At 38.9% G+C, this 72,089-nt stretch overlaps 2 protein-coding genes across 2 annotated transcripts; both read right to left on the bottom strand.

Annotated features, from left to right (window-relative positions):
• Window positions 1-15,399: 15,399 nt before the first annotated feature.
• On the bottom strand, window positions 15,400-28,186 carry LOC130742615 (uncharacterized). Its single transcript, XM_057594715.1, has 19 exons — window positions 27,777-28,186; window positions 27,621-27,695; window positions 27,075-27,225; window positions 26,488-26,556; window positions 26,228-26,400; window positions 25,710-25,847; window positions 25,224-25,349; window positions 20,931-21,029; window positions 20,584-20,704; window positions 20,419-20,482; window positions 18,568-18,622; window positions 18,368-18,492; window positions 17,804-17,877; window positions 17,564-17,613; window positions 17,319-17,405; window positions 16,797-16,847; window positions 16,633-16,716; window positions 16,367-16,417; window positions 15,400-15,743 (listed from the first exon to the last, which is right to left on the bottom strand). Exons 1-19 carry the CDS (start codon window positions 28,098-28,100, stop codon window positions 15,660-15,662), a joined length of 2,001 nt encoding a protein of 666 aa, XP_057450698.1. The 5' UTR covers window positions 28,101-28,186; the 3' UTR covers window positions 15,400-15,659.
• Window positions 28,187-29,116: 930 nt separating this feature from the next.
• LOC130748890 (uncharacterized) lies at window positions 29,117-30,493 on the bottom strand. Its single transcript, XM_057602144.1, has 2 exons — window positions 29,853-30,493; window positions 29,117-29,767 (listed from the first exon to the last, which is right to left on the bottom strand). The coding sequence occupies exons 1-2, from the start codon at window positions 29,991-29,993 to the stop codon at window positions 29,357-29,359; spliced, it is 552 nt and encodes a 183-aa protein (XP_057458127.1). The 5' UTR covers window positions 29,994-30,493; the 3' UTR covers window positions 29,117-29,356.
• Between the last annotated feature and the right edge of the window lie 41,596 nt (window positions 30,494-72,089).

Below are 72,089 nucleotides of genomic sequence, written 5' to 3' on the forward strand. Positions count from 1 at the left end.
AAATTACATAAAAAAAACAACATAAAACACTGCAACCCATGTGCTGCCTAAACTATATCAAAATGTGCACCCATTGAGATGCAATAAAGTAACACAAGAAAGGGGGGGTTTGAATTGTGTTCTTGAAAATTACTTTTTAAAACTTTGTTTTATGAAAAGAATATTAGTTCTTAGGCAAAACGTTTAAGAATGACTTTTCACAAACTGTTTAGTGCAGCGGAAGTAAAATAGTAAACAGAACAGAACGATCAGCACACAGAGATTTATACTGGTTCATCCTAAATGATTGGGCTACGTCTAGTACTTGGCCACCACCAAGATTTTCACTAGCAAGTATCAAGGACTTCTCCAATACAAGTATTATCCAGAACTTCTCCAAGCATTATCATGGACTTCTCCAAGTATTCTGCAGGACTCCTCCTATAAGTATTGTACAGGACTTCTCCTAAATCTTACAAAGATTTATGATACTCTACAATGTTTCTCTTCTTTCAAGAGTGAGGGTAGAGACTTTATGGCACTGGAACTCTAAGTGTTTGAGTTCAGATTTGACTATTGAATTCACTTCAGAGTTACTACAATAGTGTGAAGAGAATAAAAGATGTGACTCTTTTAAGGTACGAGGTTTTCTCTTCCACTGGGCAGAATTTATGACTTGTGTTTGACACTTGGGAATATCTGCTCAAGCTTTGAATGTTGTTGAGAAGTTTGAATATGAATGCTTGAATGCTTGGATTCTCAGAGTTAATTATTCTTGTCTTCAGATCTTCAAGGATCCCTTAAATACTTGCTTGCTAGTGTTGTAGCTGTTGTAAGACACAATCCAACCGTTGAGATAGCCGTTGAGTTTTGATATCGGACCGTTGATTCAATTGGCTTGGTTGATAGCTTCATTAAATGTTACTTCTGAAGCAAGTCTATCCTTTAGCTTGAAAGGTGATGTTTGTCAGCTAGTAGGTGGTGATAGACTTTGGGCTACTTTTCAGATAAAAGACAATTTGGCAATTTGATGTTGACGGCTTGTACTTTTCCTCGTTGGTCAGCGTGCCTTTTGCTGAAGCAAGGTTTGTCTTCATCTGATTTAGTTTGAATGAAATTCAAGTGATTGTCATAAGAGTTGAATGTGAGACAACTGGTTGAAATCAAACTGAGTCTTTGGCGCTCAAAATATTGCTTGAAATATCTGACTGATGATGTGTCATTGAACGATCAGAATTTTCAACTAGGGTACAGTAGTTGCAAGGTTCCTTCTTTTCCCGGAGAAAAAATTTCTTCTTAATAAGTGACAGAACGTTAGGCGTGATATAGAGCCAAGTTTCTCCTGTAATTAAGAATGTTATCAGTGAATAAATTTTCAAAGAAACTTCTATTATAAAATTGTTATGATCAAAATAAGATTTTAAAAACGTTTTGATGCGTTTGAACTTAACAATCTCCCCCTTTTTGATAATGACAATTTTTTATAGAAAGAGGTAATTGATATGATAAACTCCCCATGAGTTTAATAAGATTTTCAAAAAAAAAATTTTGAGCTTGAGAGTTTGAAAGAAAATTAAAATTCTAAGTGTACTCCCCCTAAGATTGATAGTGCTTTACGTTTGATAGCACTTAGCACCTAATTAAAATCCTTCATCCTAACTCTTTCTCTCTTCTCCCCCTTTGGCATTATTAAAAATAAACATGCATTGAGAAATGATCTAGCATGTATAAGAGAATTAGAGTACGATAGATAGAAGTTGCAGGAAATTAAAGTGCAAATTGTTCAGAAATTTAAACAACATAGGACGATAAGGAGAGAAATTGGCCATTAGCCAAAACGATTCAAGAGCAAGACAATCTTGGAAGCCAGATCATAGAAGAGGTTGTTCATCTGATTCTTATGATCTTCAAAGTCGCTCCGGCGAACAAATTGAGCCTCCAGAGGTTGCTCCATGTTCCCCTGTTCATCCCCTTGATCATTGTCAGCATCAGAAATAGTGAGATCTTCTTCAGCACTTGCATTGTTCAGCGGAGCTGAACATTCACCTTCATTTTGACTACCTTGTTTGCTTGTTCTCTTTCTCTTTCAACTCTTCTCTTTTTGGTCAGGAACTCATCAGGAACTTCTGAATCATCATACTCAATGTTCATTTTTCCTACATCTCCTAGCTTGATAGGAGTGGGCCAGATGATGTCATCCTCTATCCTTTCTTCCTTGTTTGCCAGGAAATCCTTAGTGATTCCTTTCTTCTCAAAGATAACAGTTAGTAGAGACCCAAAAGGAAGAAATCTCTTTCCCATATCCAGAAAGTTGATCAAATAGTTCTAGATTAAGTGAGCCGGATTCACCTTCACTCTTTTCATAATCTTGTAAATTGCATACCTTGCATGTGCATTGACATGTCCTCTTGCACCATCCTTGGGAAGAACCACCTTGATAATCACAGCATTTGTGAATTTGAGCTCATCCCTGAGATTGCTCACTTCCACTAGTAAAGGATCTTCCTGATCTTTCCAGATACACCGGTAGTCTCCTGTCTTTGACCACCAAGAGGGAGTGTATCTCTCACCATCATTTAGACTAACATTGAGAGCCTCTGTAACATCTTGCAGGGTGACATCAATGATTCTGTTGAAGGCCCTTGACTTGATTGTTTCACGATTCTTCACCACAACGCAGTCATTAAATTCTTTTACAAGAGGCACATAGACTTCGCGTTGTGCAACATTGTACACTATTTCCCAGTCTTGATAGAGAAGGTCTGGAAGTCCATCCATCTTCACACATGTGAACAGATTCATATCAAGGTATCTTGGTGTAACAAGAGTATTATCACCCAACTTCTCTGTCTTCACGACACCTATTTCCTTGTTCTGAACAGATCGATACAGGTTGATCTTTTCCTTAGAATCTCCATTTCAATCTGTGAATGGGTGCCTTTCCACCTTTCTTAGAAGGGGCCTTAGCGATGGTTGCAAGAACTCCGGCCATTAGGTTTTGGAGGAGAGAAAATTTGCATAGAGGAAGTTTTCTTTTCTTGGAGGAGAGAGAGAGTGTTTTGCAAATGAGATAGCGTGAGGTAGATTAAAAAAAATCTTAGATAGATATGTTGATTTGGAATATGAAATGACGGTTTTGGAAGGAAGTGCAAAAGGTAGTTTTACTTGAAAGGAGAAAATATTAAACAAATGAGTCGTGGTTACACGCGCGATAAAAGCTGACAGAGTAACTGTTGAGCATTGAATGTGATGTGACTTTTCAGAAAAGAACTGTTGAAGCACGTGCCACAGATATGATGACGTTGAACTTTTCACAATATCAATTTCCATGAGTCACTGAACAATAGTGATAGAAGCATTGTGGTACGATGCCGCATGTAAACAGTTAGTCTAGACTTGTGAATTGTACTTAGTTCATTCATCGAACGGTACCTGCAAAATAGTAAACTTGCACTTCTATATATTCAATTTGCACAGTGCATATTGATTCTTTCCCTTAGGTCAGAGAATCTGCCTTCAAGTAGAGGTTTGGTTAAGATGTCAGCAAGTTGATCTTCAGTATGAACATAAGACATATCGATGTGTCCTTTCCCAACTAGATCTCTTATGAAATGATGTTTAATTTCAATGTGCTTTGTCCTTGAGTGTTGAACTGGATTTTTCGCAATATTTATAGCGCTTGTATTGTCACATAGCAGAGGTATGTGATTTTCCTGAATGTTGTAATCTTCAAGTTGATGCTTGATCCATAGAAGTTGAGTGCAACATGAGCTTGCTGCTACGTACTCAGCTTCAGCAGTGGATAATGATATGGTACTTTGCCTTTTGCTAGACCAAGAAACTAAACAGTTTCCTAGGAAGTGGCATCCTCCACTACTACTTTTTCGTTCTACTCTATCTCCAGCATAATCAGCATCACAATATCCACTTAACCTGAAATCACTACCTTTCTCATATAACAGACCAAGATTAGCAGTACCTATTAAGTATCTAAATATGCGTTTAACAGCACTAAGATGAGAGTGTTGAGGATTTACCTGGAATCTGGCGCATAGGCAAACGCTGAACATAATGTCAGGTCTGCTTGAGGTAAGGTACAGTAGAGATCCTATCATCCCTTGGTACGATGTTGGATCAACCGGTGAGCTTTCATCATTCTTGTCAAGAACCGTGTTTGGAGACATAGGAGTACTCATCTTGCTTGAGTTCTGCATGGTGTACTTTTTGAGCATATCTTTGATGTATTTGGTCTGATGTATATAGATCTTGTCCTTTTCTTGCTTTATTTGAAGACCGAGAAAGAATTTCAGTTCTCTCATCATACTCATCTCGAATTCGCTTTGCATGAGAGTTGAAAATTCCTTGCATAGGTTATCACTAGAAGCTCCAAAGATGATATCATCAACTTACAGTTGTACAAGAATGTAGTCATCTTTCAGTTGCTTTCTGAAGAGAGTGTTGTCGATCTGTCCTCTTGAGAAACTGTTCTTCATGAGAAAGCTGATTAAGCGATCATACCATGCCCTTGGTGCTTGTTTTAATCCATAGAGAGCTTTCTTGAGTTTGAACACACGCTCAGAAGAGGATGGTTCCTCAAATCCTGGAGGTTGCTTCACATAGACTTCTTCTTCTATTACTCCATTTAGAAAAGCACTTTTGACATCCATTTGATACAGTTTGATGGAGTGTTGACATGCAAAGGCTAGAAGAATACGGATTGCTTCATTTCTGGCTACTGGAGCAAAGGTTTCTGTGTAGTCAATTCCTTCTTGTTGATTGTATCCTTGAGCTACAAGTCTTGCTTTGTTTCTCGTCACTTTTCCATTTTCATCCATCTTGTTTCTGAAAACCCACTTGGTACCAATGATTGATTTGCCTTTTGGCTTGGGTACAAGTGTCCAGACTTCACTTCTTTCAAATTGATTCAGTTCTTCTTGCATAGCTAGAATCCATCCTTCATCTTGTAAGGCTTCTTCTATAGTTTTGGGTTCAATTTCTGAAATGAAAGCACTGTTGGAATCTTCTCTGAAAGCTGACCTTGTTTTGACTTTTTCTGAGACGCTTCCAATAATTTGTTCTGGTGGATGATCTGATTTGTATTTCCAATCCCTTGGTAAAGAGATACCGCTGGAAGTCATGACTTGATCGAACTGTTCTTGTGTTTCTGAAAGTGGAGCAATGGACTGTACTGTTGGTGAGTTGTCTGAGGGTTGAACTTCTTTGGAGATTCCCTCATTTTCTTGATCAGAAAGGTCAAGGTTTAGAGAGTCTCTTTCTAAACGGTCAGTTGATTCGGTTGAGTGATCATCAAACTTGACATTTATGGATTCTTCTACAGCTTTCGTCCTTGAGTTGAAAACTCTGTATGCTTTGGAATGAGTAGAGTATCCCAAAAGAATTCCTTGATCAGATTTGTTATCGAACTTTCCAATGTTGTCTTTAGTGTTGAGAATGAAGCATTTGCATCCAAAGGGATGAAAGTACGCAACAGTTGACGTCTTCCACGCCATAGCTCGTACAGAGTCTTCTTCAACATAGGCTGCATGAATATTCTATTCTGAATGTAGCAAGCAGTTTCTATGGCTTCAACCCAAAAGTACTTGGGTAGAGAGGTTTCACTTAGCATTGTTCTCGCCATTTCTTGAAGTGATCTGTTCTTTTGTTCAGCAACACCGTTCTGTTGAGGAGTTCTAGGAGCAGAAAATTGATGAGTGATGCCTTCTTGTCCACAGAACTGTTCAAAGTCTTCCTTTACAAATTCTCCTCCTCGGTCACTGCGGATGGTTGAGATGCAGTAACCTTTTTCGTTCTGTACTCTTTTGCTGAAGATCTTGAATGCTCGAAAGGTTTCATCCTTGTTTGTTAGGAAGAATACCCAACAGAATCTCGTGTAGTCATCGATTATGACAAGACAATATCTTCTTCCAGAAATACTAGCTACTCTAGTAGGACCAAACAAATCCATATGTAACAAATCCAAAGGTTTGCTGGTGCTAACAAAGTTTTTAGCACGACAGGAGGTACGATGCTGTTTGCTTTGAACACAAGCAGAACATGTAACATCAGATTTGATATTACGTTTTGGCAAACCACGTACTAAGTCATTACTTATGATTTTAGTAATGGTCCTTAAGGAAGCATGCCCTAGCTTCCTATGCCAAAGCCAAGTATTGTCCTATGATGATACTAGACATGTTACATTTTGACTTGCTAGGTTTTCCAAGTTCGTCTTATATAGATTCCCTTGTCTCTGAGCTTCAAAGATGATCTTGTCATCGGTATCAGTGACACTACACTTCACTTTATTGAAGGAAACAGTGAAGCCACTATCACATAATTGACTTATGCTAAGTAGATTATGTTTTAATCCTTCAACCAACAGAACATTACTAATTACAGGAAGAGGTTCCTTACCAACATTACCTTCACCAATGATGAGTCCCTTCTGATTTCCTCCAAAGGTAACTGATCCACCATTTCTTTTAGTTTGGATCTTTGGGAACATAGACTTTTTCCCGTCATGTGACGCGAGCATCCACTGTCCAGGTACCATTGTTGGCGTTTCCTTCGTTCTGTTAAGTAGATCTGCAACAGAGATAATTGAATCTTTAGGTACCCAGATTTTCTTGGGTCCTGAGGGGTTAGTAGTCACTTTTGAGGGAACGTTCTTCTCATAAGAAGATTTTCGTTCAGCTCGCTCAATCTTACAGTTTACAACAAATTTTCTTTGATCAGACTTAGATGATACAAAAGATATATCAGACATGCATTCACTAGATGAAGATGATTCACTATCAAATCCTAGTCCACTTTTATTATACAGTTCACGATTATTTCCACAAAGTTTAACTAGATTATCATGTCCTATAGTGAATATGGATAGATCATCTATTAGTACTTTAACTCTTTTCTTAAGAGAAGTCACTTCCTTAACAAAGTCTTGTTCTTTCAAAGCAATATTCTCCTTAAGTACATGATTCTTTTCTATTAAAACTTTTTCATGCTCAAGTTGTAATTTAGCAAACTGTTTCTTCAAAGATTTGTATTTTTCAGATATAGTATATGAATGCTCAAGTAATTCGTTGAATTCTTCTTAAGGTTTTCAGGTTTTACCTCATCATCATCTTCATCCTCCGAACTTTCTGCAGAAGCCATAAGAGCAAAGAGTGCATCATCATCTTCGTCTTCATCTTCATCTTCTGAACCGTCCTCGGATTCATCCCATCCAGCAGCTAGTGCTTTCTTTTTCTTGTAGAAGGGCTTCTTGCCTGATTTCTTTGCAAGTTTTGGACAGTCAGGCTTGATGTGTCCTGGCTTCTTGCACTCGAAGCAGGTGATGTTGCTTTTGTCCAAGTTTGAGCCACCTTCACTTTTGTGAGTGAACGGTTTCTTCTTCAAGCTTGAATCTCTTTTGTTGTCCTTCCTTGAAGTACCTTTTCCTTTCTGTTGTTTAATCCACATACGCTTGAACTTTCTGTTGAAGAGGGCTTGTTCATCATCTGACATTTCTTCTGAGGATTCTTCTTCTTCAGATTGTTCTTTTGTTTGGATGACCTTTGAACTGTTTGCTTTGAAAGAAATGTTCTTTTCCTTCTTCAGTCCTTCGTCATGAGCTAGCTCTATTTCATGAACCTTTAGGGATCCCAGAAGATCTTCCAATCTCAAGGTGCTGAGATCTTTAGCTTCTTGAATGGTTGTGGCTGTGACCTTGGGTCTCCATCTTCTGGGAAGGCATCTTAGAATCTTTGTGATTTGATCAACATTTTCATACTTGCGATCAAGATTCCTAAGCCCATTGACAATGATTTGGAATCTTCCAAACATGTCATCAATGCTTTCACTTTCCTTCATCTTGAAGGTTTCATATTCAGCCACAAGTAGACTTACTTTGGCTTGTCTGACATTTGCCGTACCTTCATATGCCAACCCTAGAGCTTCCCAGACTTCTTTGGCCGTTGCTAAGCCATCAACCTTATCCAACTGAGATTTGCTTAAAGCACACAGTAGGAATAACTTAGCTCTAGCATTAAGTTGATAATCCTTGCGTTGTGCTTCTGTCAGTTGATCCTTCTTTATTGGTTCTCCAGCATCATCTTTGTGAACAATGTTGCCATTTTCAATGATGTCCTAGAGCCTGTAGTTTGTGGATTCAATGAATAGTTGCACGTGAGTTTTCCAATAAGGATACTCAGTTCCATCAAAGAATGGAGGCTTGTTGGTGGATGAGCCCGTAGCTATTGCTAAATCGTCTGCCATGGATCTTTACTCTACACCTGTTAAGATGTTAGTTTCTAGAGACTAAGCTCTGATGCCAATTGAGATGCAATAAAGTAACACAAGGAAGGGGGGGTTTGAATTGTGTTCTTGAAAATTACTTTTTAAAACTTTGTTTTATGAAAAGAATATTAGTTCTTAGGCAAAACGTTTAAGAGTGACTTTTCACAAACTGTTTAGTGCAGCGGAAGTAAAACAGTAAACAGAACAGAACGATCAGCACACAGAGATTTATACTGGTTCATCCTAAATGATTGGTGGACTACGTCCAGTACTTGGCCACCACCAAGATTTTCACTAGCAAGTATCAAGGACTTCTCCAATACAAGTATTATCCAGGACTTCTCCAAGTATTATCACGGACTTCTCCAAGTATTCTGCAGGACTCCTCCTATAAGTAATGTACAGGACTTCTCCTAAATCTTACAAAGATTTATGATACTCTACAATGTTTCTCTTCTTTCAAGAGTGAGGGTAGAGACTTTATGGCACTGGAACTCTAAGTGTTTGGGTTCAGATTTGACTATTGAATTCACTTCAGAGTTACTACAATAGTGTGAAGAGAATAAAAGATGTAGGGATGGAAGAGAAGCCCGAACCCGTGGGCACCCGACCCGATTTTTTGGGTGAAAACCCGAGTTAAATGGGTTCGGGTTCGGGTTCGGGTTTTATCCGATTTCTGTAACTGTTTTCGGGTTCGGGTTTGGGTTTGGCCAAACCCGCACCCGAACCCTACCCAAACCCGGCTCTGTATAAGTGAAATTCCAGATATATCCTTAGGTATATATATGTTATTAGATTATTAGGGTTTGAGGTTCCACTTTCACTCTTTCAGAGTTTCAGTCCAAAGTCCAAAGACACGCCTTTACTACTCATCCCAGAACCACCGCCACCGTCCTCCTCTTACTCCTCGTCACTGTCGCAATCACACCGCCGACAACCAACGCCTTCGCCGCCTACGACCTCCGCTCCCGCCGGCGCCTCTTCCTCACCCACCTCCATTCCAACCCCTCTTCTTCACTGCTACCTCCGGAGCTGCCGTTCTCCTTTTCCAGTCCTGCTCCGTCTCCTTCTTCCGTCCACGGAGCCACCGTCCAGTTGTCCACGGAGCCGCCGTCACCTCCGCTTCAGGTTTTCTCTCTTCCCTTCAACCGTTTCCCCTCCACTGTATAGTTCTATTTGTATCTCTCAATAAAAAGTAAGGATCTTGGCAGGTCATGCAACTGTTTCTATTTTATACTTTCTTAAAATTTCCTATGATTGGCATTATTTGGTTTATTTTTCCTCCCTTTTTATTCATGGTCTTTGTTTTGTTCAATGATGAAATATTTCTGTCAACAGATATGGTATATACTATTTTCTTGTTTTTTTCTGTTATAAATGGTAAAAGAAACTCTGCTATTCATTCTTCCTTTTTTGTGGATTCTCAAATGCAGATGGACAAGAGTTATGAAGTTCTTTGCAAAATATTTAGGGATGAAGCTAAAGCTGTTTTGGAGAACTGAGAGCACCATTAGATTGATTTTCTCAAGTACTACCGCCAAAGTTCATTAAACTTCCTTACTTATGAGCAGATTGTCTGCATCAGTCTGGTATATCAAGGTAAAATCTTCACACGCTATGCACTGAATTTCATAAAACATCATAGTTTTTTCTTGCATTCTCCTTATTCTACACTTTAATCATTCTTCTCAGAAGAACTGTGCTTTTTTTAAAATGTGTTTCTCCCTTAAAAGAAAAATGATTTGAGACTTGTTCTCCATTTGTCTCCACTCATTTCAGCATGTATGTTAAGTAAAAAATCAGCATGTTTAAGTGACCTTTCAATTGGCTCTAGAGAATCCTAATTTTTAGAGAATGAAGATTACTTTAATGATTTGAGGGGTGGGGATTTTGGGATTTGAATTCTTAGAAATACTGCATTTACACAATCAAACATTCTTAGATTACATTTTTTATTACCAAACATTCTATCTTTCTTAATTCTAATGTTCAGCACCCGAAAAGAATCCTAATTTTTCTATGCTAGTATGCTTGCAATAATAACTCAAGACAATTATCTATTTATGTACTTGTCATCTATTCATATTAATATGACACTGCTGCTACACAAGTGATATTTAATTTAGATAAGTTTAATTGATATAAGTTTAATTGAGATAAGTTTAATTTTTATTTGTTTATCAAACATTGTTGTTTACTTTTTTTGATTTTGTTATTGATGTTATAGGGAAAATGGATCAAGTGAACACAACTCCGGAAGGAACTTCTAATCCTACACAAGAAAGTATGTATGAACTAAGTCCGGAAGGATCTTCTAATCCTACACCTGAAGGTCCCTCACTAAATGATTCAACTCATGATGGGCAAGATGGTGCAGATTCAACACAACCTCCAACAAAGAAGAAGCCAAAAAGTGAGGTATGGAATGATTTTGATAAGGTTAAAGTGAATGGGGAAGTAAAGGCGGTATGCAAGTGGTGCAAGAAGCATCTTAGTGGCAATTCAACGCATGGAACAACTCACTTGCGTGGCCATGCAAATAGGTGTGTTCAGAAGAAGATTAAGACGAGAGGCCATGACAAAGGGCAAACATTCATCATGCCTAAAGCCATCCAAGGCAAGCAAGAGATAGGCTTTGGAAATTATGATGCAGAGAAAACAAAGAAGTTGATTGCAAATGCAATTGTCATGCATGATTATCCACTATCAATAGTGGATCATATTGGTTTTAGGAGAATATTAGGTTCTCTCCAACCATTGTTTCTAGTTCCTAGTCGAAACACTATCAAGAAGGAGATTTTGAAAATCTATGATATTGAGAGGCAATGTACTATGAAGATGCTAGACACTCATGAAGGAAGAGTGGCCATTACCGCATACACGTGGACTGCAAGCAACCAAAAAAAGGGTTACATGGCGGTCACAGTTCACTACATTGATGGCACTTGGACTTTACAAAGTCGGATTTTGAGGTAATAAAGTTTAAATTTCTTTTATCCTACTAGCTGTTTTTGTATGATAAAATTTTTAAATGTAAGTTAGTTATTTATGTTCCTTGTTATTTTAGGTTCATTTATGTTCCAGCCCCTCACACTAGTGAAAGACTTTGTCAAGTACTTGTCGAATGTTTGATGGACTGGAACATTGACTTAAAATTGTCTACAATCACTTTAGACAATTGTGCTGCAAATGATAAAATGATTGACCTTGTTAAGAATAAGTTGCAGTTGGAGTCTTTGATAAAGGATGGGTCTTTATTGCATATGCGTTGTTCTGCGCATATCTTAAACTTAATTGTTAAAGAAGGCCTACAAGTGGTGAAGGATGGTGTAGAAAAGATTCGGGAGAGTGTGGGGTATTGGAATGGTACCCCAAAAAGGCACGAAAAATTTGAAGAAACAGCTAGACAATTGAAAATTAATTGTACTAGAGGCTTAGTAAATGATGTTCCAACTAGGTGGAACTCAACATTTAAGATGCTTGAGTCTGCCATACCATACAAGGATGTATTTGTTCGGCTAGCTCAACGTGAAAAGCTATACACTTGTTTGCCAAGTAATTCACAATGGCAATTTGCAAAGGATGTTTGTGGGTGTTTAGGACTGTTTAATGATATAACTGAGTTGGTTTCTGGTACCAAATATCCAACTGTCAATCTTTATTTTCCCAAGATTTGTAAGATTAAGTTGGAAATAATTAGATGGCAGAGCTCCTCTAATACATTGATTAAGGAGATGCCAAATAGGATGATGGAAAAATTTGGAAGTTATTGGAGTGTGATACATGATGTCATGGGAGTTGCTACAGTTCTGGATCCTAGGAACAAGTTGGTAGTGCTTCGGTTCTATTTTGCAAAGTTGTATGCTAACAACTCAGGTGCACAAGTGAAAAGAATCCAAGATTTGTGTTATGATTTTCTTTCTGATTATCAAAGCAAAAACAATTCTATTGAAAGCTCTCCATTGATTGATACTAATGTTGCTCGTGATGACCCTTTGGTGGAAGAATTGGAATCATATGTTGAGAGGGAGGAAGAAGCTAGCTCTACAAATACTAAATCTGAGTTAGATCATTATTTTGGTGAGAAAGTCTTAAAGAAGACACCGCCTGATTTTGATATTTTAAATTGGTGGAAGGCAAATGGAGGACTCTACCCAACACTTCAAACAATTGCAAGAGATGTGTTAGCTATTCCTATCTCTTCAGTAGCTTCAGAATCGGCATTCAGCACTAGTGATCGAATATTGAGCCATCATCAAAGTCGACTTCATTGGACTACTGTAGAGGCTTTGATGTGTGCTAGGAGTTGGCTATGGTCTAATGAGAGTGGTGGTAAAATTTTAAAATTTTAATTCAATATCATTTAATTTCAAATTATGTTTATATATTGTCAACTAATCATTCTTTGGTACTCTATGTGGGATATTTGTAGGGAATTTGAATTCTAGTGTTGCACAAGAATATGCTACGGTATTGAATGAAATGGAGTCCGATGACGAAGGTATTTTATTCTTCATTTGCTTTGAATATGTTATTAATGTTAAGCTTCGATGTTTTATTTAATTTTGATTTACTTCTTATTACAGCTGAAAGAATAGATGGTTTGAGTTACCGTTTTGATGATTAATAGCTACTGCATCTATGCTTTAATGCATAACACGGTTAGTATTATTGTTAACTTTGATTACAATAACTTGTTTCAATGTTGCTTTAAGAAAAATTACTAATGAGCTGCTTAACGTGAATATAACAGGTTGATGTTGAAGATTGTGGACTTTAGATAATTGGATTGAGCTATTGAGAACTGTTGTTTTAATTTGGAAGAGGGTGTTGTTGAAGATTGTTGTTTTAATTGTATGCTTTGAGTTTTTCCTTGTGTTGGATTTATGCTTGATGTTGAAGACTTTGAATTGTTGAGTTTATCTCACTTTTATTTTACTTGTGGTTTTCAAATGTAATTGGGAAGTTTAAGGACCCATGAATTTTGTAATTGGGAAGATTAAGACTGTTGTTGTCTTGTTGATTGCTTATAATACTATGATTGAGGCACTTGCTAAGGGCCATCATGCTCTTAAAAAAAATGGTGGAGAATAATTGTCAGCCTAATGAATTTACATACAATGTGCTTTTGCACTTCTGGTTGCTGAAGGGCAGCTTAATAAGCTTGAGTGCTTGACAATATTGTGGAGTCACTATGAATTTACATACAATGTGCTTTTGCACTCTTCGGGTTCTTTTTTGGGTCGGACAAACAACATATCAGTACTGTAAATATAGTGTTTAAGGAAGTTTTTAGAAATGTTTAATGTATACAATACAGTTACATTTATTTATTCAATTTTTCTCTTCATATATTATTACACGGTTGACTTATACACGATTGACTTATTTATAATTTAAAAAATACATATATATGAAATCTAATTTATTTATTAAAAAATTCTAACATAAAATTCTGTGCACCGCACGGGTTATCGCACTAGTTTTGTTAATAAACCAATCATAGGAAGTGTGTGAATGTGTTCAAAAAAGCGTGTATTGTTAGTACTCATTTTTTTCCTCTTTCTTAAAACAAGATAAAATACAGGAAAAAAAATGCCACATTAGCCTCTAATGACAATATAAGCAGAAATAGAGTTAGAGTAATCGTGTTTGTTTCATTGTTTCAGGGCACACAAATGACAAAATCTACTTATGTGCAATGATAATAAATGGTTTATGTTGGTTCAAATAGATTTAGATTTAGAATTACTGTGTGAGTTGGTTGGAAAGCAACGTAATAATTCTCTAAACAATTAATTACTCGAGGAAGGGACATTGTTCCTCAAGACCTCAACACATGTTTTTTAGACACTTCAAAAAATCTTAATTAGTAATTGCTATTCAGAGGTTGAAGACGAGCTAGTTATTGTAATTAAAGGTAGGGAAAAAATAGATAAATAAAGGTTTAAAAAACTAAAGATAAAGGCGTGAATCTAAAATAAATATTAGAAAAACAAATAAAGCTGGAAAGGTTAAGTAAATAAAGGAAATAAATAGAAAACTGTGAGAAATTTGTATGTTGTATTGATGATTTCATGTGTTACAAATAACCCTCTTCTTATTTTCTAGTGCGAACAATTTATTTTATACATCTTTGCTTGTTTTCAAAAAATCATAAGAAATGACAAAGTTTTCAAAAGTCATGCTTGCAGTGAAGTGATTTTGAAATCATGACTAGGCTGTTGGAAGTTAGTAAGTCAACAAAACTTCATTCACCCCGAATTCATCCTTACCCAGAGGCAAATATGAAATATAGGAAAGAAAGACAAAGAAATGAAAGATATAATAGGTGGTGTGGTAGAAAGAAAGGAGAAAATAAGAGAAAGTAAGAAACAATAAAATGAAAAAGGACAGTAGATGAGTCCAAAAGTCATAAGTTAATTTATATGATCAACGAGTCTCATACTCATGACACAGGGAAAAGATAACCACTCTTCACATTAAATTAAGATCAAATGAAATGAAATGCTACAATTCCTACAGTGAAGATAACCACTCTTCACATTAAATTGACAACAAATAAAATGAAACGTTACAATTCCTAATATTTAATTGTGTAAGATTATGTGCACTAGCAATAATTGAAGTGATAATTTGAACTATTGGACTGAAAGTTTGATATTTAGGAGCCCCGCACAATTGGGTGACTTTGTAGCTTTCACCGAGTAATGATATATACACACCTCCCTTTTTAAACACTTCATTTTCACCTATTTTTATTTCTATCACTCTCCTCTTATCATCTATCACATCTCATACTTTCTCTCTCTTATTTTTTCTTTTCTTCCTATCTCTCTCTTCCTTCCACCTCTACACAACATTATTCAGCTTTCACCACACCACAGTCAACATTGTTAAGAGTAATTTGATAAAAAAAAAAAAAAGGCTCTTTAGTTGATATATATCTTGTTTAAAATGCCATTATTTTAAAAGTGAGTTATTTTCAAAACTGCTATCAAATTCCTTATATCATTTTTATCAAGTTTTCCAATTATACAATGAGAAGTGTATAATTGTTAAAATTCAAAAATAAATTTATAATATATGCAATTTTTATTAAATATAAAGTACACTTGTTATGGTCTGAATGGAAAACTTAAATGATACAAATAACAATATGTAACTAGTTTGGCAGCCAATAGGCAATTATTAATTGTTTCTCAGAAATACAAAATTGAGTTATTTTATCACTATCAATGAATATTTCTTTCTGCAGTGCCTAAATATAATATACCTGTAAAATGAAGGTAGAACCTGATGGCAAAATCTTGCTCGTGAAAACTAATATACCATACACTGAACAAATTAATGTTACAAAATTTAATCGAGGACAAACTCCTCGTTTCTTTTTGGCTTCCTCCTCATTCCTTTGGCCTTTTACTCATTGTTTTGCGCTTGTTCACATCAAGGTATTTCTTCCGTAACCGGATGGCCTTTGGTGTAACCTTCAAGCCAAAAAAACCAGTGTCATGGTGAAAATTATCAAGAAATAAGGGCTCTTGCCTTTTTTTCATTCTCTGTTTTTGCTAATAGTTACACAAATATGACCTTGTTTGTACTTTAGAAACAGAATGTAAAATGAATATAATGAGACAAATTGAATTTTGCAATTAATAATGAAAAGATGAAATATAGACAAATATTTTCTCAAAAAACCAACAACCTATGTTGAGGCCAAAGGCACATCACCCAAATAAGCACTATGAATGCAGCACGTGCATTTTAAAAGGAAGAATAAAAAAGGGCAAAATATAGATAAAACATAATAGGGCATGGGTACAGTAGGATCTTCAGTCCCCAAATGGTGTCACAATTTCCTATTCCACCATTGAAACTTTGGCATGTCAATTCTAAAAAACATCAGTGGAATAGTTACAAATTTAAATGGTAGTTTGTAATTGACAAGTCAAATTTTTATCGCTGGAATAGTGAATGAGACAGTTTGGGACTGAAGATTTCAATCCCAGGTGGAGGGGGACAGGAGAATGAAGCACATTTACATCTTTTCATAGCAAAAAATTAGGGAAATCTTTGGTGGAACAATAATAAATTGTAGGCTGGAACTTACCTCAATAAGCTCGTCTGATGCTACATACCCTATAGCTTCTTCAAGCGTCATCTGCAACCAAATAACCACCAGATGTAAGTAAACATGTTAAGCTGTTAGAACAAAACAAATATTATATTAAAATCAAAATATCAGGTCATGTGAACTCCCTACTGTGGCTTATCAAATGATGAACCCTACAGCTCATTGCTGGACATCGTATGAGAAAAAATTTCACTTGTCTAAAATGAGCAAGATTTAAGAGCATAGTGCACATAAATACATACAAGGCGAGGAGGAGTCAGCTTCACATTCTCATCCTTGGAAGCAGCACGAATATTTGTGAGTTCTTTAGATCTAACTGGATTGACCTGCAATATCATAGTCTTTGTTAAAGAGTGACCAACTTTGACATAAAACTTGCATTCAGGCTAAAAATTATCCTCCTTACATCAAGATCTGTTTCTCGTGAATGTTCTCCAACAATCATTCCATCATAGGCCTGTAAACCAAAGAATAAGAAGTTTTCAGGCAGTGTGTACGAGAAACTTAAAACGTACAATATAAGCAAAAACTAGATGGAAGACCATGAACATATAAATGTTTGACCACAATTTGACCATCAAAACCCTACTTGTGTTCAGTAAGAAAATTCATGGATATATTAATAGCAAAAAAGTGTTCAACTTGAAATTCTTTAGCGGATACAATTGCCTTTTTTTTGGTACAGACAACCGCCCTTATACATATGAGGACAATACAGAAAATATTTCACACAAGTACGTGGACAAAAGCAATTGAGGCAATCCATGGAGTAAATATCATATAATTCCTCATTTCAAATAAGCTGTAAGCAAGTAAAACACATGGCATGGGACTCAGCGCTTCCTATCAGAAAGTCATCTTGAATAAACATTCAATGAATGCATAGCGGTGAAATTAAAATTGAGAGAGACATTAGTAGTTATCCTACATCCATTCCAGGGGCTACAAAAAGAGTCCCTCGAGCTTCTAAGCTCATCAATGCATGAGCTGTGACTGTGCCAAAACCCATAGACACCTGTTCAATTAAGTAAAGAACATTGAGTAAGAACAAGTTTAAAAAATGAAATAAAGTCACACTCAAAACATGCTATGTGAATTGAAACAAGTTCATGGAAAGCAGTAACTAGGTATTGTTAAGCCCTTATAAGTAGGGAAAGCAGCAGACAAACATACCAATACTCCTTTCCTAACATTGCCAAGAGGGCCTCGATATTTTTCATATTCTGCAAAATTACAATGTGCATAAGTTGGTAAAGTAAGCAAGCACAGAGATTCACCAACATAAAGTAAGCAAAACTTAAATCATGAGGGCAACTGAAAACCATGATTTGCAAGACATATAGCAAACAAACTGAAATTGGTATCTTTACATGCTAGTTGGAAGAAAAAGAGAATTTTAGCTGAGGAACATACCAAGGAAAGCACGATGCATGAACCCAGTTCCACGTGTGTCACTGCTGAACACACTCCGATAACCAACCAGGCCCCTGAACAAATAGAATTGAAGAAGTTACTAGATTTGATTCACATCTGATTTCACTATCTAACACCAAAGAAGTTATATTCCAACAGATGGTGATATAAGATGATTAATGACATTGGTTAAATTCCAGAAGCTCAAATTACTCAATTAGCTCTATGGGATCTAACAGTAATCCAGAAATCTGAACTGAGTCGATAAGATATATGTCCTTCAGGCTATTATTAAGTGAGAAGAACTATGGAAAAATTAGATTAAGTATTTAACTGACATCCAATTATTGAAGAGGTACTTATTCAGTAATTGCGTAATTCATTCCCCTGATTCTCTTTCCTAGCTATCTCAAGGTAATTTAAGAAAACCACTGGGATGGCAAGAGAAGAGACAAAAGGTAATAAGAAGAAAAAAATCTTAGAATGTAAATACTGAATGTAATAATACAATATAAAATTAAGATCATTTTATGGACAGAGGGGGAAAGAGACAACTAAGCTAACCTAGATGGACAAGTCAAAGACAATCTAGTTCGACCAACAGTTCCCGATACAGGTCCCATGTCTGTAATCTCAGCTCGTCTGTGAGACAAGGCCTCCATTACCAAGCCAACATGCTCATCATTTACCTGTGAGATCCATCCTGATGTTAGAGGTCCAAACTCATGGACAAGCATAATATGAATATCAAATTGAATTATTACCTCAATTGTAACTTCTTCTACTGGCTCAAGTTTCTGACCCTTTTCTGTTTTATACCTAATAAATCCATAGCAGAAGTACATTAAAACAGAATATAAGTAAAAAAAAAAAAGTGGGGGGAATGAGGGCTTAAAGAATGTATTATATATAATTTGGAAATCAAATCACTGAAACATCAATCAGCGAAGACTGAAGAGAATTTAGCCAGATCAAACATTTTACATTGGTAGACCTTTCAGGATCTAATTGATGTAATGTTACATGCGGCATGAATGTTAATGAACCATACCGGGAGACACAAGTGATGTGCTTATTGTTAATTCCTGAACTTTTGCATGTTATTAGAATCTTATTATTTTAGAAGTTTTATTATATTATAAGTGTTATTTGCTTGTTTTTACTAGACCTTAAAATAGTAGTGTCATATTCTAGGTTGATGTTTTATATAAGTCTACTCCTATTTCTCTCGTCTTTTTCTATCTTTCCCAATAATTTCTGTTACAGATATCAACCTAATCCTCAGGCTCCAACTTAACAGATTAACAAGAAAATAGATTACTGACATGCTATTTTGACAAATTAATTTTAGTGCATGATAAATGGACTTGTGCATTTCCCATCATGTTATATAAAATTGCGATCTTCTTCATAGGATCATATGAAACAATCCTGATTTGTGTTTCCAACCCTACAGTTCAGGCCCAAAGAACTCTTTGGTTAGGGAATGCGTTGGAAATAGCTCATCTTGGATTTACCACCCCTAAAGTAAGGGGATGCATTTTAAACCATAGTGGTCAATCGTGCCGCGTCGCGGCCCCTCCCCGAACAATCGTGTCGCGGATCACCGTCGCGGCTGGAGCGGCGCGATTCGCGGCCAAAATCGTAGCCAATCGCACCAGATCGCGACGCGACAGGGAGAAGAGAAGGGGAACTCGCAGAAAAACCTAAATTGCCCTTGAAATTTTACAATTATGTTAAACTTTGAGGGTAGTTTTGGGACTTCGCTTCTGAATAAATGAAACGTGCGTTTCATCTCACTATTCATCTTCTTTCTTCTGCGACCAGAACCCATGGTCATTGTGCGACCTCCTTCAGCCACCGTCGATCAGTACCCATGGCCACAACCCGACCTCCGACAGTACCGTCCAACTTCCAGCGAACAGTGCAGTGGCTTTCAGCCTATCTCCGGCGACCACTGCCCCTGTTTCCCTTTGGCCTCTGTTCTGCTCTGCTTTTTTTATTTTTCTATTCCTCTATTTTTCTTTCCTTTCCTTTCCTCTTTATTTTTCTATTCTCAATCATTTCATTTTGTTACCCTTCAGTTCTCTCCTCTTCCAGCAGGGCATCCTCCTCCTCTCTTCTCTATCATTTCATCATGTTATGAATTTTAAGTTATATTTATCATTTTTTAGTAATTATATGTATATATGAAAAATCAGAATAGCGGCCATCCCGCTATCCCACTTTTGGGGTCGGCCACTACACGCCACTATCCGGAATTGACTACTATGCTTTAAACAAAGTCCAAGGCAACCTTTGTGATGCATACATGCACTGATGCACATGTATAAGAAACCATAAGGTCATAAAGTCTCAAACTGTGGAAACCGCACTTTATCCTCTATTGCACTCCTCACTTTAGAGGAGCTAAATGCATATAGCTTAAGCTTTTAAAGGGTGATTGCCTTTGAAAAATTCAAGTTTTTTTTTATCAAAACACATACAGCTTACAGCATTACTTAGCATAGAACAGTATGCCAAACCCATATTTATCGCTGAGCAAGAAAATCACATTGCGTCAAAACTGTAAACAAGACAAAAAAAATTCAGAGCTTCAGTCCTTAGAAACTCACATGACTTTAGGTGGAGAGACAGATAACTCAAATCCCTCACGTCTCATATTTTCAATTAAAATACCTGTTAACACACATGCCATAGTGAACTGCATAAGCACACTTTTGCATATATATAATGGTAAGGAACTAAGGATCATGCAATTTCAAGAAATAGGAACAAACCCAGCTGTAGCTCTCCTCTTCCCTGCACTTCATATGTTTCTGATAAGCCTGGAAGCACATTTATAGCAAGGTTGGTCTCAGATTCAGCCAACAGTCGGTCACCAATTCTTCCCCCAGTCAACTAATAATAATTCCAGCATTAGCCTATTTACTTAATAGAGTATCTAATCATTACAAACATCAAAACATATACAAGAAACAGAGAAACTATAGAATGCAGCTTCAAAGATGAAAAAGGTGCCAGGTATGTGTCTGGATTTGGACAGCCTCAAACAAAAAATTTTACACAAGCAATTGAAGGCAGCAAAGAAGGTACAAGTACACAAAAAAAAAAAAAAAAAACTTACATGAGTGCCATCACGACCAGCTAAAGGGGAGTCATTTACACCAAAAGTCATGGAAATTGTTGGGGGGTCCAACACAACTGTGGGCAATGCAGACATAACCTAAATAAAAACATAAGTTATTCAAGTGACCAATTACCTGCTAGTAAGATTCTCAAAATTCTAGGCATTAAGTTTATATATAAATTGAATATAAATACATAAATATCAAGAGCTTATTGTTGAAACAGAGGGAAAAAAGAGAGACAATTACAAAAAAGAGAATATATATATATACATATATATATATTTGTAACCAAAAAAAAAAATATATATATATATATATATATATATATATATATATATATATATATTAAGAATCATATATACAAAGATTACCGTTACAATAATTACAACACCTAATCAACTAATAATTACTGAAATTATATTATTTTTAACACTCCTCCATAGTCTAGAGCATATAAATCATATTCACCAAGTTCGTTACATATATAACTAATTAAAAAACGTCTGGATGATTTGGTGAAGACATCTGCCAGTATATCCTTGAAATTGACGAAGTAGTGGTAACGTCTCCAGATAAGATCTCCTCTCTCGTGAAATGATAATCTATCTCAATGTGTTTGGTTCATCATGGAATTGAATTTGACTGTTTGAGGCCATATGTGAAGCATCCTGATTATCACATATTTGTGTCACCTGTGTAACTTCCCCAAACCTCGATTCTTTAAGCAATTGTTTGAGCCAGATGAACTTACATGTGGTTGAAGTAATGCCTCATTATTATGCCTACGCATTGGGTCTAGCAACAACATTATGTTTCTTTCTATATCCCAGGAACTCATATTATCACAAATAAAAATAGTAATAACTGGAACTGGAAGTGGATCTCCTGTTGGTAGGAAAGTCTTCCCAATCTGCATTTGGATAACCCTTAACTGGAGTATGACCTTCGTCTTCATACAATACATGAGCGTTTTCCCTAAAGCTCTTTTAATATAACTTAAGATGCAAATAGTTGTATAATGTCTTTCACGACGATATTACCACACTGACTGCAAAGGAGATGTATGGATGAGTGACAGTGACATAATTCTGTTTCCCAATCTGGATCTGTAAGTGACTCCCCGACATGGCAACTGAGTGGGGCGGGTTCTGCTCTGTCCATCCCCGCCTCGGAAAGTTTAAGGAATTTGGAGATAAAATGATACTCAACCCAATCCCCATGGGGTTAGGTGATGAAACCCGTCTTGGCTGTTCTTAAATCTTTTTTATTTAATCTTATTCACTTAATTATATTTTTAAATAAATCATGTAGAAACCACATTTCAATTCAAATAGGCTTAAATATGCTTTAGGTCCCTGAAATTGTAAAGGGAATCAAATTGGGTCCCTGGAAAAAATTTTAGATATGTAATCCCTGAAAAAAAAAATTAATCAAATCGGGTCAAAAGTGTGTTTCAGTCTTATGTGGCCCAAATTTTTCCTTGTCATCATTTCCCTGTGGTTTTTTTTATTTTCCATGTTACACAATGATTAAATAATTTTTTTTAATTACAACTCAGATTAATTCTAACCCTAAATCTAATATCAGATTTCCCAATATTACTCTAGAAACTCTTCTTCCTTCCAGTTCTTCTCCCTCAGCAGGGAGTGAGAAAACCATCATCTTCTTCCTCCAGAACCCGAGCCGCTAACCATCATATTTTTGGGTGGGACAGTGGGATAATAGGTAGAAAAAAAAGAGATTCAAAATATTTTTGTTTTAGTTTTCTATTTCTGGAAAGATTCTGGGTTTGAGGGATGAAGGAGGAAGAGGAAGAAGATGAAGGGGGAAGAGGAAGAAGATGGTGGTGGAAGAGAAGGTACTAAAATATGATTTAAAAATTTTATAGGGACTAAAACTGATGCGAAAAAAGTCCATGTGGCCTCCCTCAACTGACTAGGCTCGCCACTGGGATGTTGACCAGTCAAAATTGATGACATGTCGACAAAAGGACCCAATTTGACTTTAAAAAAATTCAAGGATTACATTTCAAAGAAATTTTTTCCAATGACCAAATTTGATTCCCTTTACAATTTCAGGGACCTAAAGCATATTTAAGCCATTCAAATAATTCATAAAAATATACAAGAATATTAAAATGTAAGAACATTAAGAGTTAAATCATGTTATAAGCAATATTGAGTTGATCATTACTATTAAACTACTATTATAATTCAAATTTTTAATTATCACATCAGGACGAGTTCGAGGTCGGTTTGGGGTGGGTATTTTCACCCCTAAATCCATATGCGTTCCTGCTTCTTCAGGTTTGGGGTTGGGATTGGTTTTTACAAAAATCCAGTCAAAGCAGGTTTTCTTCGTCAAAGTCGAGCTTGGAGTTGAGGGTGCCCATGGTTTTCGGTTTGACTACCATGCCCTTCACACGGCCGAAGCTTGGCATTGGGGTCCATAGGAATATCAATAGGCTTAGCATTCGTCAGTCCTGTCAAAGTCGAGGCCGGAGTTGAGGGTGCCCATGGGTTCAGGTTTGACTGGCATGCCCTTCACACGGCTGAAGCTTGGCAATAGGAATATCAATAGGCTTAGCATTCATCAGTCCTGTCTTCTATAAAATGTCCTTTGCATACTGCTAATAGTTTAGATCATGTTAGAATAGGATCATTGAGGGTATATGATCTTGGCCCATACATACTTGAAACTCGTACTTTATACTACATTGTACTTCATTCTTTAGTTTCTCAACATAGTAAAAAAAAAATATATATATATATATATATATGTGTGTGTATGAGGGTGATTGCACCTAGACCTAGCAGATCGTCTCATTACACTTTACTGTTTACCCCTCCCTCTCTATCATTCTTACTCAAGGGGGAAAAACCCTCCCAGGCGCGTCAAAGGAAGGTTGACCAGAACTAAACTGTTGGACAGTCAACAAAAATGATTGACAGATCTTGAAAAATTTGGCAAGGTGCTGAAATTGCGCTTATTGCAACGTCAAGGTGTCGAAGCAGGTTCGGAGAAGATTCTTATCGTTTTAAGCAATTCGTGGTGGTTTGATGATGTCCGAGGTGAAACAATGTTACAATGTCATTCCAAGGTTGAAATTGTGCAATCCAGGTGCACGACTCTGGTTTCGTCATTTTCCTTTCTATGATAATGCAATTTTTCCTTTATTCGGGTTGAGTCATTTGCTGAGCAATGACCGCAGAAAACATTGAGACTAAGGCTGAAGTGAGGCTCCAAAGCCCGTCACAATATATTTTGGTGTTGTTCCAAAGTTGAAGCCATGTGATTCAGATGTACACCTTTGATTTCTTCTTTATTTTAGTGTTACAGAAAGTAGAAACCTTCATTATTCGGGTTGTGTCGATTTCTTAGCAAAGTCTACGAAAACATTGGGACAAAGGTTAAAGGCAGCTCTAAAGCCTCTGTCGCTAAAGTTGTGACCACTTCTTCCAAACACACTAATATCAAACTTGACGGGATAGTGAGAAGTGAGAATTAAGTGAGTGGAAAATTTTGGGAAAGGATGGACACTTAATAGAGACATGCCCAGGGGATACAAGGGATAAACATATTTTAGCTTTACGGGTTGACTCTGTTGATAAACTAACATGCTCTGTTATTACTCACTGCAAAATGAAGAGGGAAATACTTCTGGGATTTTCTAAATTTCATTCATGGGTAGTCTGACAATTTGAATCGTATTTATGCTCTATTGCGAGAGATGTTTCTCCCAAAGCAAAATAAGCGCAAGTTGATGGACTATTTCCTAGAGTTTGAGAAATATACTATGTAGCTTACTTCTCTTCTAACGTGTAAGTCTATAGAAGAGATGATGACCTAGTAGAAAACTCATAGCATTGAGTTGGCTATCTAGCCTTGACCACGGGAAAACAAACATCACAACGCACAAATGGAGAAGAAAGATTTTGTCACGCTGAATTCAATGTGTATAAGTGTTGAGTTCAACAGAAATCCAAACATACATTATATAGGCTCATGATTTTCATGTGTAGGTATCAATAACATCCTTCTTCAGCAAAGTTTTAAACGATGTATAGAGTGTATACACACACACACACATATATATATATGATTTCTGATTTTTTGTAGATTAAGTATCGTGCGCTCTAGAGTATCAATATTATACGCATCTGTTTATTGGCTTAAAAATACTTGTAACAAAAAGGATTGTAAAGGCAATATCAAATGTGCCATGGTCATTTTCATGAAGCTAAATTTCCATGATAAAGAGGCAAGAGTATTTAAAAAAAATTAAATACCTCAACAGTTGAAACTGTATGGCCTATTGATGGACTTGCCAAGCCAGCAACTGAAATTATATCGCCAGCTCCAGCACTATCAATTAGAACCATGCTTGTACCCTTCTTTTTCATCAGCTTCACCACCTATTAAAGGAAATTCATAAGATTAGAGTTGCCGGTGGAAGGACAAGATATCTTGATCTCATAATGCGATTGTTAATTAATAAAAAAACAACACTAAGGAGTTCATTCAACATTTCAGTTCATATGTTACCCATTTCAAGATAGTAATATTTCAAGAAATGCATACCATTTCTATTACATTTTGAATATAAGTATATAACTAATTTTATGAATGATAGCGGTAGAGTTATAAGCATTGTCTACACAACGGTAAATAAGAGTATGCATCACATTCATATAATTTAATGAATTACATATTATCTGACTAATTAACGGTCTATCATAATGCAAATGTCATTACAAGCTCATAGATCAACAAACCTTTCCCTCTTCAATCTTTTCGACACCAGAATCTTTATGACGTAGCCCATGAACCCTGTCGCCAAGACGTACAACCCCAGAATACACACGTCCAGTCAAAATTCGCCCAAGATAGAAGTCTTTTTCCATCATTGAAACCTGAAAAGCACTATTAACCATGGTTTTTCACCGATCTAAAGTATATATCCAAGAAGAGTAAAGGAAAACAACAATAAATTAAAGAGGGTCTAAATGAGAGAAAATGAAAGTATGAAACCAGAGTTTATAAAAGCCATAGTGATTTTAACTTGTGGAGTATTATAGTTAATTGTGACTTGTGATTATTTGGATACAATAATTAAAGTAGATTTTCTAAGTAGTGAACAAGGACAACTTTTTATGTATTCAATAGGAAATAGGATCAAGTCATCCAGCTCCTCTACAAATTGCAATTGAGAAAAGTGCATTGGTAAAAAAACACTGTATCAATAAGACAACATCCCTATATCAGAAAAGACAGACATATTTTAAATACCAACCAGCATTTGAAAAGGTGCATCAATGCTTGTGTTTGGTGGTTTGACATGTGATACAATGGCATCAAGCAACTGTGACATATTTCTGGCCTCGGCAGGAGGATCCTTGGTAAAGGTGGTGGATGCCCATCCTTCTTTAGCAGAAGCATAAAGAACTGGAAAGTCAAGTTGCTCCTCTATACATACCAATAAAAAATAATGAGATTTCAGAAACGGAGTTTAAGCTATAGGACAATCGAGCATAATCCTTTCCATTCTTCTACCTGTAGCACCCAGGTTGGCAAATAGATCAAACACCAGACTCTCAACTTCATCACATGTCTCTTCAGTAACTACATAAAATAAAAATCACAAGGATTAGTCCACTACACAGAAGTACCAAAAAGATGCAAATAAGCATAGGTTGATGAGAATTGAGAAAGGAAAAACATTTATTGCCTTCCAGCGATAACTGATACCAACACTAACAGAAAATTGAGAAAGTGTCAGTGCCAACTTCTCTGTTTTATTGTGCAAAATGTGGCAAGAAGGAAAACCAACCACATCAGGAAACCAAATCTCTAAGGTAGACTGGTAGAACAGGAACAATGAACTCAAAATCCAGAGGAAGAGAAAGAGGCTATATAGGAAATCAGATAGCATTTGGGAAGATTGAAAAAGAAGTTGGTGCTTTTTTCTTCTTCTGCATGTATGTACATTTAGAAAGATTGAAAAAGAAATTGGAGTTTTTTCTTGATCTATGTTTTTTATTTTTTTTCTGTATGTACAGCATCATAAACCACGTCATCAACATAATTTCTAATCTACGTGACATGCTATAAGAAACTGTGGCAAATAACTAGGAAACTACCTGAAGGTCGGTCTACTTTGTTTAAAAGAAGAAGAGGCCGCAACCCATACTTCAATGCTTTCGCAAGAACAAATTTTGTCTGCGCAAGTGGACCTTCACCAGCATCAACGACCAAAACTGCTCCCTCAACCATACCAACAACACGTTCAACCTGCTCATCAACCAAATTCAACACAAGAAATTGAGAAAAGCAGAAGCACCACAACCAGTACACAGTTTTCACTAATATCTAATTATAATTCACATTAAAAATCATTAACAGAGATTTAACATTCTTTTCAATACTCTCTCATTGATCAGTTAAAATTCATGCGGGTCCATATTTTCCGTGTACCCCACATGAAATTCAACCAATTAATGAGTGAGTATAGCTAGCATTTCTCTTAGCAAATTATAGAGCTTTGTAATCCTGCAAGGCCACCAAGAGAAAATACAAGTACAATATGCTGTTAGAATTCCAAATCCAAAGAAAAATTTACCATGCTTAAGCAAACAAGAGAACAAAATAAGCATTGTTATTAGCTAAAAGTCAAAACTAGATCATACCTCACCACCAAAATCAGCGTGTCCAGGAGTATCCACCATGTTGAGCTCATTCTCTTTCCACGAAACAGTGGTAACCTGAAAATCCAAGCATTCAAGGTGATGCCCATTTCTCACAGAACACTAAACATGCTAGTTTTGGATTTCGGAGCCACGAACCTTGGAAGCGATGGTGATACCGCGCTCGCGTTCGAGGGAATTGGAATCCATGGCGCGCTCGTGGGGGATGTCGGCGCCGCACTGGCGGAGGATGCGGTCCATGAGGGTGGTCTTGCCGTGATCGACATGAGCGATCACTGCCACGTTGCGAAGGCGGTTGGGGTCGAGGGATCCAGCGGGGGCGGTGGCGGACGCGGCGGCGGCGGCGGAAGCGGCGGAAAAGGGGCGTGAGAAGAAGCGAGAGGGAGGAGAAGGGGAAGAGGAGGATAGGGATTTTCTGGTGGAGGACCAGAGAGAGCGAAGAAGAAGAGGACCCACCGCCATTGAAACCAGTGTGTGAGCTCAACTATGATGCACCATAGCTTAGGCTTAACACTTGTAGACAGTAGCAGCTAAGAGGGTTAAGGGTTTTACCAACTAGCAGCTAACTTTTGGGATTTGGGTTTAACACCCCACCCATTAGGCCCCCCGCCCCACCTTGGGGGGCGAAATTACCAGAAAACCAGTTGATTAAAAACGGTAAATGATTACCCGACTCTATAACGGGTAATCATTTACCGATCGTGTTTAAAACATATAAACACGACAGTTTGGGTTTTGAAACCCATTATTTCAAAACCCAAATTTCCCTCCCTCAATCGCATCCTCTCTCAAAGCTCGGTTCCACCACTTCAATCATCTCAAAGGTCGGTTCTAATCATCATCAAAGCTCCCACAAAGACTCATTCCATTACATTCAAAAGGTAAGTTTTGATTTCAATGATTTTCACATTTGAAGTTTGAATTAGGTCAATGGTTGAACACTAGGGTAGTTGATTGATGATTAGAGGTAGGTTTTGTTGTGTTTTGTTGCCTGAAATTCCATGAAACGAGTACGGGCACGAGTGGGGTGCATTTGGGTCTGTTTCTGGGTTTACTGTAATATCGGAAAATCAATTTCCGATATGATAATGGAAAATGATTTTCCGATATGGTAATGGAAAATGATTTTCCGATATGACAGTATGACAGTGCAGACTTCCAAAATTTATTTCTAATATTTAACCATGGCATGTATTTAGCTTCCAGGATTACTTTGCTGATTTGTTGAGAATTGGAAAAGATCAAGATAGATTTGATGTGTTGTGATTAGGAAAGTTGTTTATTGTTTATTGTTTATTGGAAAAGATTAAGCGCTCAAATCATATGCTTCATGTGTTGTAATTAGGAAAGTTGTTTATTGTTTTTGTTTGCTTGTGATGATGGTTGCTTGACCTTAACACAGCTAGAAATTTAATTTAATCACATTCACATGCAAACTAACAACTAATTCTCTATATTTTCCTTTTCCTATGGTTAGTTGCTAAACGATTGATTGGAAATTTCCTGATTAAGTTAAAAAATGACTCAAATGATATGCTCATATGTGAAAATGCTTTACTTATTATGACAAGTATTGTTAAATTTGTTTGTTTTGCACAGATAGCGAGAATGAAGGGCGGGAGGAAGAGGTCACTACATGCTTCTACTAGTGAGGATCCAGCGGATCGACACGAGCGCTTGCATGCTTCTACCAGGCGCGGCGACCATATTGCAGCCACTCAGGCGGTAGAGGCTTCAGCTCCGTCTCCATCCCCATCTGCTACTCCGGTCGAGGCTCCGTTAGCTACCCCGGCTCCATCCGTCAGTCTACCAGCGTAATTGTGGCCAACTAGTGACTCAGCTGCGAGATGGATGTGTCTACCGTCCATCACCTTCAACCACCAACCTTTATCATCTTTCGTACGTCGTCCTTTTAGCCTAAAAGGACAACCTGTCTTTTGTGTTGACGTTCCTTCAACAAGATCCGGTTCTCTGTAGGGAATATACGCACCATGCTTCTCACACCCCAGAATGACATATTCTTTTCTTCCCTTCGCACCACTATCAGACTTTGTTGTCACCAAAACAAAATTATTTGCCATAGAAATGTCGCGAACCCATTTCATAAGATCATCTTTCAAAGGGAAACGCTGTTTCAGGATAAACAAGGCATAAGGCATAAAACAAGGCATAAACAAAGCAAACAAAGCATGCAAAAATTTGTGCAATGAGTACCTGATCAGTATGATACAAATGAGAGACATCTATAGATATAATCGGAGGTTCAGCTAGTGATGGTTGCTCCTCTGGATTATCATTTTCCAATCCAGCAGCATGTATCAATTGTGATTCACCAAAGAAAAAGGACTCTGTCATCCCTGGAACAAAAACGGTAAATCAATAACCGACCCTATAACGGTAAATCAAATTCCGGTATAATAACGGTAAATCATAATCCGATACATTAACGGCAATTCATTTACCGATTCGATTCACGATTCAGCAGCCTAAATTACCAACTTAACTAACTAAACTAACTACTTAAACTAACAACTAACTACTTAAACTAACTATAAATAAAGTACCAAAGCTAACACCACTTACCAGAAGTTAAAAGCTTTCCCTTGGTGGTGGTGGTGGTGGTGGTGGAAATGTGGAGATGGTGGTGGTGGTGGGAAGGTGAAATGTGAGGGAGGAGTGGAGTAATGGTAGAATAAGGTAGTTTGGGCGAGTTATGGGGGGCTGGTGGGGGGTTGTTGGAGGGAGGAGTAATGGTGGAGGGGTTGGTGGAGGGAGGAGTAATGGTGAAAAGGTGATCAAACTGCCAGATTACCAATCGGTAAATGATATACCGATATCAATATAAGAATCGGTTAATGATTAATCGATATTGTTCTTCGTGTTCTGGGTAATGGGATAAATGTGTTCATACTGAGGAACAATAACGGTAAATCATTTACCGATTGTTATTTTGACATCGGCAAATCATTTACCGATGGGTAGTTTTGGAATAAAAAAAAAATGCTGGGGCGCGTAGCCTAAAGGGTGGGGTGCCAAACCCAAATCCCCTAACTTTTGTGTTCTTGAAGTGATACAAGGGATGAAAGGGTTAAGGTCTATATGTGAAATGGAATTTAATTATTTGAAACAAAAAATGGAATTAATATATTGTTTGAATTGGATTATATTTTAAAAAATGAGGGAATAAAGAAGAGGTCACTAGGTCATTGGATGGTTTCCCAAGTCCATCATCATTGCGGTCATTGTTACGTAAGTAGCTCAAGCCATATGTTTTGCTCACTATGTAGTAGGGGATGAGGGACCGGGTGGCTCACCCTGACCATCGTCCCTTCCACTTTTTCGATTTTCTATGCTAACATTATTGGTTTTAAATATATATTAAATGGTGCACAAGATATAATTAATAGATCCTTTAGCCCTCAGTGAAAATACGACTCACCTCAATAAGGTACAAATTTTATGTTCTAACTTTGGCGTGGTTGTCATACAAATGTAACAACATCTCTCATCGATAGTTGAACCATCCACACTAGATGGTAATAACATTAATTTCCACTACACTAGCTTCTCGTTTGGTCTAATAGTGCATGTTTTACACACACATATACATATATATATATATATATAAGAAGGGCTCCACTTACAAGTTTATATGCATGACAAATTGGCCTCACGTGATCTCAAAATAACAATACAGTGGCATCGCAGGAACATCGGCAGATTTTTTTGGGCAACGTTGTCGTTTTGCTTCGATGGGCCGGTAGGGACTATCCTAAACAAAGCAACCATTGAAATGGGCAGTTGTTGCGCGCATGAGAGTCTGACAGAGGAAGGGGAGGAAGGGCTCCCCACCGACACCAACGGTGGCACTAACTGCTACTCTCTTCCGCCCATAGAAGGGCTCCCCTGTCGGTGGTCGCTTATATGTCTTCAACGACTCCAGCGTTGGAAGGTATCTTTGATTTTGTTATGGAAGATTTTGCCTTTAAATTATTGGATGGAGCCAATTCTTTTTTAACCAATTCCCCCCCCCCCCCACTCGTGGACATGAAAAGGCTAGTATCGTGAAGAATGAGCATATTAAGATTCATGGTTTCTAAGCTGCTGGGAACAAAAGAGTCACGTGGTATCTAGCTCAATTCGAGTTAAGCATATATGTGATTGTGGTATTTCTTGTGTTTTGGTTTTGAACATTTGTGATGTGGGATATGACATTATGTGCTATCTCCTTCAATAATTTGTATCAAAGCACTTTGTTAGAGTTTAATTTAACTTCATTTTTCTTATAAAGTACTTGAATGCATTACTCTAGATTTATTATGTAGCACTTTTTGGATTTGAATCCTCTAGGACGAGGAATTCACTTTAAAGGGAATAATGATAAATATTGAATTCTAATGGCAAGTGGTTGAAATCACTTTATAATACCTTTCTTTCTTCAACGGGAAGTCATAAAAGGAGTGATTGAGATAGTAGTCTTTGGGGAAGGGGGATGCGGAACCAGAGAATTAGGATTCACCTCCTCCATGGCTCAACCTTCGACTGCTTGATTTACCCTGTTTTATGTTCATGTGAGCAACTTTATTGTTATTTTGAGATCACGTGAGGTCAATTTGTGATGAATATAAGCTTTTGAATTAGATAATGAATGGTTAAGATTTGCAGTGGTTTTAGTGATTCACCTCATCCATGATTGATTAATTAATATTATATTCTCTTTTCTATTACCTTTTTAGAGGATACCTGCAATATCCATTTGGTTATCAATATTTTTCAATTTTCATCAAAAATAAAAAAATTTCAAATATACTAGTAAACATAAAAGAGACTAAGCTCAGGAATAGGACAAATGTGATAACAAACACAAAATTCTCAATCATCCGCAAAAATATAAGTGTATTAACTTGTATCTTAATGTGTGTCATCTCATTTGGATTTTTTCTCGTCAAATAAAACATTTTTTCAAATTTATAAAAAAAATAGTTGTGTCTGTGAATATTTTTTTCTTATAAGTTGTAGTGTATATTTGAACACACAATAGAAAACTACGATGAACTAAAGTCATGGTGGAAAAATGCAATTTCTCAAAAAACTTGTTTATGTCTACTACGTTTTAGACTTTTGTGATTTTTAACCCTATATTCAAACTTGCTCATAATATGTTCGATCTCGCAAAATTAGAATATAATATTTGGTGGGGTCAAAAGTAAGGTTTTGATGCATAAACTAAGTATGTAATATGATGTTATATATTTAAAATTTAACTGCAATTTTAACATAAATTTTGCGATATTATTAAAGTAAATATTGAAAGTCACCTTCAACCAAAATGTCGTTCTGCGCTCTTTCAGCGGCTTGAAATCATCAATAAGTGAATCAGAGCTAAAATTTGTTGCAATCTCAGCTAAAACCTATTGCAATCTCAGCTAGAAAATCAGCTTCCATCTTGTTTCTCAACCTAGTTTTGATTATTTTCATTGCTAAAAATGATCTTTCAGTTGTAGCTGTAGAAACCAGAAGAGACATGATAAGACGAAGTAATCTATGAATCAAGTAATAAACTTCTGATTTTTTCGTTGCTACCAGACATGAACGCAATTCTTGATCAGTTGACAAGTTCTTCAAATTTGTTTAGTGACGTGCATGAATGATGAAATGTTTAAGTTGAACTCTCAAATTGATCTTCTTCTTCTCATTAAAATCCATAGGATAATAAAATTCGACAATAATGAAAATCCTATCAATATTAAAAGCTTAATAAGTATCCCTAGAAACTAAAAATGAGTTTAGAGCTAACAGCTTCATTACTTGCTCATTATACCTGTTATTTAACTCTTGCAGTTGTTTATCAATTGTAACAACAAATATTTCCACCCTAAAGTACCGTTCTACTATAATCTGATCTTCTTCGTGTCAAGAGCGTTTTTTTCTTGCTACATAAAAAGAGTTGAATCGGGGAACCTCAATATCATGTTTTCCACATAAAATAACCACATTTTTCAATATCTCTATCATCTTTTCTCGTGTTCAGAATTAGTGTTTTCGTTGAACAAACTATATGCATAACATTAACTACATTCAGAGTTTGTTGTTGCGTAGCTGAACAAAGAATATTTGTTTTACCCATAATCTTTTTCATCAAATGTAAGAACAATACAAACTCAAATTAGGTCAAGCTTTTGTAAACCCTATCAAAATCCCCACGCTAAAAATAAGTTGACCCATCAACAAAAATATTTTATAGAACTGAACAAATTGCATCATACAAATCTATTAAACTACAAACATAAGAGAAATGTGAGCTCCAAAGTATTACAAGCTCGTTACACAGTATCAATTTGATTTGCTCCTCTATCAGTTTCAAATTCATCAATCTCTAGCAAATGTGCAATTTCATCTAACTTGGAAGCTTGCAACTCATCATGCCTCTAACTATAAGAGCAAAAAATATTGATAGTAAAAGTTAGCTTTGAAAAAAATTGATGAATTGGAATCACATCTCTTGTTGCAGCAACCAAGGCAAGTTGTAACCTATGAGAAAAACAATGAACATGATATGCATAAGGACAATCGTTCAAAAATAGTGCTTGTAATCTATTCCATTCCTCTTTCATATTTCTAGCACTGTCACACCATTGACCACGAATGTTAGAAACACCAAAGATCATGTTGAGAAAGTATAGCACATAATTCTGGCTTAAGAGTTACAACCTTTGAGCATCTCAAATGCAAGGTTCTTAGTTCTTATTTATGAGCTAAGAACTAAGAAGTGAGTTCTTAACCATTGGAGAAGGCTGTCGTGGAGTTCTTAGTTCTTAAAAATAAGAACCAGTTCTTATATAAGCAATTTTATGTTTTGAGTTCTTAGCATAAAAAATTAATTTTTTTTCCCATTCATCAATTGATATTCAGTTAAAACAAGAGAGAATGACTTGAACCAGGAAGAGGAAAATAAAATGAGAAAAAAACAGAACAGGATCTCATAACAAATTAGCCAATATACAAATCACCAAAGATCAAAAGATGTACAGAAGAGTAACAGATTAAATTTACATATGTGGAAACAAGAAGTCAAAAAAATAAAAATCTTTAAATAAATAAAATATAGAAATCAACAGATCAGATTCAAATTCATCATTTCTGTAGCATAACCTTCATTCATGATTCATTTCCATGATTTTGCATCCTATTATGCAGAAAGTTGATTTTGTCGTTGTTGCATATCGATAGAAAATAATGGGATCCGAAGCATTCCAAGCAGTCATGATCTATCGTTGGCTTCTCAAAGCGGTGAAGAAACATATTGGAAAGGAAGAGAGCAAGAGGCATTTTTCAGAATTTGTAACCAACGAGTTCCGTAAGAACGTTAATCTCACGGATGTTGTGGCTCTTCAATACAAAATAAAGCTTGCCCATGATTATACTCTCCTGCTTAATTCAGTGCAACAAGAAAAAGTATTACCTTTCTTTCTGTTTGTTGCATTGCTTTTTAGAAATTGTCATTTGTGAATATGCATGTGGCGTAGTAAATTAGAACATTAAATGATCTCCGATCTGGTGGCTTGAAGCTCTGATCCTGTGTGGTTGTAAAAGGGTCATCTTTCACTGATCCAGGCCTCCATCCGTCGTAAGTGGGTTTGAGCGATTTCTTCCCTTACCGCGCGTCGTGGACCGGTGGTTATGGTTGCTATGGTGAGGATTTTCGAGGTGAGAGCATGAGAAGGGGAGAGGAAGAAGGGATGCGAGTTGGTGAAAGACGATGCGGCGTGGTTAGATCCCGGGAGAGGAAGCGGATGGAGAAGAGAAGAGAGAGGGAGGCCACGAGGTGGTGAAGATGATGGTGGTTCGGCGAGCTGGTGAAGATGATGTAGAGGAAGCGAGTGGAGAAGAGAAAGATGACGGCTAGGGTTGATGAAGTGAGTGGAGAGAGGAGAAATTTGAGCTTTTGTGAGTTTTTTTTACCTACTGAGCCGGTTTTGCCTCATTTTGGGGTCTTGATGACCAGCTCAGCAGGTTAATTTCTGCTCGTTGGGCCTTTTTTTTTCAAAAATAGTTGTTTTTTGTCTGTTGGTTTCAGGTTTTATGGGCCATTTTTGTCATTTTGTGGGTCAAAAATTGTCCTTTTTGTCTTTTACTTGCGAGAATTAAAAGTAAAAAGAACCGAAAATGTGATTTTTTTACCCTGTAAATAGCACACTCATTGTCAATTTTTAACACAACTTTTTTACTTTCACAATTTCACTATTCTTATTGAATTCAACTAGTTGTTTAACCCTTTTACCCTTCTCCAATGGAACCTTGGCAATCCTACATAAATTTCTTCAATAACCAACAACCTCCTTCCGATCAAAACTCTCCAAATCCACAACGTCCGTTGTTTCGACCAGCATTACCCCAGTTTGGTGACAATTCTCAAAGTTCTTATCATTATATGTATCCAACGCCACTACCACCAAACGAGGAGAATGTACCCGAAACACAATTTCAACATACGCCTGCGTTTAAAAAGCCAGATTTCTCTACTCAAGGAGGCCTACAAGATATGACCGTTGGGGAAGAAGAGAGCCCTACCTCCTCAAAAAAAACGTGACAGGTTCAGTGTGCAAGAAGATACACTTCTTATTTAGAGCTGGCTCAACATTTCAAAGGATGTGACTATGGGAAATGACCAAAAGTCAGATACATTCTGGGATAGAATTGTGGGGAATTATAACAAGTATCGCGTGGGTTTGGATTGGAGGACATCGCAACAATTGAAACCTCGATTTTATCGAATGAGTAAAGATGTGAGCCTATTTGTTGGATGCTACAGTGAAGCCAACAATCCTATAAAAAGTGGGTACTCGGAGAAGGATTACATGGCTGATGCAAAAGCTTTGTTTTATCAATCTACAAAGAAAAACGTTCACTGTAGAGCATGCATGGAGGTTGTTGAAAGATGAGGCAAAGTGGAAGGGAGAAGCAATGCGAAGGGCTATGCCAATTAACGGGGCTTACACATATGCCAATCAAAGTTTCGGAATATGAGCATGGAGAAACAACAACCCGACCCCAAGGCCATAAGGGAGCCAAAAGAAATGCGAAAGAAGGTAATGAGATGAATAATAAATTCCCTTCAGGATACTTTGAATACCTTGATGTGATTTGCACTAACACACCAAGCATATCGTTGATAATAATTTACAGAAAGATGATTCCCACGATTCACTCATGCATTAGTGAAGTAAAAGATGATTTGAAATAATGTAAGTGGGAAGAAAAATGGTTGGATTATATCCAAATCCATATCTATTTTTGCTGCCCAAATTTCTCTATTTATAGAGATATTAACATTATTGGGTGAAGAGAAACATCTCTTAGTATAACCATTCCAATGGCTATTTGGCCAACACGTCCGGTGGCGCGCGGGTCGCGAGTTTGAATCCAGACCATCGCGACTTTTTGCTAAAAGATTTGAATTAATTAAAAGAAAAAAGTATGATACCAGAAATCGAACCATATACATGCAGGTAGGTAGCCCGTTCCACATCCACTTGACCACTTTCAACATATTGATGTAAGTTCGAAAATTAATTATTATAACCAATAATACAATGCATATTTCCAAGTTTATATATTTTGGAAATACTTCTTACCGTTGATACCCTAACTTAAAGTTAGCCCTGCAACAAGTTAGCGAAATCATATCTACCTTTGCAATTGCAATTTGCAAACCACAAAATCTTCCCAACAACTATCATCGAAGCAGCCCTTAACGAATCAAATCTACGTTTCCTAGCCAAATAAAATAGAGTTCTAATTAGTTGCAGCCCCAATTTTTTCGATACACTAGGGTAAGTAGAATCCCCAATGTTTTAGATACAAAGCAATTATTTTCAAAGAAAGAATCGAATCACAAACAAAATCATGCATACTAATTCTGAGGTAAAATAAATAGATATTTGATATACATGAGGTAGAGAGAAAACATACTTCAAAGCCAAAGCCAATTGGTAGGTTCTTGAGTTCTTGGTGTTTAGTGATTTTTGTTGCCACTTTCAAAGCTCTTGCCTCTTTGTTTAATAGAAGAGGATAAAACATGAAGTAGAGCGTGTGAGTCGATAAGAGAATGAGAGATGAACAATAGAAGTTTCTAAGAGTTAATAATATCAACCGTGTGAAGTATGCTAAGTATGGTAGTATATTAAATAAAATATAAAATATATTAGTATATTATTATATACAATACATATGAGTGATTTTTTAATTTTTTTTAGGAGGATAACAACTTTACCCTGTCTTCACTATGTACCGCCATTGATCTTGACCCCATGTTTTTAAAATTCCTAGCTCCGCCCCTGCTATATATGGAGCTTAAGGTAAATGGGTCGTGATATCCGCCCATATTTTCTTGAATGCAGGGCTCACAAATTGATATGTTTAGAGGGTAACAATAGTGCATGTTGGATATGTGGGTTTGGTGCAATGTGTTATATGTGAAGAATTGTGCCACTACTCACAACTTAACTTTATGCCAGTGCTCATAGCTTACACTTTTTGCATGATTGTAAGTGTTCTTGTTCATATCATTTGGTATTATAACTAGCATTAGTTTAGTTTGAAATCTACGTTCCACATGTTTCCAATTATATTAAGGTTCAAGGGGGAGCCTTATTTAAGAGGGAGGGAATGATTAACGACAAGTCACAAGAGTGCATGTTGGGTTTGTGAATTAGGTTTAACATGGAAGCTCATGCCGAATAAGAAAGGTTAATTGTTTACCACATTGTGTTATATATCTAAAATTGCACCTCTATTAACACCTTAAATTATTGGCAATGCGGTAATCATATTGTTTCCTTATTTTTGTAGATACACCATTAATTGAATAGAAACTTCTATTTTGATATAACATTATAGGTGATGAAGATCTCATGTCTTATCTCCTATCTTCTTTCCCTGTCGTTCAAATAAAAAACTCACACATCATTTAGTTTGCCACATAATTAATTGGTCATATTAATAAAAATTTAACGACTTCGTTAGAAATTAGAATATATAGATTGTTACATGAAAAATACTTTGCTACCGTCCTCACTCTTATCTCCTATGATAAGCGCAACAGTTCTAACCCTTGTCCTCAATTCTTTTCTAGTGGCGTGCGACACTAAGGGACGACGTAGGTACTCACCCCCTGGTATCCTATGATATCGACACAACTTTTGTCATTTATTTCCTCTTTCTTGCTTATTGAACTGCACTGCAAGAAGTAAGAGTCAATAAATTATTTTACGTGGTGATATATTCCTGAGTTTGTCCGTGCTATACTCTCTTTGCTATCCTTTTTAATTAAGTGCTCTATTGTGTAGATATTGTATTCTCTTAAAGGTTGCAAGCGGTTCAAAGTGTTGTATCAACCAATTGAACCAACCAATAATCGTATATTTTAGCAAATAAAGGTTGCAAGCGGTGAAAAAGGTAACTATTGCACGGTCATATATTTTATTGATAAGTTTGTTCACGGGGTTAATTTAGAATTTTGCTATAGAAATAGGTTTTTAATTTTAACCTTATATAAATTGTGTTTAGTTTATAGAACAAATTTAAGAAAATTTATTTAACTTGAAGTATGACTGAAGAAGAGGATCATAATGGTGGTAGAGTTGTGAGAAATATTCTTTTGAAGAGATCCATGTGACAATTCCTATTGAATTTATACCAAAAGTTGGGACAAAATTTGACACTAAAGATGATGCTCATACGTTTTACAATTCTTATGATCATAAAGTGGTTTTTAGTGTAAGAATTAGTAAAGGAAATAAAGATGTTGATGATATAATAGTCAATAGAGTATTTTGTTGTTCATGTGAAGGCTTCTGTGAGAAAGATAAGCGAGATTCTAATACCAAGAATTCACATGCACAAACAAGATTTCGTTGTTCGGCTAAGATGAAATTTAATATTTGGTTAACTGAGAAGTATCGTGTTATGGATTTTGTTGCTGAACATACACACGAGACTACAACTCCAAGTAAAACGCATCTGCTTATATCTCAAAGGAAAATAACTAGTGCTCAAGTAGATGAGTTTGGTTTAGATAAAAGTTCTAGGATTGCTCCAAAAGCAAGTTGTGAGTTGATGAATATGAAAGTTGGAGATCGTGAGAATCTTGGGTTAATTCTAGGAAACTATAAAAGTTATTTACGTTCCAAGAGAATAATTCAAATGAGGCCAGGGGATACAGCCGGTGTGCAAGAGTATATACAACGAATGCAATTAGAAGATACTAACTTTTCTATGCTATACAAGTTGATGAGGATGATTTGATAGTTAACATGTTCTGTGACAAAGCAAAGATGAAGAATGATTATTCATATTTTAGTGATGTAGTTTGTTTTAATACTACTTTTTTTTATATGTAAATCTCAATGTTCATAAATTGTTAGTCAATTAGAGAAGATGAATCCTGAATCATAGCTTTCAATCAATTCCCATTGAGTAGATGATGTGAAATGAAACGTGGCTTAGTGGTATGGATGTAATCAATTGATTGGGATGACCCACGTCCAACGCCCACTTGATGCGTTTTTTTTTAATTATTTGCTCCATCATTATTTCCAAGGTTATATATCATAATTCTTATTCAATTATGTAAATAATCAATTACTCAATGTTAATGCGTTTTATAATTTTCTTTTTGATTATGTGAATTTGATTTTTTTTTAAAAAATATCTTTTAGACTTTAATTTAGTACTTATTCCTTTTAATTATCAATTAAAAATCTAAAAGAAAATCAAATATTATAAATATAAAATGTGGGAGCAAAAATTAAAAATAAAATTATTCTAATTAATGTATATAAATTATCAGATAAAAATTTAAAGAGTAGTAGAGAAAACAAATTATAAAATTGTTAAACTATTGCTTTCAAAAAAAAATTGTTAAACACTTTGGTAAAAAAGATAAGCAAATAATTAAAAAAGGAAAAGAAACGACACAGGCATGGGTAGAATCTGAGACATTGAGGTCAGTTCCTAATGTCAATACCACTTTGCAACCATCCATTTCGTTTGAGCTACTGGACAATTAAATATATATCGTTTACGAAATTGCGGAATTTATTGCAAATTCCCATGTGCTTTTCTGCCTCCTATGACCACCAAGCTGTCACTTATGTGCAGGAGATTAGAAAAATGCAAATTCCCCTGTCACTTTTCTGCCTCCCAGGAGTATATAATATTCATTTATGTTTAAATTATACAATTTCAAGCTCCCGCAATATGAAAAATGCTTTCATGTTAAAATTAATAGAAAAATCGGTTATGATATAATTTCTCTACTTTACAATTTTATGTTATGTTAAGGAGTATACATAAAAATTCAATCTACGTTCAATTTTTTTTACAAATTACAGGGAATCTTCCGTTCTTGGCCCGGATCTCGAGCCAAGACAGGAAAAGCAAGCGGGTTTTCCAATCGGGTGGTGCGAGGAGGAGGCGACATCGATTGGGGGGGGGGGAGAAACCCTAACGGAGGGTGGCGTAAGAGAATCAAAAGGAGAGTTAGTGAGCGAGTGGGAGTCGGAAATATGATGAAATCAGATGAAATGGGGATTATGATATATGGGGTTGTTTTTTTGTTGCCTAGTTGATTATTTGCTTAAAGAATGAAACTTTCTACCATTATTCATCAAAGGGGTACCCAATTTTCAAATGATTCTTTGTTTAAGTATTGATTTCTCTGATCAAATTTTCTTCTGCGTCATTTTCGGTGTGATTTTTTTTTCTTCTGATTTTGCTTTGTTCGTTGATTTTAGTTGAGAATAAACAAAAGATGGTAGCAAGAGAAATAAGGAACATAAGGGAACTTAAGAAGATTGGTAATCTTGTGGTTGGGCTCGATGAAGGGGTAGGGGAGGTGGTGGGCTTATGGGTTTGGCGGGTGGCTGTGGTGTTGAGGTTGAGGGCGTGGTGGTGGGTAGGGGAAGAAGAAGATGATAAAGAATGAAGCTTCTGGAAAAATGAGGATGAAAATTAAAGGTGAAGATGATTCTGGAACATGATGATGAAGATTGAAGAAGGTGAAGAAAATTATGAGGTTAGAAATTAAATTAGTCAAGATTTAGGGACTTAATTAAAATTAAATTATTTATTATTTAAAAAAATTACACGTCATTTTATTAAATGATGTGGCATGTCCACGTAGGCCCAAAGTGTCACTTGGCCACGACGGCCGGAGCTAAATCGGCGGTAAGGATGGTTTAAAAAAAAACGTAAGTTTGAGGGCATGCATAAGAAGATTTTCCGGCAAGGGATGAAAATCAAATCTCGGTCAAAGTTCAGGGACAGTTTTTAAATTTAACCCTTTAACAATGAGGTGTTTTGGCAGTTTTAAAGTTTAACCTCGCGTTTTTTTTCGACTACTTTATAATTACACCATAGTCGAACATTTACCATTATTCAAAAGTTGTCAGTTTAATTTATATATTTTTCTATTTTGACAAATCAGTCTCATAAATTTGCCCCTAAAACACCGTGCTTTGCAACAACACCTACACCAACAATGGTCTATTTATTTTCTCAAAAAATCTTTATGCTACGATAAAAAAACAACAACAAATGTGCACAAATACAACAAAACCAAACAACGTCACTCTGATTACCCAATACAAATTAATCAATATATAAACAACAAATTTTAAACTTACATACAAAATTAAATTCCCCCATTCAAAGCATGGGTCATAAACTAGTTTAGGGATAGTTAACATTGTTTTAGTTGGAAGCAATAGTGTAAAATGAAAAAAACTAAATTATTTAAATATAATAAATAACGTACGAGCTCAAGGAATCTTTTCTTAAAAATGACCCTGCAGAATTAGGTTACTTTAATTTGGTTGTGAGCATTAAAGAAGAAATATGCTCATTCGTTTTAGTTTTGAGATGATACTAGATGAAAAATGACATAAAAGAGATGTACACGGTAATTACACTTTGTTTTGCCAGCAAAGTGAGTGACGTGGCCCATTGTGAAAGTGAGCATTCAGAGTTATACTTAATATAAAGTATAGATTTGATTAATGTTCTTAAGTATAGTTGACATTTTTTTTATATCGAAAAGATAAATTACGCTCTCGAGGATTTAATTTTTTGATCTTCCCATGTCCAACCTATATGTCCCTCACTCTTATCACTTGAGTTATCATTCAAGAACAATTTACATTGTTTTAATTGTGGGGGGCCATCTACCTTTATCCACTCTACCAGGGTCTGTCACTGCTTAAAAATGACCCTGCAGAATTAGGTTTCTTTAATTTAGGTGTGAGCATTAAAGAAGAAATATGCTCATTCGTTTTAGTTTTGAGATGATACTAGATGAAAAATGACAAAAAAGAGATTTACACGGTAATTACACTTTGTTTTGTCAGCAAAGTGAGTGATGTGGTCCATTGTGATTGTGAGCATTCAGAGTTATACTTAATATAAAGTATAGATTTGATTAATGTTCTTAAGTATAGTTGACATTTTTTTACATCGAAAAGATAAATTACGGTCTCGAGGATTTAATTTTTTGATCTTACCATGTCCAACCTATATGTCCCTCACTCTTATCACTTGAGTTATCATTCAAGAACAATTTACATTGTTTTAATTGTAAGCAATAGTGTAAACTGAAAAAACTAATTATTTAAGGAAAATGCTGTGGGGCACGACATGGGATCTCGTGCACCACTCAAGAAACATTTTCTGGCGGTTTAAAACTGCCATAAACTGTACCTGTTCTTTTTTTTTTGGGCAATTGTAATTTTTGTGGCGCTTCAAAACCGCCACTAAATGAGTCTCGTGCACCTCTCGTGTCAGATCTGTCGTACCACGTAGCATTGCTCATTTTTCAAATACTAATAAATGAGTACGAGCTCAAGGAATCTTTTCTTAAAAAGGACCCTGCGGAATTAGGTTTCTTTGGTTGTCAACATTAATGAAGAAAATGGAATAGCTATTTCGTTGATTAAACAATTATAACGAATGAGAATTAATTCCAAAATTTAAATTTCAAAACAAAGGTAATTAAATTCCAAAACTGCAAAATAGAAGGAAATTATTAATGGCGAGTTAATACACCAACACATAATTGGAAAAATCCAATCTACCCATAAATATGATTGAAGTAGAAATGAAAAGGTCTATATACAGAAGTTTTTGAACTGTATAAAAAAAGAGAAATGTATAAAAAATAAATTCATAGATTAAACCAAAATAAATTCATAGATTAAAATAAACACTGTGATCTATTTTTATTTTTGTTCAAATTATGCGGTAAAAATTGTGCGGAGATTAGAAAATATTAATTTATATATAATATAATTTATGTTTAAATTATACGATTTCAAGCTCCCACAAATGAAAAATGCTTTCATGTTAAAATTAATAGAAAAATCCGTTATGCTAAAGATAGAGTACAATATTAAAGCCTGGCTATAGCTATAGAGTCAAGCAAAAAGTTAGGTTGTCTGAGGACCGTATAATTAGCTAGGGGGCGAACTGTATAATTAGCTAAGGGCGAACTCAATTTTTTCAATACAAGTACTGTAATTATTATTTAATTGTGGGGGGCCATCTACCTTTATCCACTCTACCAGGGTCTGTCACTGCTTAAAAATGACCCTGCAGAATTAGGTTTCTTTAATTTAGGTGTGAGCATTAAAGAAGAAATATGCTCATTCGTTTTAGTTTTGAGATGATACTAGATGAAAAATGACAAAAAAGAGATTTACACGGTAATTACACTTTGTTTTGTCAGCAAAGTGAGTGATGTGGTCCATTGTGATTGTGAGCATTCAGAGTTATACTTAATATAAAGTATAGATTTGATTAATGTTCTTAAGTATAGTTGACATTTTTTTACATCGAAAAGATAAATTACTGTCTCGAGGATTTAATTTTTTGATCTTACCATGTCCAACCTATATGTCCCTCACTCTTATCACTTGAGTTATCATTCAAGAACAGTTTACATTGTTTTAATTGTAAGCAATAGTGTAAACTGAAAAAACTAATTATTTAAGGAAAATGCTGTGGGGCACGACATGGGATCTCGTGCACCCCGCACGAAACATTTTCTGGCGGTTTAAACCCGCCAGAAACTATACATGTTCTTTTTTTTTGGGCAGTTGTTATTTTGAGCCGATTCAAAACCGCCACTAAATGAGTCTCGTGCACCTCTCGTGCCAGATCTGTCGTACCACGTAGCATTGCTCATTATTCAAATACTAATAAATGAGTACGAGCTCAAGGAATCTTTTCTAAAAAATGACCCTGCGGAATTAGGTTTCTTTGGTTGTCAGCATTAATGAAGAAAATAGAATAGCTATTTTGTTGATTAAACAATTATAACGAATGAGAGTTAATTCCAAAATTTAAATTTGAAAACGAAGGTAATTAAATTCCAAAACTGCAAAATAGAAGGAAATTATTAATGGCGAGTTAATACACCAACACATACTTGGAAAATTCCAATCTACCCATAAATATGATTGAAAAGGTCTACATACAGAACTTTTATGAACTGTATACAAAAAGAGAAATGTATAAAAAATAAATTCATAGATTAAACCAAAAATAAATTCATAGATTAAAATAAACACTGTGATCTAGTTTTAATTTTGGTTAAATTACGCGGTAAAAATGTTATGCGGAGATTAGAAAATATTAATTTATATATAATATTAATTTATGTTTAAATTATACGATTTCAAGCTCCCACAATATGAAAAATGCTTTCATGTTTAAATTAAACGAAAAATCCGTTATGCTAAAGATAGAGTACAATATTAAAGCCTGGCTATAGCTATAGAGTCAAGCAAAAAGTTAGGTTGTCAGAGGACCGTATAATTAGCTAGGGGGCAAATTGTATAATTAGCTAAGGGAGAACTCAATTTTTTCAATATATGTACTGTAATTATTATTTATTTGTGGGGGGCCATCTACCTTTTTCTACTCTACCAGGGTCTGTCCCTGCTTAAAAATGACCCTGCGGAATTAGGTTTCTTTAATTTTGTTGTGAGCATTAAAGAAGAAATATGCTCATTCGTTCTAGTTTTGAGATGATACTAGATGAAAAATGACAAAAAAGAGATGTAGACGGTAATTACACTTTGTTTTGCCAGCAAAGTGAGTGACGTGGCCCATTGTGAAAGTGAGCATTCAGACTTCAGAGTTATACTTAATATACAGTATAGATTGGATTAATGTTCTTAGGTATAGTTGACATTTTTTTTATATCGAAAAGATAAATTACGCTCTCGAGGATTTAATTTTTTGATCTTCCCATGTCCAACCTATATGTCCCTCACTCTTATCACTTGAGTTATCATTCAAGAACAATTTACATTGTTTTAATTGTAAGCAATAATGTAAACTGAAAAAACTAATTATTTAAGGAAAATGCTGTGGGGCACGACATGGGATGTCGTGCACCACGCACGAAACATTTCTTCTTTTTTGGGCAGTTGTAATTTTGTGGCGGTTTAAAACCGCCACTTAATGAGTCTCGTGCACCTCTCGTGCCAGATGTGTCGAACCACGTAGCATTGCTCATTATTCAAATACTAATTAATGAGTACGAGCTCTTGGAATCTTTTCTTAAAAAGGACCCTGCGAAATTAGGTTTCTTTGGTTGTCAGCATTAATGAAGAAAATGGAATAGCTAATTCGTTGATCAAACAATTATAACGAATGGGAATTAACTCCAAAATTTAAATTTCAAAACGAAGGTAATTAAATTCCAAAACTGCAAAATAGAAGGAAATTATTAATGGCGAGTTAATACACCAACACATACTTGGAAAATTCCAATCTACCCGTAAATATGATTGAAGTAGAAATGAAAAGGTCTATATACAGAACTTTTCTGAACGGTATAAAAAAAGAGAAATGTATAAAAATTAAATTCATAGATTAAAATAAGGGTTAATCGTCTACTTGGCCCCTGTCTTTGTCTCGCCGTCTAAAATTAGTCCCTCCCCGGAAAATTTGCAAATCAGGGTCCTCTGGTTTGCAATTTGTGTGGAGCAGGTCCTCGTTGGAGCACCGTGTTGGAGCACCGTGCTCCAACGAGGGGTGATTTGACTTGCTGAGTAGATTAATGACGCTTATGTGGAAATTAAAAAATTTACACATCAGAAAATAAATTAATTAATTAAGCTGATTTGGAATTCATTTTTTCCTAATTAAAATTAATGAAAAAAATTTGATTAATGAAAACTTAATTAAAATATCCATCTTCATCATCCAATTAAAACTCAGAAATCAAATTAATCAATCTTTCATCTTCTTCACCTTCAACAAACCCACCCACCGACCACCATGAACCCCCAGCCACCAAGCCACCACCACCCAAACCTAGCCACCGGGCCGCCACCACCACCTAGAAACCCGCCTCCACCTCCAGCGACCTTAACAACCCAGCAACCATTTTCTTCCCTTTCGATACCCACCATGAAAAAGAGAAAGAAAGATCAACAGAGAAAGACCAACCCCCACCTGCAAATCGGATCTCTCTTTCCCACCCCCACCCCCAAACAAAACCCCAGATCTTCTTCCTCCTCCATCCCCCAACTCATTTTCTTCATCTTCTTCAAACTCATAAACACAAAAGCTTTCTTCATTCTTCTTCAATGGCTGTAAGACCCAAGTTTTTCAGTTTATGTCAAGTGAATAAAATCCTATTCACGATTAGGGTTGATGTATCGTGAAGGAAAACCTGAACAAGAATTGACCAAATGAAATAAATTTATGAAGGAGAAAGTTCAGGAAAAGTCTAAGGATTGTATCAAAATCGATAAAAGGGATAGCACGATCGATATACGCTTAAACCTAGGGCAGAAACCCTAGCAAATAGCTAGTTTACACTTAAAGTCACGATGGAAATTAATTCCAAATATCTTCAGAGAAATGTTAGAACTTCTCTTATTCCTTATACGACAATCGTTTCGAGGCGAAACCTTAGAATCTACGAACGTCCGATTCCAATCATCGGAAGTTTGCCGAAACTAAAACCCTGATAGTTCAAAACCCTAGAATCAACCGACGATGAAGACTTTTTCTATTCAGAACTTCAAATGAAGATTCTACACGCGTACACCCATTTCTCTTGATGATTTCAATCTTTCTTCAGAAGGAAGTTTTCTCTTCCGACATTCAATGCAAAAAGTAACTTATCGGGTAAAATAGTTTTACACCGACTTTGCATTAGTCACCTAAAATACAAGGTAACCTCTTTTGAGTTTTGGATTTATGTCGCCAAAACATATCTTAGAATTCACGGAGAATGAAGCCAGAAAAATCTGAATCGCGAAACTTTCATTTTCCCGCGTTTTTCCATCCTCTATATATAGCAAGAAAATGAGAAAAAAATGGCAAAACTTCACCATTTTCTCTCTCAAGGCCGCGAGCTTCATTGGAGGAGGAGGAAGAAGAGTTTTTCTTCATTTCTTGCTTTATCGTTGATTCAACAGTTGCTACTTCAAGGTATCGAGGTATAGTCGCTAAACCTTACCCTGATCGTCGTTTCCGTAACTTTTCACTATGTCTTTCTGTGCCCATAGTTTTGAGGTTTTTGCAAAACTATCCTGATAACTTCATTTTTCTATCTAAACATCTTCCCTACGAGCCCAAGAGCATGTTTAGCGAATAATACTGCGCCGATTCTCGAAAAACTACCGTCGAGTTTCAATTCTGCTTAAAATACCCATTTTGGGGCAAAGCTTCGTCCTTTGGGCTGAAAACTATCGCCTTAGCTTAGTGCTAGTAGGATTAGTCGTCATAAACGTCGTTGGTGACGTCCCCATCCAATTTGCTTTTCGAAATTTCAGTTTTGAATTTCTGAGCTAAAAATACTGACCAAAATACCCCTGCGACAGTTTTTGATCCGATAATTTTTCCGAGTTTAGAATACCCTTAGTTACGACTAATGATAACCTAGGAACCAAGTTTGATCGAAGAAAAATCGACCCACCTAATTACCAATAGTGGCCGAGAGCTATAAAGGAGGAGGAAGAAAATCCTTATTTCAAAAACTTGTCCTTTCGCGCTAGATTATCGTACCTTGGAGTAGGTACTACTTCACGTGACCCTAGTGAGTATTGATAGCTTAGTTTCCGATAGTTTTTGATGGAATTCTGTGGTTTTACTCTAAAGGTTCATTTGAAGAATTTCCAGAGGAACAAGGCTTTGGCTGTGAAGAAGTGTTAGAGGAGAACCCTGGAGAATCTACAGGTGAGGGCTACTCACTGAATCCTTAGTTAATGCTTAGGGTCGACGCATTCGACATTGATTTACTGTTTATGCACTTGTTTGTGGTTGATTGGAAAAATGTTTTCTGAGGCTTCGGCTGACAATGTAGATGATTCGTCTACTGACTGCTTTTGAGATTGACTTACATGCTATGTGCTAAGTGGGTAATTTAGGATGTGTGATGTATGCTTTATATGCTAAGTGCTACGTGATTATTCTAGGATGTGTTGATATATGACATGTTTGTTGACCGTACTGATTTAACTATGCCTTTTCACTGATATCTGTGATTCTGAGGAGTGAGAATAACGGGCAAGTCATGCCGATTTTATTTTGAGGTTTTGAGGAAGTTGATAGGACGAACGAGGATTCGGGCCTTGTATGGTTTTTCATGGATCAAGACATTCTCTGGAGTCATTTGGGATTAGGAGATCCCGAGAACTTATAAGATTTGCGATAAGACAAAAGTGGAAACTATTTTGTAAGGAAAAACTCATAAGACCTTAAACAACCTTTAAATCTTTTAATAATGATAATATTCTCGAAGGAAAGCTTAGGAGTCAAATCTTAGTTTTGGAAAAACGAGAAGTGTCGTCGGATCCAAGTGTTGAGAAAATTATAAAGTTTCGAGTATGTTGATACTCTTGTGCTCTGGGAGCAGTTGTGTTGTTGGGCTATCCGAGGGATAAGCCAGGAAACAGGTAGTTTCCGAGTATGTTGATACTCTGTGCTCGTTGAGCAGTTTTGACCATCGGATGGAGATGTGTCGGATGATTTGGAGATCATCATGAGAGAGTGTGTTGTTGTGAAGTGTTGTCTTTTGTCGCAGAATCGACTTTACCTAGGGTAAGCTTTTAGAGACATTAATGTAGCTAGAACACGTGGCGACGTGTCGAGTGAGGTCGGAGACGTTGTTTGGCTAATCATTTCGCATTCATGCACCATTAATGAGGTATTAACACGAGACGGACTTCGGACCTCGGCGGATTCCAAAATGGTCATAAGACCCGGATTTCCGCGTAAGAGCGCTATTAGGCGACTCTTAGTAGCAGACCGAAATGGCAGGCCTTCGGGTTTTATGCTGATCTGACTACGTGTTGTTGTTGGAGTAAGAGGCACGCGGGCCGAAATGGTCCCACCGTGGCTGGTGCTAGGGCTGATCCGTTGATGTCCATCCCTTCCGGAATGCATATTGGTTAACTGGGTTAACCGTCATCTGCATCTCATGCAACATGCATACTGACTTAGTTGTTGAGTGTGATTGATAATTGTTAATCTTATCTGATGCATGCTATTTGTTATTATGGTCGTTTATATTCATTGTGGAATATGCAACCCTAGGATGCTATCTTTAACTTATAAGCCTAAGTGGCTACTTCTTATCTGTACCTATTGGGTTTATTATCTACATAATTCTTTGGAGTTGACCCTCGCGTCTTATGTGTGTGTTTTGGCGGACTACGCCCTTTGTCAGATGACTTTGGCGGACTGGTTCACAATGGTCCACCCTTTAGGGGGGACTAGATATGAGATGATAGATCAGGATGACCCCGGCGCGTGGGTGGTTGACCCCGCTAGCCATCGCGCGACGTACTCGGGGAGGATCATGGAGGATCGAGTAGACAGCGGAAGACACTTGATGGAAGGAGTACTGAGGAGGTGCTCTGTCAGTTTCAACTTGCCGCCCGGAGTGCACTGCGGACCAGGATTAGGAGGACCACCACCACCACCGTCATCTTCTGATGATGAGGACCCTTCAGAGGAGGAGCCTGTGGGAGTGACTTCTTCGGAGTCTAGTTCACCCACCGTTGCTGTTATAGATGATCATGGTTCGGGCCCTAAGCCCGAGAGTCCAGCACCGGAGCGCATCACGGTTGCGAGAGGAGGACGGGTAGTGTACATAGACTTGGTCGTTCTGGATTCAGATTCAGACGAAGATCATGATAGCATGTAGGTTTTAGTGCTGGTGTGAGCTCCTCGAGATAGGATTATTGTAGGAGTAGAGTCTTAGCTCTGACTGTCATTTGTTTCCTTGGGGACAAGGTAGTTTCCCGCCTATAGCTTTTTGTGTGGTTTCTTTACGGGAATCACAGAGAGTTGGTTGGACTTAGGAGGTCTTCTTTTAGGCCGATTGGGCTAACTTATTCTCATTTTTGAGGTTTGTGTTGCGGACACTTAACCTTTACTGTTAGTTTGTACATATTGCCTACGGGCGTTACACTTTCTTACTTTCCGTCACTGGAGGTTACTCGTGACGAGGTTGTTACTTACAGCGGGGGCTGTAATTTATATTGTATATTAGTTCTGTTATCTTTCGTTTTAGAGTTTTATTTATTCCAGTCTTGTTTATATTATCAAAAAAAAATATATTCACGTTTTTCCGCATTAAGTTTCTTTTTGGTTACTAAAGTGACGCCACCGAAATCGGGGTGTTACATTGTGGTATCAGAGCTTGTCGAGTCTTTCGGGAATCTTTGGGAAATAGGTCTTCTGTGCTAGGTTGTGTGACTCTGCAAAGAGTGAAAATTGATTGTCTACAAGCGATTTTTCACTTAGAATTGATTGAAGTTATTGCTTGATCATATTGTATAGTTGTGCCAGAGACTATCTTGTGATGAGTACTAACTGTTTGTTTGACTAAGTATAGGATGGTAAGCCCTGACCGTGTTTTAACTATAGAAGTTACTCGAGGTTTAGAATAACCCACTAAGCCTAGAAAGTAGTATTGCGCCGATGCGATTATAAGGAAGGTAGAAGCTGAAGAATGAATCTCAGGGAGATTCCTCATGGATAGTGTACGTATGATGTCGAGGGTGCGTAGTTCCGTAGCGACATCATTGAAGATTTAACATCAGGGTATTTGTGACCACTGGATGATAGGAACTCATTGACTGTTCCAGTGGGCTTTTTCTAAATTTTCACCTTCGATGTATTAGGCCTAATCAACTTAATATTGAGGGGGTGATATTCGGAATCACAGCTGGTAATGGACTTTGATAGAAGGATGTGTAAGATGAATTTGAATTGATCGAGGATTAGTCGGATTCGGGAGAAGGAGTTGTATGCCAACCCTTCTAAGTGCGAATTTTGGCTCGAAGAAGTAAAATTCTTAGGCCATATGATCTCTAAGGAGGGTATAGCTGTGGACCCGGCAAAGGTAGAGACCGTATTGTCATGGGAAAGGCCAAAGACAGTGACTGAGATCAGGAGTTTCGTTGGTTTGGCGGGATACTATCGTCGCTTCATCGAAAATTTCGCCAAGATTGTTGGACCGTTGACTCAACTTACGAGGAAGGATCAACCTTTTGCATGGACCGAAGCGTGCGAAACTAGTTTTCAGACGATGAAGGAACGTTTGACGACGTCACCTATACTCGTCTTATCGCAACCGGAGGAACCTTATGAAGTGTATTGTGACGCTTCGCATCAAGGTTTGGGATGTGTGCTGATGCAACATCGGAAGGTAGTTGCTTATGCTTCAAGACAACTGAAAGTTCATGAGAAGAATTATCCAACTCATGACTTAGAGCTAGCTGCCATCGTATTTGCACTGAAGATTTGGAGACATCACTTATATGGATGCAATTTCACCATATTCAGTGATCATAAGAGCTTGAAGTACTTGTTTGAGCAGAAGGAGCTGAACATGAGACAACGTCGGTGGATGGAATTTCTCAAGGATTATGAGTTCACTCTACAATATCATCCCGGAAAGGCTAACGTTGTTGCTGATGCCTTGAGCAGGAAGATACATATCTCGTCAATGATGGTTAAAGAGCTGCAATTGCTGGAACAATTTCGAGATTTGAGCTTGGATGTGAGATTATCCGAGGGAGAACTGAAGTTTGGGATGATCAAAATCGCCAATGGATTGATGGAAGAAATCCGAGACCAACAGTTACAAGATGAGTTTCTGCTCGGGAAAAGGAACTTGGTAATTCAGGGTAAGGACCCGGAATTCAAGGTAGGGAGCGACAATATCCTGCGATGTAAGGATAGAGTTTGCGTACCTAACAACCCTGACTTGAGGAGGTTGATTATGGACGAAGGCCACAAGAGCAAGTTGAGCATTCATCCTGGAATGAAAAAGATGTATCAGGACTTGAAGGTGAATTTTTGGTGGCCAGGAATGAAAAGACATGTGGCTGAGTATGTGGCTGCATGTTTGACATGTCAGAAGGCAAAGGTGGAACATCAGAAATCTTCAGGTATGCTACAAAGCTTAGATGTACCAGAATGGAAATGGGATAGCATATCAATGGATTTCGTCGTGGCTTTGCCAAGAACTCAAAAGGGATATGATTCTATTTGGGTAATAGTGGATCGATTGACTAAGTCGGCTCATTTCATACCTGTGAGAACTACGTACAACGTGGAGAAACTATCAGAGATATATAGCTGAGATTGTACGACTTCATGGAGTGCCGACCAATATTGTTTCCGATCGAGATCCAAAGTTTACTTCACATTTTTGGGGAGCTCTTCAAGAGGCTTTGGGAATGAGGCTGAGACTAAGTTCTGCTTATCATCCACAGACTGATGGACAGACTGAGAGGACTATCCAATCATTGGAGGATTTGCTACGAGCTTGCGTGTTAGATAACAAGGGCAGTTGGGATAATCTATTGCCATTGATTGAGTTCACGTACAACAACAGTTTTCATACGAGCATAGGTATGGCACCGTATGAGGCTTTGTATGGCCGCAAGTGTAGGACACCTTTATGTTGGTATCAAAATGGAGAGAATCTGTTAGTAGGACCAGAACTTCTGCAACAGACAACCGAGAAGATCAAGCAGATCAGAGAGAAGATGAAGACTTCTCAGAGTAGACAAAAGAGTTATGCAGATCAAAGGCGCAGAACTCTGGAATTCGAAGAAGGAGACCATGTATTTCTGAGAGTTACTCAGACTACGGGCGTTGGTCGAGCAATCAAGTCAAAGAAGCTTACGCCCAAGTTCATTGGACCTTATCAGATCACTCGTCGAATAGGACCAGTCGCTTATCAGATTGCACTACCTCCATTTCTATCGAACATTCATGACGTATTCCACGTGTCACAACTGAGGAAATATATTGCGGACCCGACACATGTTATCGAACTGGATGACATTGAGCTGAAGGATGATCTGTCTTTCGAGACACCGCCAATTAGCATTGGTGACACCATGATAAAGCAGTTGGGAGGAAAAGAGATCGAGTTAATGAAAGTCATTTGGAATAAAGATACCGGTGATGCGACATGGGAGCTGAAGGAGAAGATCCAAGAACAGTATCCAGAACTTTTTACTGACCCTTAAGTTTCGAGGTCGAAACTTTCTTTTTGGAGGGTAGTAATGTAAGACCCAAGTTTTTCAGTTTATGTCAAGTGAATAAAATCCTATTCATGATTAGGGTTGATGTATCGTGAAGGGAAACCTGAACAAGAATTGACCAAATGAAATAAATTTATGAAGGAGAAAGTTCAGGAAAAGTCTAAGGATTGTATCAAAATCGATAAAAGGGATAGCACGATCGATATACGCTTAAACCTAGGGCAGAAACCCTAGCAAATAGCTAGTTTACACTTAAAGTCACGATGGAAATTAATTCCAAAAATCTTCAGAGAAATGTTAGAACTTCTCTTATTCCTTATACGACAATCGTTTCGAGGCGAAACCTTAGAATCTACGAACGTCCGATTCCAATCATCGGAAGTTTGCCGAAACTAAAACCCTGATAGTTCAAAACCCTAGAATCAACCGACGATGAAGACTTTTTCTATTCAGAACTTCAAATGAAGATTCTACACGCGTACACCCATTTCTCTTGATGATTTCAATCTTTCTTCAGAAGGAAGTTTTCTATTCCGACATTCAATGCAAAAAGTAACTTATCGGGTAAAATAGTTTTACACCGACTTTGCATTAGTCACCTAAAATACAAGGTAACCTCTTTTGAGTTTTGGATTTATGTCGCCAAAACATATCTTAGAATTCACGGAGAATGAAGCCAGAAAAATCTGAATCGCGAAACTTTCATTTTCCCGCGTTTTTCCATCCTCTATATATAGCAAGAAAATGAGAAAAAATGGCAAAACTTCACCATTTTCTCTCTCAAGGCCGCGAGCTTCATTGGAGGAGGAGGAAGAAGAGTTTTTCTTTATTTCTTGCTTGATCGTTGATTCAACAGTTGCTACTTCAAGGTATCGAGGTATAGTCGCTAAACCTTACCTCTGATCGTCGTTTCCGTAACTTTTCACTATGACTTTCTGTGCCCATAGTTTTGAGGTTTTTGCAAAACTATCCTGATAACTTCATTTTTCTATCTAAACATCTTCCCTACGTGCCCGAGAGCATGTTTAGCGAATAATACTGCGCCGATTCTCGAAAAACTACCGTCGAGTTTCAATTCTGCTTAAAATACCCATTTTGGGGCAAAGCTTCGTCCTTTGGGCTGAAAACTATCGCCTTAGCTTAGTGCTAGTCGGATTAGTCGTCATAAACGTCGTTGGTGACGTCCCCATCCAATTTGCTTTTCAAAATTTCAGTTTTGAATTTCTGAGCTAAAAATAATGACCAAAATACCCCTGCGACAGTTTTTGATCCGATAATTTTTCCGAGTTTAGAATACCCTTAGTTACGACTAATGATAACCTAGGAACCAAGTTTGATCGAAGAAAAATCGACCCACCTAATTACCAATAGTGGCCGAGAGCTATAAAGGAGGAGGAAGAAAATCCTTATTTCAAAAACTTGTCCTTTCGCGCTAGATTATCGTACCTTGGAGTAGGTACTACTTCGCGTGACCCTAGTGAGTATTGATAGCTTAGTTTCCGATAGTTTTTGATGGAATTCTGTGGTTTTACTCTAAAGGTTCATTTGAAGAATTTCCAGAGGAACAAGGCTTTGGCTGTGAAGAAGTGTTAGAGGAGAACCCTGGAGAATCTACAGGTGAGGGCTACTCACTGAATCCTTAGTTAATGCTTAGGGTCGACGCATTCGACATTGATTTACTGTTTATGCACTTGTTTGTGGTTGATTGGAAAAATGTTTTCTGAGGCTTCGGCTGACAATGTAGATGATTCGTCTACTGACTGCTTTTGAGATTGACTTACATGCTATGTGCTAAGTGGGTAATTTAGGATGTGTGATGTATGCTTTATATGCTAAGTGCTACGTGATTATTCTAGGATGTGTTGATATATGACATGTTTGTTGACCGTACTTATTTAACTATGCCTTTTCACTGATATCTGTGATTCTGAGGAGTGAGAATAACGGGCAAGTCATGCCGATTTTATTTTGAGGTTTTGAGGAAGTTGATAGGACGAACGAGGATTCGGGCCTTGTATGGTTTTTCATGGATCGAGACATTCTCTGGAGTCATTTGGGATTAGGAGATCCCGAGAACTTATAAGATTTGCGATAAGACAAAAGTGGAAACTATTTTGTAAGGAAAAACTCATAAGACCTTAAACAACCTTTAAATCTTTTAATAATGATAATATTCTCGAAGGAAAGCTTAGGAGTCAAATCTTAGTTTTGGAAAAACGAGAAGTGTCGTCGGATCCAAGTGTTGAGAAAATTATAAAGTTTCGAGTATGTTGATACTCTTGTGCTCTGGGAGCAGTTGTGTTGTTGGGCTATCCGAGGGATAAGCCAGGAAACAGGTAGTTTCCGAGTATGTTGATACTCTGTGCTCGTTGAGCAGTTTTGACCATCGGATGGAGATGTGTCGGATGATTTGGAGATCATCATGAGAGAGTGTGTTGTTGTGAAGTGTTGTCTTTTGTCGCAGAATCGACTTTACCTTAGGGTAAGCTTTTAGAGACATTAATGTAGCTAGAACACGTGGCGACGTGTCGAGTGAGGTCGGAGACGTTGTTTGGCTAATCATTTCGCATTCATGCACCATTAATGAGGTATTAACACGAGACGGACTTCGGACCTCGGCGGATTCCAAAATGGTCATAAGACCCGGATTTCCGCGTAAGAGCGCTATTAGGCGACTCTTAGTAGCAGACCGAAATGGCAGGCCTTCGGGTTTTATGCTGATCTGACTACGTGTTGTTGTTGGAGTAAGAGGCACGCGGGCCGAAATGGTCCCACCGTGGCTGGTGCTAGGGCTGATCCGTTGATGTCCATCCCTTCCGGAATGCATATTGGTTAACTGGGTTAACCGGCATCTGCATCTCATGCAACATGCATACTGACTTAGTTGTTGAGTGTGATTGATAATTGTTAATCTTATCTGATGCATGCTATTTGTTATTATGGTCGTTTATATTCATTGTGGAATATGCAACCCTAGGATGCTATCTTTAACTTATAAGCCTAAGTGGCTACTTCTTATCTGTACCTATTGGGTTTATTATCTACATAATTCTTTGGAGTTGACCCTCGCGTCTTATGTGTGTGTTTAGGAGGACTACGCCCTTTGTCAGATGACTTTGGCGGACTGGTTCACAATGGTCCACCCTTCGGGGGGACTAGATATGAGATGATAGATCAGGATGACCCCGGCGCGTGGGTGGTTGACCCCGCTAGCCATCGCGCGACGTACTCGGGGAGGATCATGGAGGATCGAGTAGACAGCGGAAGACACTTGATGGAAGGAGTACTGAGGAGGTGCTCTATCAGTTTCAACTTGCCGCCCGGAGTGCACTGCGGACCAGGATTAGGAGGACCACCACCACCACCGTCATCTTCTGATGATGAGGACCCCTCAGAGGAGGAGCCTGTGGGAGTGACTTCTTCGGAGTCTAGTTCACCCACCGTTGCTGTTATAGATGATCATGGTTCGGGCCCTAAGCCCGAGAGTCCAGCACCGGAGCGCATCGCGGTTGCGAGAGGAGGACGGGTAGTGTACATAGACTTGGTCGTTCTGGATTCAGATTCAGACGAAGATCATGCTAGCATGTAGGTTTTAGTGCTGGTGTGAGCTCCTCGAGATAGGATTATTGTAGGAGTAGAGTCTTAGCTCTGACTGTCATTTGTTTCCTTGGGGACAAGGTAGTTTCCCGCCTATAGCTTTTTGTGTGGTTTCTTTACGGGAATCACAGAGAGTTGGTTGGACTTAGGAGGTCTTCTTTTAGGCCGATTGGGCTAACTTATTCTCATTTTTGAGGTTTGTGTTGCGGACACTTAACCTTTACTGTTAGTTTGTACATATTGCCTACGGGCGTTACACTTTCTTACTTTCCGTCACTGGAGGTTACTCGTGACGAGGTTGTTACTTACAGCGGGGGCTGTAATTTATATTGTATATTAGTTCTGTTATCTTTCGTTTTAGAGTTTTATTTATTCCAGTCTTGTTTATATTATCAAAAAAAAAAATATTCACGTTTTTCCGCATTAAGTTTCTTTTTGGTTACTAAAGTGACGCCACCGAAATCGGGGGGTTACAATGGCTCCATGTCCCTGTTTCCTCTCTCGCTCATTCATCTGTTTCTGTCCCTCTTTCCTCAGTCGCATCCCACCTCACCCTCACCCGCAACCCACCCCCATTCCCACCTTCAGTCGCAACCCACCCCACCTCACCCGCAACCCACCCCCATCCCCACCCTCTCGCAACCTAACCCACCCTCACCTTCAACCCACGCCAGAAACCCACCCCCATCCTGCGACCTCAACTCCAAATAACACAGCAATAGAACTGGGCAGTGGAGGCGATTTACAGATATGAACTGGGCGGTGGAGGACGATTTGCAGATCTGAATTGGGCGGTGGAGGATGAGAAGGTGAGAAGATGAGAACGTGGTTCTGGACTTCTGATTTTGATTTAGGGTTTTTTTTTTAATTTTTATATTTTTGGGGAAATTGATATTTTAGTTAGATTATTAGATTAGATTTGTTAATAGTTTTTTTTTGAAAATTTGTTAATAGATTTAATATTAGTTAATTTGATTAATAAATCTGACTTGTTATTTTTTTGTCTTTTTTTTAAATCCACATAAGCTTACTAACACAGTCAGCATGCCGAATCACCCCTCGCCCGAGCACGGTGCTCTAGCGAGGACCTGCTCTACACAAATTGCAAACCAGAGGACCCAGATTTGCAAATTTTTCGGGGAGGGACTAATTTCAGACGGCGAGACAAAGACAGGGGCCAAGTAGACGATTAACCCTTAAAATAAACACTATGATCTACTTTTATTTTTGTTCAAATTACGCGGTAAAAATGTTGTGCGGAGATAAGAAAATATTAATTTATATAATATTCATTTATGTTTAAATTATACGATATCAAGCTCACACAGTATGAAAAATGCTTTCATGTTGAAATTAATAGAGAAATCTGTTGTGTTAAAGATAGAGTACAATATTGAAGCCTGACTATAGCTATATAGTCAAGCAAAAAGTTAGGTTGTTAGAGGACCGTATAATTAGCTAGGGGGCGAACTGTATAATTAGCTAAGGGCGAACTCAATTTTTTCAATACGTGTATTGTAACTATTATTTAATTATGGGGGGCCGTCTACCCATTTCTACTCTCCCAGGGTCTGTCCCTGCTTAAAAATTGACCATGGGGAATTAGGTTTCTTTAATTTGGTTGTGAGCATTAATGAAGAAATATGCTCATTCATTTTAGTTTTGAGACTATACTAGATGAAAAATGACAAAAAAGAGATGTACACGATTTTACACTTTATTTTGCCAGCAAAGTGAGTGACGTGGCACATTGTGAAAGTGAGGATTCATATTTATACTTAATATATAGTATATATTTGATTAATGTTCTTAAGTATAGTTGACATTGGACTGGGCAAGACCCTGGGGTCCCTCGCTTAGGAACGCTAGCCTAGGGTGACACGCAAGCCAGGAACTTGAGCCTTTCCCCGGAGGCCCAACTGGCCCATTAAGGGAAGTTAAGGGCGCCAAGCCCAACCCCAAAATCTATAAATAGGGGACGATTACCAATTATAAGGGACTCTTAGCTCATTTAAGAAATAACAAACTTGAAATTCAGTTACTTTCTCTCTCTAAGCGATTACGCTCTTTTTATCTCTAGATTCTCACGTCACGATCCTTTCACTATAGGTACCATACCTCACTTCTATGTTCTTGGATAGAACATTTGGCGCCGTCTGTGGGGATTGGTAGATTTCGATTCCCGGACTACGTGGATTGTGATTTGGTTGAGAGAAGTTCGATTTTATGTGTAATTCTCTTCGGTTTTTGGATTTTTGGCTAAATTCTTGGTTCCCTGGTAAAGTCTGATGGAGACACGTCGTCGACGACGCGATGAAGAGCAGGAGCAGCGGCGCGTGAGAGGCAGGCCGCGAAGTGAACAGGTTCGCCGCGAGAAATCTGAGCGATTGACTCATCCTCCGCCTCCACCACCTCCGCCTCCTCCTTCTCCAACACCTCCGCTGCCTTCTCCACCGTCCTCACCAGAGCAACAGAGGTCACCAGCGCACTCACCAAGAGCCTCAAGGGAAGGAACACCGCCACAGCAGGCTCCAATCTCCGGTCGAGATTGGAGGTGTCTGATCCGCAGTGTCGATGATATACGACAGCGGAACGATTACTTGCAGGAACAGTTAGAGTATTATCGCTTCGAACAGCAGGACGAAGGAGAGCGTGAAGGAGAGGCCGTGGCAGAGTTTGAACCGTTCTCAGCGGCGGTGAGGGAGGTGGCTATCCCGGACAACATGAAGAATATCGTCCTCGACACGTATAGCGGAAAGGCTGATCCAAAGGAGCACCTGCTTTATTTCAACACGAAAATGGTAATCAGCGCTGCTTCCGACGCGGTGAAATGCAGGATGTTTCCATCGACGTTTAAAGGCACAACCATGGCTTGGTTTACGACTCTACCCCGGGGATCTATCACAATTTTTCGCGACTTCTCATCGAAGTTCCTCGTCCAGTTCTCTGCGAGTAAAATCAAGTAGGTAACGATCGATGATCTATACAATGTCCGCCAATCAGAGGGCGAAACTTTGAAGCAATATGTGAAGCGATTTAGTGCGGCGTCCGTTAAGATTGAGGAGTCAGAACAACATGCTTGCGCGCGCGCTTTCAAGAACGGGCTGCAGCCAGGAAAGCTGAACAGTAAGTTGAGCCGTAAGCCGGCTCGGTCGATGGCGGAGATCCGGGCGCGGGCAAACACCTACATTTTGGACGAGGGGGATGATGCTTTCAAAAGGAAGCGCGCGAAAATGGAAAAGGATGGCGATAAGAGGGATGCGTCGTCAGAAGGCAGACAAAGTAAAGAAAAATAGAAGGCAGTAAGCAGCGAGATAAGAAGTTAAAGTCAGGAGAGAAGGTCATTAAGGAGCCGCTGTATCCTAGGAAGGAAAGTTTCGAGCGTCGTCGCCCGTGGCACCAGGCCGACTCCCGCCGGCGAGAAGAGTCGGGGAAAAGTTTTAGTGCACACTTGACGGAGCTACTTCGGGAGGTCAAGGTGACACATGCGGTGGAGGAAGGCGAGAGGGAGGCCGACCCGCCTCGAGCGGCGGCGGATAAAACAAAGTGGTGTGAGGACCATCGCTCGGCGGGCCACGACACTGGAGATTGTTTCACATTAAAAAACGAGATCGAAAGGCTCATCCGGGCGGGTCGCTCACAATTAAATGACCGAGGTGACCGCTGGCACGGCGAACGACAGCAAGGGAATCGATATAAAGGCGTCCGCCAGCAGGATGATTTCAGGCGGGATGATTGCCGTCGTCCACCGACCGCTGACAAGAAGCAAGCGCTGGCGACGAGGAAGAAAGGGGCAGAAGAAACCTTCAACAAAGATCTCGAATCACCAGTAGGGACGATCAACACAATCGCAGGTGGCTTTGGTGGAGGCGGCGACAGAGCGTCTGTGAGACGAAGGCATGTAAGGGCGGTGACATCGGTGCAAGAGTATGAGACCCCGTTCGGTTTTCATCACCCAGATATCGTGATATCGTCAGCAGATTTTGAGGGGATCAGGACGCACAAAGATGACCCTATGGTAGTAATGGTAAGGATCAAAAGCTTCAACGCGCGAAAAGTTCTTTTGGATCAGGGAAGTTCTACAGACATTATCTACGGTGATGCGTTCGATCAGTTGGAACTAACAAACAAAGACTTGATGCCATACACTGGAATTCTGGTAGGCTTTTTAGGGGAGCAGGTCTGGGTGCGTGGCTACCTAGATTTAGACACGGTTTTTGGTGTTGAGTAAAATGCCAAGCTCCTGCGTGTAAGGTATTTAGTATTGCAGGCCGTGGCATCATACAATGTCATCATTGGGTGGAACACGCTCAATCGTCTCTGCGCAGTGATTTCAACGGCTCACCTGGCGGTGAAGTATCCACTAATCTGCGGAAAGGTGGGAAAAATCGTGGTCGACCAGAGGAGGGAGATAGAGTATTATAACAACTGCCTTAGTCTGTATGGAAAAAAAGGGGCCGACGAGGGACACAGGTGCCACGAAATTGAGGTCTTAGCAGGTGATTAAGGTGAGCAGAGCGTGCAGTATCAGGGGTGAGACGGACCAGGGAGATTGGAGCAAATGATTGACAGGAAGATAGAAAGATTGAGGAACAGCCAAGGACAGGAAAGGCTAGATGGCAGGACAGGGAGAGACGTGCAGTTCACGGATGCACTTGCAGAGGAGTGCTGGGCGAGCGTAATAGTGGATTTGGAGATGTATAAATTCAGCAGAGGGGTGCTAGCAATCGAGCCCAGGCTCACGATCAGTCAAGAAATGCGCCTAGAGAAACTCGTGGAGGACAATTTTGACCTCTTTAGTTGGAGCCAAAAGGATGCAACACTTTGGGGGCTACCAAGATTCAGGAAGCCGACTCTCTCAAGTATGGGCCAAGAAGAACGTAAGGGAAAAGAGGCAGCGACGCAAGGAATGGACCAGTGGATCCTCCAGCGTGGTGGCAGCAAACAAGGTGGTAACAGGGCGCTTGAGCGACCTCTAGACAAGCCAAATGCAGGGAAAAGGAGCCCAGCGTGTCGCCACGCGGGTAAAGGAAAAAGAAAGGCAAGATATTGGAAGCCACTGGGGTCGGAAATTTTCAAACCTGGGACAGCTAAGCGCGGCGGGAAGAAAAGCGAGTTAAGTGAAGTTCCTCACTACTATGGGGCGGGCTGGCGAAAAGATCAACCTCGCAACGACATCGAGTGGGTGGCAAACACATCGGGTTTGAAGGACGAAGGGCTTGGCGTGGTGCTCTGATTTGATGGGATGGAGACAAGAGCGAGGGCGCGGCGAGGAGACTGAAGAACTAGGACAAAAATAAAGATGCACTCTTTTTCTCCGTCACGGGAGTTTTTTAACGAGGCATCCCTCGAATGTAAAATATTTTTACAAATCAAATACAAAAGGATATTCTCAGCAATACTCCTAGCTCGACTAAACTATCACGGTCGCCCGGTGGGAAAAATTCCCTGAAGGTGGTGATCCCTACACGACTTTGATGTCTGGGGATCGCTCTGGAAAGTCTGGCGCGAACCGCTACTACTCAATTAGCAAATCAACTAAAATATCACAGTCGCCTGGTGGGAAAAATTCCCTAAAGGTGGCGATTCCAACACGACCTTGATGTCTGGGGATCGCTCCGGAAAGTCCAGTGCGAACAGCTGATCACTCGTTGGCGATGTGTGCGGATAAGTTATTTATCCCAAAAGCCTCCCCGAAATATGGGCGAGAACTCAAAGCTAGGCTAAGTCTGGGGTAACCCATATGGCCATTGGGACCCCAACAACTGTAGGTCCTCGCCAGGGCAAAACTGGCAAGACCACACCTGATCTTACGGGCAATATGGTGTGAAGAAAGCCTCAGTTCAAAACTGAGCAAAAGTCCTAGTTTTTCTTTGGCACACATTCAAAATCGCTACACGAAATTTAAACGAGAAAATATGGCAGGGCGGTGAATGAAAGAAGACGTACAAAATTGCAACGAAATTATATTCATTAAAATAGAGCAATAATAATTACAAAAGGGTAAGAAAAATAAGTACAAAATGATCAGACGACATTAACATTTTCTGCTTTCCTTGCGTTTTTAGCAGCCGCAAAGTACTCAACTTCAAAACCTGTAGGATCATCGGGGCCGACCAAACCCTCAGAGGTAACCCTTTTGAAGGCTCCCATCCCGCTGAGATCTATTCCCTCATAAAGGTACTGAACCTGGGCTTTAGCAAGGAAGAAGCCACGACCACGCTCATCCACAGCCTCAGCAGCAGCTTCGACCTCCAGCCTCGCTCGAAGAGTTTTGGCTTCAGAGGCAGCTTTGACCTTCGCTTCAAGTTGGATCCTCACTTTGGCGAGGGACTCGTTCGACAACGCCAAATCTCTGCGAAGGGACGTGATCTCCTTATCTTTGGCGATGCAAGCTGCCCTACTCACAGCAATTGCCTCGGCCCTTGCCTCCAACTCTTTCTGCAAGTCGTCCAGCTCATCCTCCAAGTCCTCCATCCTCTCTTCACAAGCAGATAAGTCAGCCTTGCGATCGCTCATCTCGATACCCAAGTTGTTAAGCTTAGTTACCTGGGCTGCCACCTGAGCCACTAACTTGTCACGCTCGCCGTACGCTTCGAGCGTGGCAAGGCGATAACTCTTATCCTTCTGACGGAGCTCTTCAACTTCGGCGGCAAAGGGCGAATCCTGGGATAACTTGGCAAAGAGACACCCCGCGCACAAGAGACTCGAGATGGCTTCTTGTGCCACACCATCAAGGTAAGGATTCTTAGTTCCTCTCATGCTACCAAGGAAAGGATCAATCAGCATAAAGTCGACAGGAGAGGGTTGCTGGTTTGAAGGAGAACTCTTCTTCTCGTCAATGTTCAGATGGCTAACATCGGGAGAAGAGGGGCGAGGGGAAGGTGAGACGACGGGAGCTTGATCCTCATCACTACGTCTCGCTGTGTGGACTGGGGAGGCCCTGGGTTAGCTTACCTCAGTTTGTTGGCATGAATGGTCAGGAGAGAGGATTGTTTGAGGAATATCATAGGAAGCGCCCTCAGGAGCGTGTTGACCAGTAAGAATCTCCTTGGGAAGGGCGAGGATCCCGCCTCGCCCTTAGGGTTCGGTTCATCCTCGCCCACCAGGTCTTGGCGAGGGACAGATGTCTCACCGGTCTTGGTTCCCTTGACCTTCTTCTTTTTCTTTTTCAGCTTTTTGGGCGGGGAGATCACAGCTCTGGATCCTCCATCCGTGCCAGGATCAACCTTTTTGGATTTTTGGGATTTCTTCATTAGGGAAGGGAGAGCAGCATTGTTGCTAGGTTTCGGTGCCGGCTCATCAATCTTCGAAGGAATAACGACATCTGGCGTCGACTCGCTGGATCCAGGAGCAGCAATGTTGGGTGCTGTCCCGACAGCCTTAGAAGGAACAGTATTGATGGCAGATCCTGACGCCAACTCAACCGATGTGGATCCTCTGGCCCGTTTCTTTGGTGGAGGGATGGTGGCCTCAGCGTCGGCACCCGCGGCGGCGTGCCTTCTCTTACTTCCGGTAGTATTGAAGACGGGAGGAAACTCGAGCGCTTTGGCAGCAAGGGCGCGCTCCAGTTCAACCTTAGTGAAATTCATTCCTCCTAGGAATGAATCGAGGTGTTTTTGCGAGTAGCTTCAAGCAACTGTGAGCACTCGAGGACCGGAAGCGCGGCGAGAAAGCCAAGGATGATTTTATCTTCATCACTCAGCGACGCATCTGGTCGCAACGGAATGACACAGGGGCTCTTGGTCCAGTAGAAGGGAAACAAGGCAGTCCTGTCCCGAAAGGTGAAAGCCTCAAGGTAGGTGGGATGCACGATTATGCGGAAGTACCGGCGCCCGGGACCCATCTTGACGTTGCTCTTGTAGGGGTAAAGGCGTTGTCGGCCTGTGCGCGATTCCAGAGAAACCCACCCTGGGGTTTGGGTCTTTAAAGATTTTGGCTCCACGGCGTAGAAGTAAAAGAAGTGGGCAGTTTTGCTTCAAGACCAACGACGTTGCAAAGAATCTCAAAACACCGAATGAAGGCCCAGGCGTTCTGATGGAGTTGGCATGTGGCCACGTTGATCTCCCTCATAACTTGGCGAAGGAAGGGAAAGAAAGACAGTTTGATTCCCAGGTCGAGGAATAAATACTCGTAGACGTAAAAGAAGTGGTGTTTCTCCACGCTGTGGTCAAACGTGCGGTGCTGCCAAGGCCGACGAATCTTTAGGCACCCCCCGGTGACGAGATCGTTTTCAAGGGACTTCTCGTAACAAAGCCCACCGGCCTGGCGGGCCGTCTCAGTAACTGACTCATCAGAAGACTGCTCAGAAGGCTGACAAATGGCCTCCTGAACGGGGGTCTTATCTATGGACTTGGGTAGGGTAGCAAATACCCGGTGCCAGAAGTTGTCGATTTCCCCTCGCTAAGGGGGTCCTCCGGAAGGAGGAAGGTCAACCGGAGGCGGAGATGCTGCGTTTCGGGATCAAGAAGATTTTTTTGTATGGCGTTGGCAAGTCATTTTTGCCAAGAGGAAAAATAAGGACGAAGATGGAAGAGGGTGCTAGGTTGTCAATTTTAGCAGATTAGGAGGGTTCCAGGAGTGGTAAACGATGGAATAAAGGGGAATTTAAAAGTTAGGGTGAGTAGCGGTTGGGAAATCGTGTCCCATCGTGGCAAGATGAAATGATTACTCAAGGGAACGTGGTGCGGATTTCGGGAAACGGGAACGACACATTAAATGGAAAGTTACAACGACTGAAGCTCATTGGTTTAAATTTAAATTGGCAGGCTTTATTATAATTTGAAGGGACACTTCGGAGATAGCGGTTGATATTGTACAGATTCGTTGACCCTTATATTATTTCAGCGCATTACATGTGGCTTACACGCGTCAAGTCACCATGGACCACGACGATCACAGCTGAAGCGGGGCGATGGAACCAAGCATTGTCACCACAAACCCACTTGTGGACTCAAACGACCGAGGGAGCATAATCAAAGTATTAATCTTAGGCTTTAGTTACCAAGCCATGTTGGCGATTGTTTTTGGTCATTAGGTTCTAGACTTTAGCATTAGTAAATTTTCTCATGGTTCTCGCCTCAGGTTTTTTCTTAAAGACACACTCAGCTCTCATGCTTCGAGCTCGGTGTCTTGTGGACTTGTGGACTGGGCGAGACCCTGGGGTCCCTCGCCCAGGGCGACGCGCAAGCCAGGAACTTGGGCCTTTCCCCGGAGGCCCAACTGGCTCATTAAGGGAAGTTAAGGGCGCCAAGCCCAACCCCAAATCTATAAATAGGGGACGATTACCAATTGTAAGGGACTCTTAGCTCATTTGAGAAATAACAAACTTGAAATTCAGTTACTTTCTCTCTCTAAGCGGTTACGCTCTTTTTCTCTCTAGATTCTCACGTCACGATCCTTTCACTCTAGGTACCATACCTCACTTCTATGTTCTTGGATAGAACAATAAAGAAAAGTCGACAGCCCTGTCATCAGGCCGATTCCCGCCGGCGAGAGGAATCGGGAAAAAGTCGGAGCGCACATTTGACAGAATTGCTCCGAGAAGTCAAGGCGACACACGCAGTCGAAGAGGGCGAGAGGGAAGCCAACCCGCCTCGAGCGGCAGTGGATAAAACTAAGTGGTGCGAGTACCATCGTTCAACGGGTCATGTCACCGGTGATTGCTTCACATTGAAAAACGAGATTGAAAGACTAATCAGGGCGGGACGCTCGCAGTTGAATGATCGTGGTGATCGCTGGCAAGGCGATCGACAGCAGGGAAATCGATACAAAGGAGGTCGTCGGCAGGATGATCGCAGGCGAGATGATCGACGTCAAACACCAACAGCCGACAAGAAGGAAACGTTGGCGACAAGAAAGAAGGGAGCTGAAGAAACCGTCAACAAAGATCTTGAACCGCCGGTTGGGACGATAAATACAATTGCAGGGGGTTTCGGCGAGGCAAATTTGATAAAGGGTTTTTCCTCGTTGTTTGTACTACTTTGGGCTAAACCTTTATGATTCAATCATAGTAAAGCAGATACGGGTTTATCGTCCTCATGGATTATGTGAACATTAGTTCCACCAGTTAAACATTGATCTGAGCGGATACAAAGATGTTGGATAAATTGTTTTTGTGGTTTTTGAATATAAAAGAAAACAGTAAAAGTAGATTTACTGAGGTAACAAAGAAGAAAACATATTTAGAATGCATTTTCACCTAATCCTCTAATTGCTTTCAACTCAAACACTTTTGTAATGGTTCATTTCATTTATGATGCCGAGAGATATCCACCTAACCATCCCTAGCCTAGGTGAATCTATCAATTAGAATTCCTAGACGTAATCCCTTACCATCTAGAAAACCCAAAAGGAATAATATAGCTCAAGTTCTCTCTCAAAGACATTCCCAATGGCCAATTCATCCTAAGACAAGGTACCCTAGGCTTGCAAGTCTTCGTTGTCACTCCGGAAACTCCTGTTAGAACTCAGAACTCCACCTGTCACATAGAAATTCACTATTGTTCCTACCCAAGATATTCTCACCCTAAGACAATTGATACACTAAGAAGTTTCTCTCTTGGACCGGACCCACACCAATCTCTCGACCTAATGCTAGTCCCCTGAAATGTTACATGGATCAATCGATACTTGAAGCACAGAAAGCGAAAACCTAAGACATAGGTGTCTAATTTCATTGAACTAAGCATACACAAACTCACAATAATCTCCCGATCTATCTATGAATTAGTGAAGCTCTTTTGATTATCAATTGATTGGTTAGAAGCATGAAGTACAAAGAGAAACACAATACATGAAAGATTATCATTTACATTGATGAAAGAGCTTACAACAATCAAAGCATCAAGTTATAACATCCTACATACAAAAATAGAAACAAAAACTACAAGGGAAATGGAAGAAAGAACCGAAACCCAAGAGAAGACGCGTAACCACGACCATGGAAGCTTTCCCAAGCTTTCCATGGCTTCCGGGAGGTTGTCATCGTTCTCCCATGGTTGCCATCACCATCTTGAAGGTCCAATCCATCCAATACTAGCCCAAGGACCTCTCCTCCATGAAGCCCAGCTCCCTTGCTCTGTTATGGTGCCAAAATTGGGAGAAAATCGAAGAGAATGGGAGTGATCGGACAAAAATCGAGTTTCTGCCCTTTAATAAGTGTTTCGGGCGGTCACAGGGTGCCGGGCGCTCATCAGAGGCCGCCGGGCGCCCTGCTTCCTTCAGCATTGGGTTTCTTCAGCTACTTGGGCGCTCAGCTACGTCGGTGCAAGAATATTCGACCCCATTAGGTTTTCATCTCCCAGACATAGTGATATCATCAGCAGACTTTTAGGGGATCAAGACACATAAGGATGAGCCTGTGGTGGTGATGGTAAGGATCAATAGCTTTGATGTGCGAAGAGTACTTTTGGACCAGGGAAGTTCTGCGGATATTATTTACAGTGATGCGTTCGACCAGTTGGGATTAACAGACAAGGACTTGATGCCGTACACTGGGACTCTGGTAGGCTTTTTGTAACACCCCGATTTCGGTGGCATCACTTAGTAACTTGAAAAAAAAATAAAGCGGAAAAGCAGGTATTTTTTTTTCGTTTCCTTTTAGAATAAAGAACATTTTAAACTAAAGACTCAACCCCAAAATGCGATAAACATAAACTAATGTACAATACTATTACAGTCCTGCTGTAACTAAAAGCATCGTCACGAGTATCCTCAAGTGACGACAAGGTTTACAAGTTTTCATAAAGCATAATTAGTTCGAAATATTATACAAGTGACAGATGGGAATAGTCAGCCCCAGATGGCCTCCTCTAGACCTCTACAACCGACTACTCCATGTGATTCCCAACTACGGAGAACCACACGAAAGTAACGTGTCGGAGACCTACCCTGCCCCAAATATGAATGACGAATCAGAGCTATGACAATAACAACCAGCTCAAAAGACTCTAACCACCCATATTCCACACTACTATCATCGACCCTTCCTCGATCAGGCATGAAGTCCGGGTCCTCGTCGAAAGCTTCAGTAATAGTCATTTCGCTCCGGGTCTTTCCCGCACAACGAATCATCACGAACCGGCTGACGGACGCCTGGCAGCAGGCCGACCGCCCAAACACAAACATACAAACAAAGCCAAGGCGCTAGGGTCAACTTACAGAATACAATAGATATACAATCAACATGCGATAAAGGGGGTATATATATATGTTGTATATATACATATAAGTTATGCATTGCCTACCCTAAGGTTTATACATAGCATGTTATCAAATCTCTTACACAATTCAATCATCAAAACACATAACGATGTTTATCAACATCAAATCATCAAATCTCAACAACTATAGTTAGAGTGCATGATATGTCATACAACGTTAATCATAATAAGATGCATGGTGTGCCAATGCAGGATATGCTGACACAAACCCGAATAACGTCACTCTGCTTGGCGACGGAACAAACCAACAACGTCACTCTGCTTGGCGACGGAACAAAACAACAACGTCACTCTGCTTGGCGACGGAACAAATCAACGACGTCACTCTGCTAGGCGACGGGACAAAACAACGACGTCACTCTGCTTGGCGACGGGACAAACCAACGGTATTGCCACTTATAGGCTGGGCACCTCGAGACGGTCGTAACACTAGCCTCGTGTTTAACCATTTCTGCTCGGGTGTCGTTTATCACCTTTGGCTATAGTCAAGACGGTACAAACTCTACATGGTTTGACCATTTCTGCTTGCTATGCCGAACATCAACAGGCACGATACAACTCTACATGGATGATCGTTACCTCATGTTGTGCCAGGTATAGTCAGGACCGATTCAACTCTGCATGGCTGATCGTTACTTCCTGCTATACCGAAGTACTCTGCTTGGCACTTCATCGCGTATATGCATGTGTGCAATATGATTATCAAAACCACGACTCGTCCTCACAGGTAGAAATTGGTTCATTGACCAGAGGCATCTACAACGAGAAACCTAGGCTATAGTCAAGTCGGTTGTGACCCCACGGGTTTAACCATCCTGCTTGCTACGCCAGACATCAACAGGCACGATACAACTCTACAGGGCTGACCGTCACTACTTGTTGTGCCAAGTGTACTCTACTAGGTACCTTACTAACGCCCAGACCCTTGGCTAAAGCTCGTCTTCAAATTCTTTTCCATAAAAATGAGTTCCCTTAAAACAATATTTCTTTTATTAGGTAAAGTGTTCCATCGTAAGTTAGTGCATTATGTCGTTAACTCCAAAGTTCAGTTTTCATTTCCAACACCTTTCAAAATAAAGTTCCCAAAGCTAGGATCACCGACCCATTCCCGTTTTCCAAACTCACTTTCATTCCTAAGTCTTTTCCGTTGAATCATCGTCATTAATTAAAAGCATTATATCCTTAATAAATATATTATGGATTTATTTACATAAAACAGATTATGATTATTTTCGGTCCAAAACTCTATAAGTAAAAAGATCCTAATAAACCCAAGTAATTCCCCGGGAAGGTCTTGATTCCTAAAACAATAAAGGCTCGAACCTTGGTTCGACCTATCGAACATTCCCAATACGAACCCGTCATTGCCATGACAAGGATAAGTGTATTCTACACTCCAAAAGTGGCATCAAAATGCACGAATATAGTCAGCACAATTTAATCATAAACTCAAATACATCAAGCTCTATCGAGCGATGAATCAATAAGGCAGTGCTGTAAACATAACCTTGTCATATCCACTAGAAAGCGATAAGACAGAAACCAGTAAACGGCCGAAGCCTCTCAGAAAACGGAGACACACCTCATATAAGTTCACTCGGCCGAAGCCTCCAGAAAATATTTTCCCATAACGCGATAAACAATATCCAAGCAATATTCAAGTCGAAGTTATCGACGCCTACAATGCAAATAGCTAGTAAGTAAGTTGCCCTAACCTCGAGTTGTTCCAGTCTCGCGGTGTAGGTCTCGCTCACAAGCTTGTTCAGTCAATTCCAAAGTTTCCACAATTGAACCATTGAGCAAACAAAGCAATAATAAATCAAAACAAGTCGATACAGTCGAAACAATCCTAACTAATGTTCGACAAAGCTCAAGAAGCTTTAGAGTACAACATTTAGGCACATATGAGAGGGCTTTTCCCCGAATGGATGAGTTTTGACTCGATTCAAGTTTTGTACAAAAACACTTTATTCGCTAAAACGTGCATAACTCGAGCTACAGAACTCGGAATGACACGAAACCGGCGCCAAAATTTCGACAAT

This window comes from Lotus japonicus, chromosome 3 (genome assembly GCF_012489685.1).
Source record: "Lotus japonicus ecotype B-129 chromosome 3, LjGifu_v1.2".
In the NCBI taxonomy this organism is placed as follows: Eukaryota; Viridiplantae; Streptophyta; class Magnoliopsida; order Fabales; family Fabaceae; genus Lotus; species Lotus japonicus.

Excerpts from the sequence above, each read along its gene's own strand:
- LOC130742615 (XM_057594715.1), bottom strand. The coding sequence starts at position 28,100 with ATGGCGGTGGGTCCTCTTCTTCTTCGCTCTCTCTGGTCCTCCACCAGA. Across the intron at positions 27,696-27,776 it reads GTATCACCATCGCTTCCAAG|GTTACCACTGTTTCGTGGAA; the intron begins GTTCGTGGCTCC and ends TTGGATTTTCAG. Across the intron at positions 16,848-17,318 it reads TTGTAGCCCCTGGAATGGAT|GCCTATGATGGAATGATTGT; the intron begins GTAGGATAACTA and ends TTTGGTTTACAG.
- LOC130748890 (XM_057602144.1), bottom strand. The coding sequence starts at position 29,993 with ATGACAGAGTCCTTTTTCTTTGGTGAATCACAATTGATACATGCTGCT. Across the intron at positions 29,768-29,852 it reads ATTTGTATCATACTGATCAG|CGTTTCCCTTTGAAAGATGA; the intron begins GTACTCATTGCA and ends ATCCTGAAACAG.